Raw genomic sequence first — 72,089 nt, 5'->3', positions numbered from 1 at the left:
ATCATCCGCAACATTTAAGAGCGATATTTCTACGTTGCCGACACTACAAGATAAGACTCAATCCGCACAAATGTGTGTTTTGCGTTGGTTCCGGTCGTTTACTTGGCTTTGTAGTCTCTAAGGATGGGATTCGTCTCAACCCCTGCAAGGTTCAGGCAATCATTAATTTGCCTCCACCTTCAAATTTGCTTCAGATTCAGAAACTCCAAGGGAAAGCAAACTTTCTGAGGAGGTTCATTCCAAATTACGCAGAACTTGCTAAGGGTTATACTCGTCTATTGAAAAAGAATGTACCTTTTGTCTGGGACCAGGTAGCGCAAGCTTCTTTTGATGCTCTGAAAGATTGTCTAGTAAAAGCATCATTAATGTACGCCCCGGACTATCAAAGAGATTTTAACCTGTATCTAGCTGCAGCGGATACGACCATTGCGATGGTTTTAGTTCAAGAAGTCGATGGAATAGAACATCCTATCTATTATTTAAGTAAAAACTTAAACGATACAGAAAGTAAATATTCTTATGTTGAAAAACTAGCGCTTGCAGTTGTTCAAGCGATTCAAAGGTTTCGACATTATGTCCTCTTTCGGAAAACTACCATCCTGTCAGATTGCAACCCCATGACTTATATACTGTCGCGACAGTTGCTGGGGGGCAAATATTCAAAATGGATAGCGATCCTTCAAGAGTTTGATCTGGAATTTGTGAAATCCAAATCAAAGAAAGCTCTAGTTTTCGCAGAATTATTGTGTGATCTCCCATCATCGTCCAACGATGAAACATCGGAAGAATCAATCGTGGACGAAAGTTTGTTTCTGATATCTGTAAGTGATGAGTGGTATGGAGACATCATAGTTTATCTCCAAACCCAAAAATTCAGGTCTAATACCTCTCGCTCCGAACAAAAACGTATACGATACCAAGCAAAAGACTACATGATCGTCGGTGATACACTTTACCGTCGTGGTGTCGATACAGTTCTGAGGAGGTGCCTTACCCATGAGGAGGCCGAAAAAGCCCTGAATGATTGTCATTCAGGCGCGTGTGGGGGGCATAAGTCTGGATATGCAACAGCACAAAGAATCTTACGAGCAGGATACTTCTGGCCAACCATGTTCAAAGATTGCATAACCGCAGTCAGAAGTTGCCATGCTTGTCAAATCTTTGATAGCAAAACCAGACGACCACCCGCACCTTTACAGCCGATAGTTGCTGTTGGGCCCTTCGCCAAGTGGGGCATCGATTTCATGCAATGTAACCCCACCTCGACCGGGGGGCATGGGTATATTATAGTCGCTGTTGACTATTTTACCAAATGGGCCGAGGCGATGCCTACATTGGATAACACTGGTGAAACAGCCGCCCTTTTCTTTTTTAATCATGTAGTCGCCAGGTTCGGCGTACCACAGGCTATAGTTACAGATCATGGGTCGCATTTTCGCAATCACATGATGGTCGAATTAGCTGCCAAGCTAGGGCTATCTCACGACAGCTCTACCCCATATTATCCGCAAGCCAACGGACAAGTTGAGGCAATCAACAAGGTCCTGAAGCGTATGTTGCAAAGGATGATCGGGGTTCACAAAAGAAGGTGGCACCTAATCCTGTACTCAGCCTTGTGGGCCTACCGAACGTCGGTAAAGAACGCAACCGGGTTCACACCTTTTCAATTGGTGTATGGCCTGGAAGCAGTCTTACCGATCCAGTGCGAAATTTCGTCGCTTAAACTCGCAATTGATCTTCTCCCCGGAACCTCAGAAGAAGAGGCTCGTTTCTTGGAATTAATCCAGTTGGATGAAACCCGTCGTGACGCCGCTTTGGCTAATGAAGCTCATAAGAAACGAGTCAAGGCTCAGTTTGACAAAAATGTCAAACCCCGTGTCTTCTCAGAAGGTGATTTGGTCTTGCTTTATGACCAAGAATCCGATAAATTGGGAGCAGGTAAATTCAAGTCCTTATGGATGGGCCCCTATATTGTTAAAAGGGTGTTAGCAAAAGGAGCCTACGAGTTAATGGATTACGATGGAATTCCACTGGCGCAGCCCCGCAACGGGTTGTACCTCAAGCGTTACTATGCTTAAATAGTAACCTGCATGCTTTTGTTGTATTTTGTTTTCGCTGAAGTGTTTGTTCTGGTCGAGTGATCCACTTTTTTTTCCGTTGCAGATGTCAAACCTTCTGGAGACATGTGTTGGATATGCCGACGGAGCGAGTCGTAGTTCGCGGAACCTGTCCTCCGCAGCCTGGGCCATTTTGGATCCAAGCGGCGAGTTAGTAAGTTTCAGAGGTGTATGTATTGGGCAATCAACGAATAACATCACTGAGTATAGCGCGTTGATAGAACTACTCTCTGATGCCATCACACGTGGCATACGCCGACTAATTGTCAGGCTAGACTCACAGCTCGTAATACTGCAACTCAATGGTATATATTCTGTTCGCAATCCAGCTATTTATCGCATGTTCCTAAGGGTTAAGATCTTGGAAAGACGATTTGATTCAATTCAATATCAACATATTTCAAGAAACTTAAACACATTAACTGACTCATTAGCGAACTATGTGTTAGATAGACATTTGCAACATTTATAAAAAAAAGGAACACCAAAAATTGTACATATGGATCACGTAAATCAACCAGAATAAAAACCGAAAATCAAAATATATAAGCTGTTTATATAAGTTCATACATAATGTTCTGTAACCAAGACAAAATTGGTCATATGACCTAAGAACTCAAAAAGATGCTAGGGGGCACCCTAGCCTAGTGGTGCTCATGATAGTACGTCACGGCCTGTGCAATCATGCGCAAGAGACGAGTCCATCGTCTAGGCACACCAATGGTATGCCGCTGCATCTGTAAAGGTAACTCGTCAATCTGTACATCCGGAAGGCCACGAGTAAGGCTCTCAACCTGCTCCTGCACAGCTGTAAGGGTCTCAGTGTCGTCAAGATCGCGAATGACAACTCTCCTAGCAGGCTCCCCTGCCGGGGCAGCAGCTGGCGATCTCGGACGAACTGCTGGACGAACAGGACCAATATCTGCATGCACCCAAGAGTACAATTAAAAGTCTTGATAGAATAAAGCACAGCAACATTATGAGTAAGAACAATAAACAGTAATATGGTCAAAGAGTTTACCAATGGCACCCCACTGCTCGCCATCCGGTAGCACCAAATCCGGATCACCTCGGAAATCCATACCCACATATGGATACTCAGAAAACGCCATCTCCTGACGCTCGAACCACCTAAAGAAGGCCTCAGTAAAAGTAATCTGAGGTTGACATGCATGCCTAGACATGTGGTCAACCCACCTCTGCATGCGTGGCTCGGTCGGAGAAGGCAAGTCAAGTATGATGTACTGAGGCTGCATCAGTGGGATTTTCTCCAAGGCGAAGGCATTCAGAATAGAACCAAATCCAAAGTTCTTCAGCTTCCCATCCTTTACCTTGGTCAATTGACTTTTCATCTGAACAAGTACCGCATCACACCAGTTGAATACTTTCGGTTGGAGACACTCCAAGGCGTGCTGCATATAAGACCTGTTGGCAACATGTAAAGCTGCGCTGCCGGCCATCCTACCAATAGTGAACAGAATGGACCTGAGAGCCCGATCAGTAATCTCACGGATAACAATCTTGCCGTCTCTGCTCGGCTGAGAACCTTCCCTGCAATACTGGCGGACATAATCTCTGGTGGAATCAGTCCCCCGGGCCGTACCTGATAAGGAAATGAGGGCACCTCATCTTGACAACCCAGTCAAGAAGTACATGTCCTCTATAGTCAAGGGGATGGTCTTCCCCCTAATCTGGAACACTTGGTTAACAGGGTCCCAAGCATCAAGCATATACTGCAGTAAAGAAATCTGTGCTCTCATGCTAGAGATACGGAAGAACTTTAGCAGGCCACAGTTCCGCAGCGCGTTCACCGTGACCGGGTCATGGAGGGCAATCATGTCCTCCTCTTCATGTTCTCGTTCTCACCATGTAAGGGACATTTTGTTCAAGGTTCCCTGCAAAGCAAACAAGAGAAAAAGTGAATTCCTGATTTGATGAAAAACTGGCGAAAAATTCATCAAAAATAACCTTAAAGCTCAGTCTTTTTGAGCCCAGCGCAGGCAGGAAGTCTCCCACTTGTGCTGAGGGTCAGGCTGCCTTAAGTCAGCTTGACCTTCAGCGCAGGTTTCGAAAGGGAAACCTGCGCTAATCCTAGGGCGCCCTGGCAAAACCCCAGGGGCTCAGAAAGACCGGAAAACAGGCAAAAAACAGGAAAAGAAAACCATGAAAAGAAAGAGCTAGGGTTTAGCTCCTATCTGGTCCAGACGGCACCGAAAATCGTCCGCAGAATCTCCCAGAATCAGCTGGTGAAAATCAAGGGGGAAGAGGCACCTCCAGAGCTCCAACAAACCAAATGCAAATGAAATGGTAAATGAGAGGTAAAAACACCTTTTAATGACTTTTTACACAGTTTAAAGTGAAATATTAGAATTATAATCTCATTTTCATGCAAATATTATTCATTTCTAACAAAGTTTGTTGCAGCAATTGAAAAAGCAGTACTATATTTGAAGAGAGAAAAGCTAGTAATGGTAAAAAATCAAAATTTTGACCATATAATCGAGCAGTTTTACCGCGGAATTTATGCTCGTTAAAAAATAGAAAAGCGAGATCCGAGCAGTTTTAGCGTCATAGTTCATGCTCGTTAAAAAATAAATATAAGCTTTTGAGCAGTGTTTTGGCGCATTCAAGCTCTTTAAAAAATGAACCCAGTACCGGTAAATAACCATTGTGATCGTAAATTTATTAGCCATAAAAGCCTTGGTCGTGTTTGCACCCGCCACCTCCATATGATTGTTTACCCATTTTGAGGAACAGCTGCGAAGAGTGATTTCACTTAGCCATCCTTGTGACACTGCCGTGATTGGAAAGTTCCAACCTGTACCTGGAATCCACTGCTATCCCTGTTTATCACTCGTTCCTCAAAAGACGAGTCTTCTTTGAGCTCTTTTCTCCTGACTCGTAAAATATGAAAAGTTTGCCGAGTTTTGGCCTTCCAGCTCGTTAAAGTGATCGGAAGAGCTATCCCTCCTCTAGATTTTAATCTTTTTGGACCTGAGGGATTATTACACAAAAAGGTCGAGCGCTTGTTTTATTCGGCTCGTTAAAGTAATCGAAAACTCATCCCTTTTGTATTGTTTTATACTTTTTCGGACTTAAGGGATTAGATGACGAAAAAGGAATTTTGGAGTTAACTTTCTGTACCTTTTCAGACTCTCTAAAATTGAAAAGGACCGAGTTTTCCTTGTCGTTAGACTCGTTAAAATGATTAAATAGCGACAAACTTGTCTTTAGACGAGAACGAGTTTCCCTATCGCTAGGCTCGTTAAAACATAGCGATGGGCTTGCCCGAAGGGCAGGTTATAGAACAAGCATATGTTATCCTCCTCAAGCTTGACAAAAATAAAGAGGTACTGGTCAGAAATGACTGGGGAAAAATTGGGAGAACCTCAAAGCTTTAATGGTAGCAAGTCGCTCTTGAACATGACACTTTGTCCTCCGTATCACATCGGGTTGGGTTGTTTCATTCACCGGTCTCATCACCATGGTCCTCGCCAAACCATCCACATTTGGGGTAATGCTACCGATCCATCACATCAGTGTCGTTATATGTTCAAGAGATGTGTTCAGAAAGAGTCAACCGTGTCCCATCCACTGCCATACATTATCCTTCATCCACCCATGATCGCCACCCTGAATCATATTTCACAGATTTTTTTCACCTCCACTAAAATCATTAGCTCCGTTCCGTGTCATTGATGTGGGATTCATTAAGGCCCTCCTTTGACGGATCGCTTCTTGTCGACTTCAGCTCATTATCCAGGAAGTTGATCTAGGAACAAACCCCCCAGTACTTTGAAGCTTGCATGCCTCAATGGCAAGTTTCTCACTTCCGGCGACAGGTATACATCAATGACCTTCGACCAGAAGATTTTGCGTGGTGTTCGACGCCAAGTCCTTTATTCACACCACGTGAATTGTATTGCAGTACCTTGAGGGTCATTGTCATTATTGGTGATTCCTCTCGCGCTTGTTAACGGTTTACATTATTGACCGGTAATCAAGCGATGTCTTTCCATGTTCGACTTCAGCGCAATTCTCACATGGATCGACTTGTACTTAGAGTGAAGATCGAACGAGTTTGAAGACCCCGGATCTAGTTTCATCCATCCGGGCTGCGATATATATATTCAGGATATAAAGACATTTGTTATGTACATCATTACAACAGATGATCATCCTACTCAAAGGATGATAATTTCAGCAGAGAATTATCAGTCTACCACCAGACGATCGTCTGTTCTATGTACCAAAATGAATTTATAAAGCTGAGCATGGGAATGCCCGCCTCAGCTAGATCATGAAAGCAGAATGAAAAATAATGTATTGTATTGTATTTTATTACAGGGCACCTCTCAGCGATTGAATGAACTTTGGATCCTCCTGATAAAGCATTTCACCCGATAAACGACCTCATACTTTAGGGGGCAACTGTTATAGACATTTTTGTGCCTTACAGCATGAAGCATGAAATGTCGATAATCTAAGGGATCCAAAGTCCCTAAACATGTTGTTCCTACCCCTAGAGGAACAAGGTCAGCAAACCACAGCACTGAAAATCAGTTCTCCACCTGAAAACACTCAAAAACAAGCTATTTCTGGATCATGTCAGCTGCTCCACTAAGCATCTGCGCTAAATGTCAACTGCTCCACTCTGTACTTGCGCTGAATGTCAAATCTAATGAAGGCTACCTGCGCTGGGCGAGATTGGCCAAGTGGCACAGTCATTCTGCAAGGTGTCAATTGCCCAGGAAGCTTCCAAACTGACACTTGGGTCAAGGAATTCGCCTTGTGATGAGTAAGAGGGTCTTGATCTCCAAGTGGAAGCAAGAATCTCCAAGTGGACTCAAGAACTGAAGAATAACTGAAGTGGGAGAGGACACTAGTCAGCTTCATGCCAGCCTCAAGCTGACTCATCCTTTCTCCAAATCTCCTATAATAGAGCTCTCTCATGAGGTCTAAGGAGGCTGGAATCTTGTGAATGTAAGGAAGTGCTGTTGGTTTGTGCATAGAACTATTGGGTGATTGCTTTGAAGGAGGTGAAGAGGAGATTTCTTTCTGCTGGGAGGTGTTGCTGGATTGGGCCTATTATGGTTGTAACACTCTCAGAACTTTACTTCTTCTATTAATAAAGTATTTGAGGTTCTTCTATATGCATGTGTATCTATGGTGAATTGATGCTTGTATATTTGATTTATTCTAATCCTTGAATCAGTTATGGATGTATGCTTCTTGTAGTTTCCTTTCTTTGTGCTTTTACAGGATCTTTGTGTAGCTGGGCCGGTGAAAGAGCAAGGAGCTAGGAGCAAGCAGCAAAGAGGGAAGATTGGATCAACCATTAGCGGAAGATAACGGTTAGTGGATTCCTTTTCTCTTCTCTCTCTCATCTCATAAAGAAGTAATCTTGAATAGCTTTACATTCAGTTGTTGCTGAGGTACTATCACCCTTAGAGTGGGATAGGGTCATTCCGTATAGGATACTTTTCCCAACAACACTGCCCCAACATTAAGTCAGATAGTTGTCCAATGATATTAATGGTAGGGTCATCTCTTCTTCGCCTCCATGGATGCTTGAAGCACTTCTCCTTAATCAAATTATTGTAAATAGGTACATATTTTATAGCTTGAAGAAGTGGAATTCTGACACATAGGTTTTTCAATTCTCCCAGAAGTTCAGTCTCTTCTGGGGTAGGATGGAGTGGTTGGGTTAATCTCTTAGGAAAGGGTGGTGGATTTACTTTAGGCATGCTTTCCTCTCTTTCTTCCTCAACCTCCCTAGGTGGTGGTAGAGATTGGTTGTTTGATAGTACCCTCCTAGATATCAAGTTGATTTCCTAAATCTCCACAGCATAAGCAAGATACGATGTCTCTCCACTGTATACTTGTTGTGCATGTCTGTTGTTCGGGTTTGAATTTGGCTGGGTAGGCATCTGGGGTTGTTTATGTGGAGAAGGGTGTAAAAGTTGTGATTGAGCAGGTGGTGAAGGCAATAAATTTGGAACATTATTGTATGGGGGCCTCCACCCCTGGGCGGTGCTGTTGTTGGGAAAAGTATCCAATACGGAATGACCCTATCCCACTCTAAGGGTGATAGTACCTTAGCAACAATCAAAGCAAAGCTATTCGAGATTACTTCTTTATGAGATGAGAGAGAGAAGAGAAGGATGATCCACTAACCGTTATCTTGCGCTAATGGTTGATCCAATCTTCGCTCCTTGCTGCTTGCTCCTAGCTCCTTGCTCTTTCACCGGCCCAGCTACACAAAGATCCTGTAAAAGCACAAGAAAAGGAAACTACAAGAAGCATACATCCATAACTGATTTAAGGATTAGAATAAATCAAATATACAAGCATCAATACGCCACAAAGATACATGCATATAGAAGAACCTCAAATACTTTATTAATGGAAGAAGTAAAGTTCTGAGAGTGTTACAACCATAATAGGCCCAATCCAGCAACACCTCCCAGCAGAAAGAAATCTCCTCTTCACCTCCTTCAAAGCAATCACCCAATAGTTCTATACACAAACCAACAGCACTTCCTTACTTGTACAAAATTCCAGCCTCCTTAGACCTCATGAGAGAGCTCTATATATAGGAGTTTTGGAGAAAGGATGAGTCAGCTTGAGGCTGGCATGAAGCTGACTAGTGTCCTCTCCCACTTTAGTTATACTTCAGTTCTTGAGTCCACTTGGAGTTTCTTGCTTCCACTTGGAGATCTAGATCCTCTTACTCATCACAAGGCGAATTCCTTGACCCAAGTGTCAGTTTGGAAGCTTCCTGGGCAATTGACACCTTGCAGAATGACTGTGCCACTTGGCCAATCTCGCCCAGCGCAGGTAGCCTTCATTAGATTTGACATTCAGCGCAGGTACAGAGTGGAGCAGTTGACATTCAGCGCAGATGCTCAGTGGAGCAGCTGACATGATCCAGGAATAGCTTGTTTTTGAGTGTTTTCAGGTGGAGAACTGATTTTTAGTGCTATGGTTTGCTGACCTTGTTCCTCTAGGGGTAGGAACAACATGTTTAGGGACTTTGGATCCCTTAGATTATTGACATTTCATGCTTCATGCTGTTAGGCACAAAAATGTCTATAACAGTTGCCCCCTAAAGTATGAGGTCGTTTATCGGGTGAAATGCTTTATCAGGAGGATCCGAAGTTCATTCAATCGCTGAGAGGTGCCCTGTAATAAAATACAATACAATACATTATTTTTCATTCTGCTTTCATGATCTAGATGAGGCGGGCATTCCCATGCTCAGCTTTATAAATTCATTTTGGTACATAGAACAGACGATCGTCTGATGGTGGACTGATAATTCTTTGCTGAAATCATCATCCTTTGAGTAGGATGATCATCTGTTGCAATGATGTACATAACAAATGTCTTTATATCCTGAATATATATATCGCAGCCCGGATGGATGAAACTAGATCCGGGGTCTTCAAACTCGTTCGATCTTCACTCTAAGTACAAGTCGATCCATGTGAGAATTGCGCTGAAGTCGAACATGGAAAGGCATCGCTTGATTACCGGTCAATAATGTAAACCGTTAACAAGCGCGAGAGGAATCACCAATAATGAAAATGACCCTCAAGGTACTGCAGTACAATTCACGTGGTGTGAATAAAGGACTTGGCGTCGAACACCACGCAAAATCTTCTGGTCGAAGGTCATTGATGTATACCTGTCGCCGGAAGTGAGAAACTTGCCATTGAGGCATGCAAGCTTCAAAGTACTGGGGGGTTTTGTTCCTAGATCAACTTCTTGGATAATGAGCTGAAGTCGACAAGAAGCGATCCGTCAAAGGAGGGCCTTAATGAATCCCACATCAATGACACGGAACAGAGCTAATGATTTTAGTGGAGGCGAAAACAATCTGTGAAATATGATTCAGGGTGGCGATCATGGGTGGATGAAGGATAATGTATGGTAGTGGATGGGACACGGTTGACTCTTTCTGAACAACATCTTTTGAACATATAACGATACTGATGTGATGGATCAGTAGCATTACCCCAAATGTGGATGGCTTGGCGAGGACCATGGTGATGAGACCGGTGAATGAAACAACCCAACCCGATGTGATACGGAGGACAAGGTGTCATGTTCAAGAGCGACTTGCTACCATTAAAGCTTTGAGGTTCTCCCAATTTTTCCCCAGTCATTTCTGACCAGTACCTCTTTATTTTTGTCAAGCTTGAGGAGGATAACATATGCTTGTTCTATAACCTGCCCTTCGGGCAAGCCCATCGCTATGTTTTAACGAGCTTAGCGATAGGGAAACTCGTTCTCGTCTAAAGACAAGTTTGTCGCTATTTAATCATTTTAACGAGTCTAACGACAAGGAAAACTCGGTCCTTTTCATTTTTAGAGAGTCTGAAAAGGTACAGAAAGTTAACTCCAAAATTCCTTTTTCGTCATCTAATCCCTTAAGTCCGAAAAAGTATAAAACAATACAGAAGGGATGAGTTTTCGATAACTTTAACGAGCCGAATAAAACAAGCGCTCGACCTTTTTGTGCAATAATCCCTCAGGTCCAAAAAGATTAAAATCTAGAGGAGGGATAGCTCTTCCGGTCACTTTAACGAGCTGGAAGGCCAAAACTCGACAAACTTTTCATATTTTACGAGTCAGGAGAAAAGAGCTCAAAGAAGACTCGTCTTTTGAGGAACGAGTGATAAACAGGGATAGCAGCGGATTCCAGGTACAGGTTGGAATTTTCCAATCACGGCAGTGTCACAAGGATGGCTAAGTGAAATCACTCTTTGCAGCTGTTCCTCAAAATGGGTAAACAATCATATGGAGGTGAACGATTGGCCAAATGAAATGGAGGTGGCGGGTGCAAACACGACCAAGGCTTTTATGGCTAATAAATTTACGATCACAATGGTTATTTACCGGGAAGTTCATTTTTTAACGAGCTTAAACTTGCTCAAAAGCTTATGTTTATTTTTTAACGAGCATGAACTATGACGCTAAAACTGCTCGGATCTTGCTTTTCTATTTTTTAACGAGCATAAATTCCGCGGTAAAACTGCTCGATATACCAGTCATAAGATAAGAATGTCTCCTGTGAGATAGCTATTTTTTATGGAGCTTTATCTCACGAAGCTATGCTCCTCATTTGGCAAATTTTGACCTTTGCCCCTCATCCTTTCTTTATGTAAGTTCGGAAACGGCTAATCCAAAAAACAGATAAATAACCGCTCTTTGCTTGCACTCCAAAAGGTTTGCATGCCCCCAGGTATAAGATGTAATTTCAAGGCTGCCCCTCCTCTCCCCCACCTTTGTTTTTCTTTGGGTGTTCACAGCTACTTGTCGTCTTGCTAGTCTAATGTTAACGATACTTGTCTTCTCGTCATTTTTAACGGGTCTTACGTGGTACTTGTCTTCCCGTCGGCCCAACTTTTAACAGATCCTTTGCAAGATCGCAAGAGAACAGCTACTTGCGACAAGAGAGCAGCTACTTGCGACAAGAGAAGAACACTACTCAAAGACAAAACATTAATGTTATTGAGGGAGGCTTGCCTCTTTCTGGTTACCCAAAGAATGGTTTTATTTGCTGCCGCAAATGAAACTCTTTCTTCGGCGATGTCTATCATTAGGTTACTCAAAGATGGTTACAATTTGTTGCAGCAAAGGAATCTCTTTCTTTGGAGGCTGCCCCTACTTATCCTTTAAAACATTTGTTTTAATGGGTGAGGCTTGCCTTTTACCCAAAGATGGTTACAATTTGCTGCCGCAAAGGAATCTCTTTCTTTGGTATTGCCTACCTATTTAGACAAAGGTGAATGACTAGAAATCATCAAACACATAACTTTGACAAAAGAATCTTATTCTAGAACAACCCTCTCTTCCTTTTTCGGACGGGGTACGGACTAGTCATATTCTTTCGCGGAAATTCTACCTTATACCCAGGGTTTCCTCTGCCCGAAGCAGACCAGGATGCATGCCCCCTGGGTTCCAGTCCCATCTTTCCGAATCACTCGCATTCATCGGGAAGGAGGACTGGGGGTGGAGACATTTCTTGGGTGAATAGACCATTCAGGGTTGGTATTTGACTATTTGCGATGCGTGATCCCGGAAATGAAAGTTGGTCTACGAGCTTGACCATTCTTCCTTCGTGTGGAAAACACATTACTCTAAAGAGTGAGGAGACTATAGCTCCCATGCAATATATATAGTCTCGTCCAAGGAGTAGGTTATAATCCAAGGGTCCTTGAACGACCATCACGTTCATTTGAACGGTCTTCCCTTTCAATGTAACAAGCACATTGGGGAGGATCCCTAATGGTCGACTGGTTCCTTTATCAAAACCCGAGAGATTTCTTATCTCAGGCAAAAGCTCTGGGGAACCCAGTGCTTTCCAAGCAATAGAGGAAAGGATACTCACAGATGCCCCTTCATCAATGATAGTTCCAGCCATTACCATTCTGTAGATTTGGACTATGATTCTGAATGGTATATTGGCTGGTAACCGGGGTCTGCCTAGTTGGTTCCAATCAAAGGACACAACCAGGTTGCTTGGTGGTGGGACCGAATACACGGCCGGATACGATCCTGACGATGTTCCTTCCTGCGATAAAGGAATGGGCGCATTGCCCTGATGCTCATCAGAGTCGGTGTTGACGAAAAGAATCTGGATGGTGTCATCCTTATTCTCTTCAGTGAGGGTGTCATTTGAAGATGAATCTTCAGTGACGGTGTCATTTGAGGATGAAACCTCTGAAGGAAGAACCGGGTCAACTGCCGTATCGAGCTTTAGACTTTCGTCTGGTCTGGATTCAGTAGGTTCATTTTCAATGACTGACGCTTCAACTGACCACTTGAGCGGGCCAGCTGTATTTTCAACCAACGAAGGACTTGGCACGAGTTTTTTGTATCCAGGAGGAAGCCCCAACGGTGAAACCGGGCGATCTTCCAAAACTCTCTTCGCTTCGTCTAAGAAGGGACAACGGTGGATGGCGTGATCGCCTTCACACAGTCTACAGGGGGATCTTGATCCCCCTCTTTGTCTTGAACCTTCACTTTCGCTGGTTGAGGGTAAGCAATCAACATGGCTATCAGAGGTTGATGCTCCCGAATTGTGCAAACGAGGTGACCAGTCCCTTAGTATCCGGGGAATACAGGGACAATCTCTATGGAAGTGGTCTCCTCTACATATGACACATGGCGATTTAGGCCCGGTCTGTGCTGTGTGTGGGTTTTTGTCAGATGTCTTTTGCTTGCCCCCAGTCGCCTTAGGCTCCTTCTTCTTCTTCTCCTTCTTCTCTATGGGAGCTTGGCTTTTGCCGGCTCTACCCTGCGAAGATGAAGGATTGGAGGAAGAGTTATAAGAAGTGGAAGGCTGGTGGGCAGCTCTAGACTGATCTAACCGTTGACTCGACTGTTCAGGAACCATGGTGGTCTGAACTACATTAGTTGAGAAAAGCCAAATAGGCAGGCCAATTGTCAGTCCTGGAAGCGACAATGTGGCCATGTGGGGCGCACCAACTTCTCCCCAAGAGGAGAATGGACTAGGATTTCCATCATGTGGAGTTCCTTGGTTGGGGCGTTCCATGTTCTCAACTTAAGATCAACGCGGGAATAGTAGGTGATTATGTTCCGTTTAAAATAAATTTTATAACGACGCTTAGACACAACTTGCTTTTTCACTTTTTAAGAGTCGAGAAAAAGCTAAAGATGACTCTAGTCTCCTTCGATGTTTTAATGAGCCCGAAGTGACAAATGCTCGGATGGACTTTTTTAGTTATAGAGTTTGAAAAAGGCCAAAAGAAACTGCTCTGGAGTTCTAGGCAGAGGGTGTGCCAAACTTTTCGCAAAACCACAGAATACGTTTTACGGTACGAGTGGTCAATCTTCGTGAATGCTGTGTTCACTGCATTGCGATCAGTAGGGCGGCCGACACGGTTTCCTATTGGATAAAGGCTTTATTCCTATAGGGGTCTCCCAATATATACGCGACGGTACGTGGGAGCACAAGTCCGTATTGATACTTATCGCTTCACCGTGGAGGAATCACCCAACCACTCAACGCTAAGATATCACGTTTAACGACGCCGGAACACGTCTCTAGCTTAGACCTCTATGTGTTTGCGTTATGTTTCAATGCGTTGTTATGTAAATTCAATTTATTTTAAGGTTGATCTTGTTTAGTAGTTTGCCTTTATGGATCACCACGAGATGTATGATAACACTCCTAAATGCAGTCTAAGATGATAAGCAAGCTTTTCAATCTTTCAACTTTGAAAACCTTAACTACTGAGGGAAAAGAAAGATAACACCTTTTCACACAGATCATAGAGCACACACTAATGCATTTTTCCCTAAATCAACATGCAGACTGTCATAATGTATATGCACAATGCAAGTATTTATTTTCTCTTTCTTAATGTTGGTGTAATGCAAAAAGAAAGCTGTTGTATAATTTTGAATTCAATTTTAAGTGAAAGCAAACAAGCTTGTCCAAAATCAAAAGACACCTTAAGATTTACTTGTTTCGACACTAGAAATATATAAATTCAAACCATATGACGAAAGTAAAAGCTCAATCAGCTATGAACAACAAACAAACTTAAACTCTTAAGATCAAAACGACACTTTATCACAGGTCTAGATCTAAGAGGTCACAGCACGACTAGTTCACTTTCGTTATGGGAAACTGTAAATGTACAAGAAATACACAAAGAACAAACACAGTTTCTTTATACAACTGAGGCGGAATAGTGACAAGGAAAGTTGGTTTCAGATAGGCCCACTGACTGGTAACAAACAGCAAAGACAAGAGTGAAAACAGGGCAAGAAACAGCAGGAGACCCCAGCAGCACAAGGCAGGACTGGTCCAGCGCAGGTGGGACACTGCCTGTTTGACCTTCAGCGCAGGTAGCCCCTTCGGGAACTGCGCTGAAATGCAAACAGCCTTTGTACAGCCTGCACTGAAGAACGAAACTTTCGTTTCTGGTGGTTTCCGGGTCACAGATTGCTCAAAAATTCACAGTTTTTGCTCAAATCAGAAGCTATCAGTCAAGGACACACTAAGGGATGACAAGGAGGATGAAAAGCTATCACTAAGAGCTTATTAGAGTCCTTGTGGATCAGCTCTTCAAATCATAAACTTGCCCAGAAACTGAGCTAGAGTAGCTGCCCTCTACTTTGTATTTGAATGATTCAAACACAGTTCGATTCGGTACTCCCTTTGTTTATGAAATGAATAGCAAAAAACACAAACAACCAATAAGATACGTTCCCCAGCGGAGTCGCCAATTTGTTGTTGGGAAAAGTATCCAATACGGAATGACCCTATCCCACTCTAAGGGTGATAGTACCTCAGCAACAATCAAAGCAAAGCTATTCAAGATTACTTCTTTATGAGATGAGAGAGAGAAGAGAAGGATGATCCACTAACCGTTATCTTGCGCTAATGGTTGATCCAATCTTCGCTCCTTGCTGCTTGCTCCTAGCTCCTTGCTCTTTCACCGGCCCAGCTACACAAAGATCCTGTAAAAGCACAAGAAAAGGAAACTACAAGAAGCATACATCCATAACTGATTTAAGGATTAGAATAAATCAAATATATAAGCATCAATACGCCACAAAGATACATGCATATAGAAGAACCTCAAATACTTTATTAATGGAAGAAGTAAAGTTCTGAGAGTGTTACAACCATAATAGGCCCAATCCAGCAACACCTCCCAGCAGAAAGAAATCTCCTCTTCACCTCCTTCAAAGCAATCACCCAATAGTTCTATACACAAACCAACAACACTTCCTTACTTGTACAAAATTCCAGCCTCCCTAGACCTCATGAGAGAGCTCTATATATAGGAGTTTTGGAGAAAGGATGAGTCAACTTGAGGCTGGCATGAAGCTGACTAGTGTCCTCTCCCACTTTAGTTATACTTCAGTTCTTGAGTCCACTTGGAGTTTCTTGCTTCCACTTGGAGATCTAGATCCTCTTACTCATCACAAGGTGAATTCCTTGACCCAAGTGTCAGTTTGGAAGCTTCCTGGGCAATTGACACCTTGCAGAATGACTGTGCCACTTGGCCAATCTCGCCCAGCGCAGGTAGCCTTCATTAGATTTGACATTCAGCGCAGGTACAGAGTGGAGCAGTTGACATTCAGCGCAGATGCTCAGTGGAGCAGCTGACATGATCCAGAAATAGCTTGTTTTTGAGTGTTTTCAGGTGGAGAACTGATTTTTAGTGCTGTGGTTTGCTGACCTTGTTCCTCTAGGGGTAGGAACAACATGTTTAGGGACTTTGGATCCCTTAGATTATTGACATTTCATGCTTCATGCTGTTAGCCACAAAAATGTTTATAACAGGTGCATTCCACTGAGGTTGTAGCGGAGCATATGGTTGAAATGACTGGATGATTGGTTGGGGATGATACTGAGGTGCAAAGGACCAAGGAGGAGGTGTATACCAGGAAGGATGAGTAGGGGTCCCCTAAGAAGGTATGGATGTGGTCTGGTTAGGGTTGTAATATGCATGGGATGACCCTTGCATGCCCTGCTGGTATGGCCTAGGCCCATGAGACCTCCTTTGGTTTATGTAGCAAAGTTGTTCAGTTACCCCTTCAACTCCTTGATATACAACTTTTAGTCTAGGTAGAGAAGGGAACTTGTGTTTGGACTGGTTTTCCTCATAGGCTGAGAAAATTTCAATAGAATTCAATGGACATTCATTCCTAGGGTTACTCCTGGTGCATCTAGGGCAGAAAATTGCTAAGGATCTCTTTGCTTCCTCTTGTTTTCTGTTAATGTGCACAGTGTCCATTTGTAGGGCAAGGGTTTGCATCATCTCACTCTTGAAATCCTCCAGCATGTTTCCAATTTCACCCTTGATGGATGAATTGGAAGAGGATGGAATAATGATAGGTTGACTACCCCTACCCTTTTCCTAGCTACCCAAGAATGGTTTCTAAAGACAGTATTGATATCCTCATAGGGTAACTGGTAGATGTCCCCTCCTGATAACAAGTTTAGGGTATCTAGAAGATCTTCCCTTACTCCTCTAAGCAGGACTAGCTTTAATGACTCAGGGTCAAGTGTGCACCTGGCCCTTTTGTAGCTAAGCTGGAATCTTTCTTCATAATCTTCTAGGGATTGATCACGCCCTAAGGTCATCCTAAAATTTTCCTCTTTAGTGTCTTTAGACCTATAGTAGTCTCGATACTTTTTGTTGAAGGCTTGCTGCATCTGAGCCCAAGTGGTGATGCTATCCCCAGGTAAACCCATGAACGAGCGCAAAGCTACATCCTTGAGAGTGGATGGGAATAGTTTCAACTTTTTCTCTTCATTGGTGTAGTCATTGGTTTGGCATATGACATCAAATTCAAATTGGAAAGTGTCCGGATCTTCTGAGGTCAGGCCATGGAAATGAGGAAGGGAAGAGGGGCTTATATTCTTCATCTTAGTATCCCCATTGGTTTCCTTGATGGGGAAGGCACCCTCAAATCTTTCTCTATTTCCTCTGTCATTTCTGTTTTCAGTCATTGGATCAATAGGAATGGGTTCTTCTTCTTCTTCTTCCCCTGTAGGTGCTTCAAATATTTTAGGTTGCTCACATAAGGGTTCCTCCAATTCACAACCACTGAAGAAGAGGGAAGGTTGGTTGTTTGAAGTAGTGGGGGTATTTGGAAATTTTTTCCCTAAGTTATCCCTATTCCTACGAGGCATGAAAAAAATATTTTTGTTTTGCTTTGCATTTTTTTCCAAAACTTTGAAAGTGATTGCAGAATTGAAATTGCATACTGAATGAAAACTAACTAACTGAATGAAAACTAACTATTTGAATGAAATCTTACTTGCAGAATGGAAAGGAAAGAAAAGAATGCAAAATTGAAAAGAAAGCAACTAAATTAATCTTGCAGAAATGAAACTACTAGAAGAATATCAGAAACAAGAAATGGAAGAAAGAAAGCAGTAATCACATATTACTCAGACACCTCCCCGGCAATGGTGCCAAAAAGTGATGAGCACCAGTATTGTAGCAAGAATGCTGCAACTCCTAGGGATACCAACTTTACTTTATCAACCCAGGGTTCGTACAAACTTGGAGGTGACAGTGTTGTATACACAAGTAAAAGTGATGGTTCTGCCTTTTGTCACTGTTCAGTTGGTGAGAGACCACTAGGATTTTTCAAGCTAGACTTCTATGGATTTAGAAGAAGCTTGATTACTGATGAGGGAAAGATAAATCTACTCTAAGAGAAAGCTTGTCTACTGTAGTAAGGAAAAAGACTGAAATCCAATGCTAAAACACACCATTTCCTACCTAATTGCTAAGAGACTATGTTTCAGAAAGAATGCTAGATTAACATGTATGAAATTCAACTATCTTAAGCATGTAAATTCAAAGCATCAACATTCTACTATTGTGCATGTAAATGGCTACAACAAATCTGTTTTTTTTCTTTTTGTCTCTTTCCCTTTTTATGGAGAAGTGTGAAAGCTAATCTCTCTTGGTGATGTGGCAGGTGGCTTAGGGATGCTGGAGGATGGTTGGAAGGTTTGGGGGACCCTTAGGTGACCTTTCCTAGCTTCCTAGAGGTTTTCCCTCAATTCGGCCTCAAAACAGGCCACTACAGAAAAACCTACAAGATTCCCTGTATTTCTACAGGATACAACCAAGAGCAAAATAATGGGTGATGAAGGTGATGGAAGGCTTAGGGAAGGTGGTTGGTGGATGGAATGAAGTGATAAAATGCCTAGGATCACTAATAATTGAAAACCAAGGTTGGGATATGGTTGGATTTTCTCAACATGCTTGGAGGAGTTTCCTTGAAAAATGATGAAATTGGTGAGGGTCTTAGTGAAAGCAAGGAATGATCATGGATGGATGAAGTTGGGAGGAGGTTTCTGACTATGGGATATATCTTTGCTTCTCAAACACCTACATTGCATTAAACACTGATATTTGCCCAAAAATCATCTAAACAAGAATAATTTCAATAAGCTAGAAAAATAGAGTTTAATGAGCTAGATGTCTACTTCATGCATGAGGAAAATTTGCAGAATAAGATGAAATCATTGATGAGATCTACTGTAAGACTTAATATGGAAGAAATTATAGCTAAATCCTACACTTGCAAACTGATCAAATGCTGGCTTAAGCATTGTAAACTCTAAATTCTATGAGAAAGTAGAATTCTGTCTTTTTGGGGATGCATGGGGGTCCTTTCCTCAAATCATGATCCCTGAAGGAAGAAGTGAGGCAAAAAAATATATTGACAGCTTTTTGATGTTCCTTTTATCCCTTCTAACTACTGTTGAAGTAAAGCACAAATGGAAGAAAACTAATAAACAAACTAATCAAATCTATACTACTTGCAACGAAATACTTCTAAGGACAATTTAACCATGAATCTATGAAATTAATCTAAGTATACATATACAAGAAGAGGATCATTTCCTGCTAGGGTTGGTCCCTAACCCAAGAGCTTCAACCCTCTGAGTCAACTCAGTGCTGGATCAAGAAAAAACTCTCTCTCATTATCAAAACAGAAAATTACATAGCAATGTCTTCCACAAGTCTGGAGCTCAAAAATAACTATTGTTTTTACAACAAAAATTCGAATCCTAATGAGGCTCTAGGCCTCTTTATTTATACAAATGAAGTCCCCAACGACTTCCTTAAATCTAGGGAGGCTCAGCTCCCAAACTTGAGATAAACTAACTCTTTGACTGTCACTTGCTTGGTTGCCTTTTGATCTTCATGACTTGGCTGCTTGTACTCCGAGCTAGTGTGATTGATGGAGGAATATTCGAATGAGGGAGGAGTAAATGAGGAGGATTTACCTCCTACAATCTCTCTTCCTTTTCCCATTCAAGTTTCATCCTTTAATCTTGCCAAAATTCCCTGATTTTCTCTCACAAACCTCCATTCAATGCACATTAGTCCACTAGGCATAATATCTCACTTTGACTCATCTCTTTAAACAAAATATAATCAAAACATGTAATAAATTGTGGGAAGAGTTGATTTGACTAAGCTAGGAGGTGAATTAAGGTCCATATAGTTACCCCATGATGAGGCTCATCAGTAAATTTTGTTAGCAGTCCCAAGAATGTACAGAATGTTCACTTTTCAAATGAAGTTATCCAATTTTTTTATTTTTATGACATGTTTCTTTGTTAGCATTAATGAGAGGCTTAATGGCTTGATGTCTTTTATATCCATTTTTCAATAACACATTTATAATATGTGCTTTCTCCATTTCTAAGTGTTCTTATTAGAGATTCTAACAACTCTTGTTGGTAGAGTGTTTAGAATCCATAATTTTTAGTTGGGATGATGATGAGAAGTGGCATGAAGATATTGTTTAGTATGGGTCTTTTTTCGGTAAACTTGTTTAGTAAGGCTATTATTGAATTCTACTTCCATGGTGAATTTTGTGGATGAAAAAAGGTTGTTTAAGTGTTGTTTAAAAGTTTCTAAAGTTTCACGCCCATGTGGCCATATGATGAAGGTATCATCCACAAATCTTTTCCATAATTAGGGTTTTAAGGGTGCATGTTTTAGGGCTTTGGTTTCAAAATATTCCAAGAATAAATTGGAAATAACGGAGGATAAAGGAGAGCCCATTTCTAATCTGCAAGTTTACTCATATACCTCACCCATGAAGCTAAAGAAAGTAGATTTAAGGAAAATTTCAGTTATTTTTGAAAGTGCCCCTAAATTTCTTTTGCATGATGTTCTCTATGTCTTAGAGATGTGAAGAATCATGTTGTCCCTAGTTCATATTCACCAGAAAGGACACTCCATTCACATGTTTGATGGAAAATTTTTAGTGAGAAAAGCATCAAACAACTCAGTTATTATGACAGGAGTAGAAGAAGAAAGACTACTGAAGTTGTAAGGGACATCTTCTTGTGCACAAAATTGTGCATACAATTCTCAATATAATGAAGGTACATTTCCATTTAGTCTTTTATAGCATGCAATATTTGGTCATCTAAACTATTAAAGTCTTCATTTATTAAAGATAAATCGTGTTACTGGTTTGCCAACCATTCCTGGGAAATTGAAGCAATGTGATGCTTGTATCTTAAGAAAACATAGCAAAAATTCATTCCATGATTTTGTTTCCAGAGCACATAGAAAGATTGAACTCATTCATTTTAACTTGTGTGGCCTTATGTCTATTCCTTCTACAAATGGAAATAAATATATGATGGCTTTTATTGATGACTATACTAGAATGTGTTGGGTAAATATGTTGAAGAATAAATCTGAAGCTTTTGAATATTTCAAAAACTTTCATGCATGGATTGAAAATGATATACAATCTCATATTGGCTCTATTTGTACTGATAATGGAAAATAATATACTTTAAATGAATATGAAAACTAGCTTCGCCAACATGGGATTCAACATCAAATGATTGTGCCTTATAATCGTCAACAAAATGGTGTAATTGAAAGAATGAACTTGTAATCTTAAATATTGTTTTTTCAAAAATGTTTAAAAAAAATGTAAATTTGATGTTCTAGGCTGATGAAGTTCTATGTGCAGTGTATATTAAAAGCATTTTTCCATCCCATGCTCTAGAAAAAGACTCCTTATGAAATGTGGTATGGCCTCATTCCTTCGGTAAGCCATCTTAGGGTTTTTGGTTCCACCTACAATGTCTTGATTCCTAAGGAATAGAGAAACAAACTTGGTGCAAGGAGTTGAAAATTTATATTCTTAGGGTACTTGGATGCCTCCAAAGCATATCGCCTCTATGCTGAAACAAATATGAAGTTTATATTGTCTAGAGATGTGATTTTTCTTGAACCTTCCAAGACTGACAATGTTGTTGAGCGGTAGCTTGATTACTTAGATAAATTTAGGCACACAAAATATTTTCAGGAATTTGATAATGAGATTCCACATCTTGAAGGGGGAATCCCTATCTTAGATTAATTTGTGGAATCTCCTTCTGAATCAGTCTCACCCCCTCATGAAGCTTCATCCACTTCTTCAGATCAAGAAGACACTTTGAGTGATGTGATTGAGAGGATTGGAAGGCTAAATATTGATTCAACCCCATCTCAGTCAACACAATAGCTTGGGCCATCTCAAGAAGGTCCTCCAAATGGTTCATTAAGACACTTGAAAGTGATCATACTCATGAGGTTGGAAAGACATAAATGAGAAGTTTTTCTAGACCAAATGGATGTATGTAGATTATTATGATTTAGTTGTTGGCATGTATGATTCTTATGATTGTGAGCTAAATTTGTTTATTAATTTCAAACCAACTTCCTTTAAACAAGTTTCTTCTCATGATTAAAGGAAAAAAGTAATGCATAAATAGTATGATGTTGTTATAAAGAATGAAACCTGGAAGCTATTGGACCCTCCATTTGGAACTAAATTAATTGGTTGCAAATAGGTCTTCAAGAACAAGTATAAATCAGATGGCTCACTTAACAAGCACAAAAAAAAGGCAGATGAAAAAAGGATTTGTATAGCAAGAAGGGATCGAGTATGAGGAGAATTTTTCCCCAGAGAAAAATGGGCTACCATCTAGACTCTCTTTGCCTTGCCAGATCAAAATGGATGGAAAATCCATCAAATGGATGTAAAAACCGCTTTCTTGAATGGAGATATGAAAGAAAATGTTTTTATGTCTCAAGCAGAAGGTTTGTTGTGAAGGGACAAGAGCATAAATTTTGTAATCTTATCAAATCCTTGTATGGAATCAAACAAGCACCACGAGCTTGGTATGAAAAATTGACTAGGCATCCTTTGAAACTAAATTTCAAACACTTTGATCTCGGTGATACAACTTTATTTGTCAAGAAAGTTGGAAAAATTGTTGTCTGTCTTGTGGTGTATGTAGATGATCTATTGATGATAGGGAACACTGAAAATTATATTGCATCCATAAAGAAATAATTGCGGAAGGGATTTGAGATGATGAATTTGGGATATGTTCAATATTATTTGGGTATTTAAGTAACCCAACATCCAAAAATTATATTCCTTTATAAAAAGAAGTACATTGGAGATTTGTTGAACAAATTTGGCACGGCTGAATTCAATCCTTTTTCCGCTCCAATGGAACAAAAATTAAATCTCCCATCCAAACAAAGAAACAAATTTGAGGATGCAAATAAGTGCAGGCAACTCGTAGGAAGTCTTAACTACCTCACTACTACTAGACCACACATTTCATTTGTTGATGGAATCATTTCTAGTTTTATGTAGAAACCTTTTAAGGGTCATTGGTTTGTTGCAAAAAGAGTTCGAAGGTACTTTAAGGGAACTCAAGACTTAAAATTCAAATATACATAGGTGAATGACTTCAACTTGATTGGATACTCTGATCCAAACTTTGATGGAGATAAGGAAAATGGAGTATCTACTTCAGGTTATGTTATGAGTCTTGGATAAAGAGTTATCTCTTAGAGGTCACACAAATAGTCAGTTCCAATAGATTCCACAACAAAGGCGGAATATATGGCAGCTGCAAAAGAAACCAAGGAGATTGTGTGGCTCAGGAAAATTCTTGAAGATTTGTAGGAAAAACAAGTGCATTATGTTCCTCTTTTAATTGACAATACTTCTACAATAAAATTGGCCAAGAATCCAAAATTCCATGATCGAAACAAACATATCAATACAAAGTATCATATGATTTGAAATCATATTGAGGCCAAGTCTATTCACCTATGCCATTGTTCCACAAATGAACAGATTATAGACACCTTCACCAAAGTGCTTGGAAGAGAAAATTTTGAAATATTCAGAATGATGCTTGGACTTACAAACACCCCTTGAGATTAATGGGGGAATATTTATGCCTAATCCTCCGGGATTGGGAAAATATGTTATAAATGTAAATACAAAATAAGAAGATGAAGAGACCTTGGAATGCAAATCCCAAGGGTCTCTCATGTGTGTATATATTAATGTTCTTCTTAATAGAAAATTTAATTTGTGGAGTTACCATATACCTCGCTTGATATAATAACATTATGATCCATATCACATCATCTCATTAATCTTGCAACACAAACTTCTTCATTTATTTCTTAATTATACTTCTAATTAGTTTTTCTAACAACTTTGTTGATAATTGAGATTAAACATTTTCTTTTCTAATAGGAGTTACATTCAAGGATTGATATGGACAATAATGAGAACAATTAAATTCAAGAGCATTATTTCAATTAAAATATTTTCTAATATTGCAACACAAGTTTCCATACCTCTAGCATATGTTATTTTTATCATTTAATTTGAGAATGATGATACCAATTTCCAAGGTAATGAAACTCAATGCTAAGATTCAAGGAAATCCCTTACTATTAACCCTTCTCCTTCACATGGTCACCCAGTAGATCACCCTATCCCTATATTAAATACTTATGTTGGGGATTTTTTTGAAATGAAAATGGTTGTCCATTCCACCATGTGGGATCCCAAACATTTCACAATTTTGATGCCATTGAAAGTGGTTTGATAATTAGGTTTGTAAATTTAATCAAAAAAGTTGTTATAGATAAATTGATTCTTGTTACTTCCACCACAGATAATAGAAGACAAAAATAAGATGAATTAGATATAATACATATGGTGAAACTAAGAAATTCATAAAATAATTTTAGGGGTTGTGACGTGTCCAATGGGTTAATTCCCCTTGTAAACATTGTAAATAATTACTTGTATTTATGTAGCCATAAATCAAAATGGTTCAGAGAAAGGGACATAAATTCCAGTGCTTGAGGAGGGATATTGCTTGAGGAATTGGTTATTTTAAATATCAGTCATGGGCTCACTGAGTGGTTTTAAATTGAGTTGATTGTGTCATTAATTCAACTAAAAACAAGGACATGTCCATGTTCTTGTTGGTAAAAAAATACAAGAAAAGACAAGTACAAAAGTAAATGAGAGTATGGGTTTTGTTGTTGAGGGGGTTGGTCTACATAGATCACGTAAAGGAACAAATGATTGGTTTGTGAAAAATGACAAGGAGACACTCCTTCAGATAGTTAGAATGACCACGAGAAGGGAAGGTCGGGAGAGGTATGCCAGGAAGGATACATGATTTATTCACTCAAGTGGAGCAGGGGGAGCAGAGAAAAATAAGGCATCATGGGACTGAGAGAATTCAATGGAGAAGAGAGGCTCTAGTGATAGTCCAACTAAGAAACCCAAAGGGGTTGCTGGCTGATAATCATAGAGCAGTGCTTGTTCCACCTATGGCTGATAAAACCATTGAATATTATGAGGCTTTGATGAGAACGCTACTAAGAAACCAAAAATTCCCTTGTTGGATGATAATCCTAGAGCAGTGGTTGTGCCATCCGAGGCTGATAAATCCACTGAATATTACGAGGCTCTGATGATAGCCCATATAGGAAACCCAAAAGGCTTGCTAGATGACAATAACAAAGTAGTGGTTGTGCCACCCGAGGGTGATAAAACCACTAGAGACTATGTTGGTTGATAACTTCTGAGAGGTTGGTCAACTAGGACTAATGGGTTGATAACACTCGATGGTAGTCCAAAAGTGGTGGGATGAGAACACAGGTGGAAGTGCCACTGAGAAGTTGTTGGAGAGTGCCCTCATAATCCTACAGGAGTAACACAACTAATAAAACATCCTTATCATTATCTGTATATCTCTCTCCAAGTCTAAATTGAGACTCTTTGTGTTTAAATCCTTAGAGATGTTGGATTTTGTATTATAAGCCCTCTGCATAAATGAGGACATTTCTTAACTTATGTATGATAGTGTATAGTTAGTGGATGGAGGTGAGGCAACCTCAAGACACCCTATTTAAACTATTAATACCAATTTAAGATTCTTCTGAAAGCACTCTACCTCAAGCTCTGGAATTTGGCTCAGGGGTGACAGTTGCAAGAAAGATTGGATGCAACCTGTCTAAGGTTGGGTGAAGAGTTTAATCCCAATCTCTGTTTCCATTTTAGCTTGCAATACAAGATACATGTTATCTTATGTTTCTCATCTTTGAATGATGTGTAAATTTTTGTTGTATTGGTTAATGCTTATTTTGATATTAAGGAAAGTGATTTCCAGTATAAATATGGAATGTTGATTTCTTGTATAAGTTCTTGAGGAACGGATGAAGTTCTGAATGTGTAGTGTGGGCACGAATCCATGTTTCTTTCATTTATTGATGATCTTGATCTGTTGGCTTGGTTTCTATTGATGTCATTATATGCTCTATGTATATGAGTTGTTATAAAAAATAAAAAATAATTTCTATTGATTTCATTATATGCTTTGTGTATATGAGTTGTTATAAAAAAATAAGAAGAAAGAAAAAAGAGTACATATAAATATTTGTGGTTGGGGAAACTGACTAAGTTCCTTTTGGTTTGGTGAAGTTCAGTCAGATGTATGTCTTTATGTTTTTTGGGATTGTGAATGGGCCAAGCTTTATTGTTGTCCCAACGAACACTAGGAGTGATTTACTTGTGCCCTTCAACATAGTTTAGCTGACAATCCGGGCACAATAAATTTATGGTTTCTAGGACTAGGATGTACCAGTAAGAGTTTATGAGATTTGGATTTTAATTCTTGATCTCGTCGAAGGGAGGTTTATTCCTTGTAGGAAGTCAAATTAGGCACAATAGGGCCTATGTGAAATCAAAGGGAAATTCGAAAAAGTTTCTAAGTATAAAATGCTTGCAAGACAAGCCAAGTTTTCCTATGGGACCCATCAAATTGGGGGTCAGGAAAGTTCGTCAAAACGATGAACTCGGGATGAGTTTATTCCTGACTAAAAGGGCCACATGTTGAGTAGTTAGGTAGATCCCGCTAGTTGAGAGTAAGGCTAGTCGAGTTGGTCCCAGTGGTATAGTTGGGTGGGACCTCTAAGTTAGGGATGGGACCCATGTCCAACATGGCAGATGGCATGGTTAGAAGGGTGATGTGGTGCCATTGTGGTGTGACATGTGGCACCCAAAATATATCATTTGGTAGGTTCAAATGGGTGAAATATGAGTGACACATGGAATTGCTAGAGGAGGCCACATGGAGGGTATGATGTCAGCATGATGTGGGCGTGATGACATTCTAGTAAAGAAGTCAGTAGTCAAGGTCAGAGGTTAGGAGGTCGAGACTGCAGCTGTGTGTGCAAGGTGGTTCCTCGTAGTGAAGTGCGGCCCATAGCTCTGGTGACATGGCATAAGCCACGATGGCATTGCATTGAGTTGGATTCCTAGAGGGGTGGTGTCGCCATGAGAGTAGAGATAGAATTAAATACATACATACATACATACATACACACACACACACATACATACACACACATATGTGTATGTGTGTGTTTTTGCGTGGGGCTTGGTAATTCAAAAGCTCCACAGAAAAGGGGCTATATGACCAAGAGTCAGGATGAGGGGTTGGAACCCTGGGTTTGGAAATGATCAACAACTGCAATGGGTGATCCAAGTGGCTCTAGACACATGCAGAAACTGAAGGGGGCTAAAAAATGGTCAAAATTCAAAGTGGTCAAATTCCCTCAAACTCAACATCAGATCGAAGTGTGTGTTGCCCTAATTCCAACAGAAGTGAATGACACTCACATTCAAGTTCGTATGAGGGAGATAAAGCTCTTTAAAGATTGACGCGACAGGGGAAAAGGGTGGCCCATAGTGTGCCACATGGCATCCCAATGAGCAAGTGGGACCCACATGGCAGCCCATCAGCCATTAACACATGGAATTCCATCCCTGACCTCTTTACTCCTGCAAAAGACAAAAAAATATATAATATTAAAATATCTCATATAAAACAAAAATCATTTAATATATAGTTATTAATATAACTATAAAAGATCCAAAAAACAAAAGTAATCCATATAAAACAAATATTAAAAGTCATAAGAATCCAATGCATGTGTTAAAAATTTGTATGGTTATGGTTATTATATAACCATAATATCAATACGTAACATTTACTAAAGTTTGAAAACCATATAAAGATATGGTATATGGTGTCACATACGAAAAGATTGGGACGAGGCCGTGTGGAACGGACCCTTCCCACCAACTACAGATCATGCATATTATATTTAACCAAACCGTCATACCAAGCAATACGTAACGATAATAATATATAACCTTTAAAAAAAACGCGCCAAGAAGCATGTTAAAATGATTTGCCAATTCAACATAATGGCCCTACGATTTTTGGAGAGGCGAAGGGTTTGGCACCATGACCCCCACCCACCTGAACTCCCCCGCCACCACTGAGTCACAAATCCAACCTTGTTATATTTGCCTTCAAATTTGTATAAGAGTAGCACTTGGAAATGCATCGGGGGAGGGAAGGTGAACAGAATGGAGAGAGAGCCAACAGAATAGGGAGGCCAAGAACTGAGTTCTGTGTAGCAAAACCATGCCTAGGTGGCACCATGATCCAGTGCCCAGAGGTAGAACTTTGACACGCCTTTTGAGACGAGGAATATTATCTAGATGCCGAAGATTCCTTGGGAGGTAATTTTTCTCAGTGTGAGAATGTAATCAAGTTTACAATATTTTTTCTCAGATTTTCATAGGGAACACAATAGTGAGGTCAGATTCGCCTTTTGAGCAGTGGATTTTCAGATTCCCAACAGAGGAGAATCTTCGAGAATCTTGAGGGAATCTTCCAGATTCCTTAGAGGTTGAAATTTCCCAGATCCAGAATGCAACCAACTTTATACTCATGCTTCTCAGAATTTCGCAAGGATCCCAATGGCGAGATTATTTTTATGATTTGAGTTACAGATCTCCAATCAACCCAGAGGAGGGAATTTTTGGAGAATCACGGGGGAATCTAAAAGATTCGTACAGGCCCAGATTTTTTAGGCGTCAAAATTCAACAAAAGGATAGTCGATTTTACAACTCTCGACGACACAAATTCAGTGGTGTAGTCAGTTTATGCAGCTGAACCTTCTAATTTTCGGCCATTTTCCATATTGGAGCAACAATGTTAGATTTCAAAGCATGGATAGTCAATTCTATGCCATTCGACGCCACGATTTCAATGGTGCATTCAGATCCAGCGGCTGAGTATTTTATTCTTCAACCAGCATCATTTGCTGGAGATGTATTATGTTGTTTCAATTCCTGCTTGATGTATGATGCATAATCTTTGTGTCTATTTCATACGAGATGTATTCATCATGGATTGTTATGTATGTTTTGATTGAGATCCCTTTTTTGCCATGATAGCGGGATATTCATTATCACCGTGGGTATTTTGGTTGAGATCCCTTTGATGCCATGATGGCAGGATACTCATTGTCACCATGTGTAAGATTATGTCATGATGATAGGATGTCTATTGTGAGTGATAGCTCCTGTAGCGAAACATCTCATGGAGATACTTTTGTTGGGTGTGGACCTTGATTATCTTCTTTATTCAGAAGTATCACCGCATTGGACCCTAGTTCGTAATGGGACGGCAACGTTGCCTATAATATTTGCGCTGTAGGGGGTCTAGGGGGGGCGACTGTCTAAAGTTCCATATGCATCAGCAGTTGGAAGCTTAATGTATGCAATGGTCTGCACAAGTGTTATAGACATTTTTGTGCCTTACAGCTCTAAGCATGAAATGTCCATAAACCAAGGGATCCTAAGTCCCTAAAAGTGTTGTTCCTACCCCTAGAGGAACAAGGTCAACCAATTACAGCTTCTCCCAGAAGTTCTCCACCAGAAACTGCTCAGAATCAGTCAAATTAGGATCATTTCAGCTGCTCCACTAGCCAGCTGCTTTGCATAGCACCCCAGTACACTAGCTAGGTGCATTGCAACGCACCTAAATGCACTACCAGGGTGCGCTGAGCGGGAAATGACAAATGGCAGTGTCATTCCGCGAGGTGGACAGACAATGGAAGCTTCCAGAATCTTCCTCAATGACACTTGCCTCACTGAGTTCGACCAAGGATGAGTAAGAGGCTCTCAGTCTCCAAGTGGAAGCAAGAACTGACAGAGAGAGGCCACAAGTCAAATCATAAGCTGACTCATCCTCTCTGCATACATCTATATATGGATCCTTCATCCCAGAGATCCAGAGGCTGGAACTTTGTACATTGCAGAGAATTGCTATTGGTTTTGAGATTGAGATCAGTGCATTGGGTGATTTATGCTTTGTTGGAGGTGAAGAAGGGATTCCTTTGTTGGGAGGTTGATGCTGGATCGGGACTCACTTGGTTGTATCTCCTCCTGGATCTTCTTGTTATATCAATAAAACTATTTGAGTTTCTCCTACATGCTTGTGTATCAATGATGTTTTGTTATATTTGCATGTTTAGCTTAAATCTGATCCTAAGCTATTTATGAATGTAAATCTATGTCTTTGTGTAGTTTTCCTCTTCTGTGATCTTGCAGGAACTTGGTGAAGCTGGGCAAGTAAGGGAGCAGGTAGCTGGAAGCTGTCAAAGAGAAGAGAGATTGGATCAAAGGACTAGCGAAAGACACAGGTTGGTTCATCCTATTCCTCTTCGTTTACAATTCATAAAGAAGAATACGAAAGTAGTTTTCCTTGTTTGTTGCTAAGGCACTATCACACCTTAGTGGGATAGGGGCGTTCTGAGTAGGCACTTTTCCTAACAACAAAATGGCGACTCCGCTGGGGATCGTGTCTAGTTAGTTTGTTTGTGTTTCTCTTGTTGTTTGTTTCATAAACACAGAAGTAGCAATCGAACTGCATTTGCCATTATCAAATACAAAGTAGACACCTGCTACTTCAATCCACTCACTGGATTTTTTTATGATTTGAACAACTGATTCACAAATGATCTGATTGCCCTTTGTGATAGCTCTTAGTCCTCCTTTAAATCATCCCTCTGATTGTACCTTACTGATTGCTTTTACTCGGCCAAAAACCATAGATTAAACTGCAAACCGTGACCTAGGACCCGGATAGAAGTCTCGTTTCTGCCCCAGCGCAGGGTCTGTGAAGAGGTTCTACATTTCAACGCAGGTCCCGAGAGGGCTACCTGCGCTGCAATTCAGTTTCTCTGTGCAACAGGTGCGCTGATCAGCCTTTGCCCTGTGCAGCTGAGGTTCTTTGCTTCATTTTGTCCAGTTTTGTCTCTGATTTTTGCAGCCTGTGATCAGTGTGGGTACCTATCTGAAAACCCCTTTTCTTTGCCTTAATTCCGCCTCCTTTGTACAAAAAGACTGTAGATGTTCTTTGTGTGTTTGTTACATCATTTACAGTTTTCCATTGGAAGAGTAAAATAGTCATACTGTCGTCCTTGGATTTAGATCTGTCGTAAGTGTCGATTTTGATCTTAGGAGAAAGTTTATTTGTTGTTGACAGTTGATTATACTTTTACTTTTACCTTTGGTTTGAGTTTGTCACTTTCTAGTGTCGAAACGAGTGTTTATTTCAAAATCATAAAGTGTCGTAATCTTCTCTACCTTTTTGATTTCGAAAAGAAGCTTGTTTGTGTTTTTCACTTCAAAGCAAATTCAGATTTGTACATCAACTTTCTTTTTAGGCATCAATATTAAGAAAGTGAAAACAAATACATGCATATGTGCATTTGCATATTGATAGTTTGTATGGCTTGATTTAGGAAAAGTGCATTTACAGTGTGCTCTTTGCTCTTTGAGAAAAGATTGTGTCTTTCTTTTCCCCTTGTAGCTAGGATTTTCATTGTTGAAAAGAGATAAAAACTTGCTTATCATCTTTAGATTGCATTTAGGAATTACATCTACATCTCGTGGTGATCCCAAAAGGCAAACTTCTAAGAAAGATCAACTTAAAATAAATTGAATGAATCTAACAACGCATTGGAACTTAACGCACAACATAGAGGTCTAGGCTAGAGACGTGTTCCGACATCGTAAAGCCTGGTAACTGTTGTCCTCATTGATGGTTGGGTGATTCCTCCACTGTGAGACGATAAGTGCCAGTACGGACTTGTGCTCCCACGTACCGTCGAGTATATATTGGGAGACCCCTATAGGCTTAAAACCTTTTATCCATAGGAAGTCGTGTCGGCCGCCCTACTGATCGCAATGCATCGAACACAACATTCGGGAAGATTGACTGCCGTACCGTAAAATGTATTCTGCAGTTTTGTGATTGGTTTGACACACCCTCTACCTAGAGCTCCAGAGCAGTCCCTTTCGTTCCTTTTCAGACTCCTTAACGGAAAAGGTCCATCTGAGCACTTGTCACTTCAGGCTCATTAAAAATCGAAGGAGACTAGAGTCATCTTTTGTTTTTTCTCGACTCTTTAAAATTGAAAAAACAAGTTGTGTCCAAGCGTCTTAAAATTTATTTTAAACGGAATATTCATACCCTTTTCCTACGTTGATCTTAGGTTGAGAAAATGGAGTCTACCAACTAAGGAATTCCCCTTAGTGGAAATCCTAGTCCCTTCTCCTCTTGGGGAGATATTGGTGCACCCCATATGGCCACATTGTCGCTTCGAGGACTGACAATTGGCTTGCCAGTATGGCTATTCTCAACTAATGTCGTTCAGAACACCATTATTCCTGAACAATCGAATCAGCAGTTAGACCAGTCCAGAGTTACCCACCAACCTTCTACTTCCTCTAATTCTTCCTCTCCTCCTTTCTCTTCGCTTGATGGGGCTGGCAAAACCAAAAGTCAAGTTCCTAAGGAGAAGAAGGAAAAGAAGAAGAAAGAGAAGAAGAAGAAGGAGCCAAAAGCGAATGGGGGCAAATGAGTGTCGTCTAACGAAAATCCACACACTGCACCGACCAGGCCTAAATCGCCATGTGTCATTTGCAAGGGAGACCACTTTCACAGAGATTGTCCTTGCATCCCTCGGATACTAAGGGACTGGTCTCCCCGTTTGCACAATTCGGTGTCGTCAACCTCTGATGGCCATGTTGAAAGCACACTGTCAACTAGCGAAAGTGAAGCCCCAGGACAAAAAGGGAGAGCTAGATCTCCCTGTAAACTGTGCGAAGGCGATCACGCCATCCACCGTTGTCCCTTCTTAGATGAAGCTAAAAGAGTTTTGGATGATCGTCCGATTTCACCGTTACGACTTCCTCCTGGATATAAAAAACTCTTGCCGAGTCCTTCGTTAGTAGAGAATCCAGCCGGCCCGCTCAAGTGGTCAGCTGAAGCTCCTGTCATTAAAGATGAACCAGCTGAATCCATACCCGATGAAAGTCAAAAGGTCGAGGTGGCAGTTGACCCGGTCTTGCCTTCAGAGGTTGTATCTTCGAATGACACAGTCACTGGAGAGAACAAGGATGACACCGTCCAAATTCTCTTCATCAACACAGACTCCGACGAACACGGGGGAAACCTACCCATTCCTTTACCGCAGGAAGGAAGTTCGTCAGAGCCATACCCGGCCGTCTACTCGGTCCCACCTCCAAGCAACCTAGTTGTCTCCTTCGACTGGAATCAACTAGGCAGACCCCGTTTACCAGCAAGCATACCATTCAGAATTATCGTCCAAATATATAGAATGGTCATGGCTGGTACCATCATAGATGAGGGGGCTTCTGTGAGTATCCTTTCCTCTACTGCTTGGAAAGCGCTTGGTTCGCCATCGCTTTTGCCTGAGATGAGAAATCTGACAGGCTTTGATAAAGGAACCAGTCGACCTTTAGGGATCCTTCCCAATGTACCCATAACATTGAGAGGGAAGACAGTTCAAATGAACGTAATGGTAGTACAAGGACCCTTAGATTACAATCTACTCCTTGGGCGAGACTATATTTATTGCATGGGAGCCATCGTCTCCTCACTCTTTAGAGTAATGTGTTTTCCGCACGAAGGAAGAGTGGTCAAGCTCGTAGACCAGCTTTCATTTCCCGGATCACGCATAGCAAATAGTCATGTACCATCCCTAAATGGTCTCTTCACGCAAGAAATCTCTCAACCCCCAGTCCGTCCTCCCGATGAGCGCGAGTAATTCGGAGGGATATGACTGAAACCCAGGGGGCATGCGTCCTGGTCTGCTTCAGCAGGAAAACTTCGGGTATAGGGTAGGTTTTTGCGGGAGAATATGACTAGTCTGTACGCCGTCCGTGATTGGAAGAGGGGTTATTCTAGAATAAGATTCTCTTGTAAAAGTTATGTGTGTGGCGCTCGTTGTCACTCACCTTTGTTTATCTCGGTAGACATCGCCGAGGAAGTGTTTCATTTGTAACGCGAATGAGACAATCTTTGGTAACCTGAAAGAGGTAGGCCTTTCCTGATAGAACAAATGTTTTGTCTGCAAATTGAGGGGTAACCTTGAAATCATATTTTATACCTGGGGGCATGCAAACCTTTTTGAGTGCAAGCAAAGAGCGGTTATTTATCTGTTTTTTTTTGGATTAGTCGTTTCCTAACTTGTATAAAGAAAGGATGTGGGGCAAAAATCTAAATGTTGCCGTTTTATATGAGACATTCTTATCATATGACTGGATTATCGAGCAGTTTTAGCACATAGTTCAAGCTCGTTAAAAAATAAACATAAGACCGAGCAAGTGTTTCAATCCGCGTTTAAGCTCGTTAAAAAATGAACTATCCTCTGGTAAATAACCACCGTGAATGTAGCATTATCAGCCATTAAAGCCTTGGTCGTGTTTGCACCGTCACCTCCACTTTTCCATTGGCCGATCATTCACCTCCATTTGATTGTTTACCCATTTTGAGGAACAGCTGCGAAGAGTGATTTCACTAGCCATCCTTGTGACACTGCCATGATTGGAAAATTCCAACCCTTACCTGGAATTAGCTGCTACCCATTTTATCACTCGTTCCTCAAAAGACGAGTCTTCTTTAAGCTCTTTTCATCTGACTCGTAAAATATGAAAAGATTGCCGAGTTTTGGCCTTCCAGCTCGTTAAAGCGACCGGAAGTGCTATCCCTCCTCTAGATTTTAATATTTTTGGACCTGAGGGATTATTGCACAAAAAGATCGAGCGCTTGTTTTGTTCGGCTTGTTAAAACTATCGAAAAATTCATCCCTTCTGTATTGTTTTATACTTTTTCGGACTTAAGGGATTAGATGACGAAAAAGGAATTCCGGAGTTAACTTTACGTACCTTTTCAGACTCTCTAAAAATGAAAAGGACCGAGTTATCTTTGTCGTTAGACTCGTTAAAAAGATTAATAGCGACAAACTTGTCTTTAGACGAGAACGAGTTTCACTATCGCTAGGCTCGTTAAAACATAGCGATGGGTTTGCTCGAAGGGAAAATTATAGAAAAAGCATATGTTATCCTCCTCAAGCTTGACAAAAATAAAGAGGTACTGGTTAGCAATGACTGGGGAAAAATTGGGAAGAAACTCAAAGAATCTTTATTGGTAGCAAGTCGCTCTTGAACATGACACTTCCACTCCGTCCCTGAGTCAGGTTGGGTTGTTTCATTCACCAGTCACATCACCATGGTCACGCCATACCATCCACATTTGGGGTAAATGCTACCAATCCATCACATAAGTGTTGCCGACATGTTCAAGAGAAGTCATCCAGAGAAGTCACCCGTATCCCATCCACTACCATACATTATACTTCATTCCTTCATGACCGCCATCCTGAACCATATATCATCAGATCGTTTTCACCTACATCAGAATCATTTGCTCCGTTCCGTGTCATTGATGTGGGATTCATCAAGGCCCTCCTTTGACGGATCGCTTCTTGTCGACATCAGCTCATTATCCAAGAAGTTGATCTAGGAACATCCCATTCAATAATTTGAAGCTTGCATGCGTCAATGGCAAGTTTCTCACTTCCGGCGACAGGTATACATCAATGACCTTCGACCGAAAGATTTTGCGTGGTGTTCGACGCCAAGTCCTTTATTCACACCACGTGAATTGTACTGCAGTACCTTGAGGGTCATCATCATTATCGGTGATTCCTCTCGCGCTTGTTAACAGTTTACATCATTGACTGGTAATCAAGCGATGTCTTTCCATGTTCGACCTCAAAACATTTCTCACATGGATCGACTTGTACTTCGAGTGAAGATCGGACGAGATTGAAGACCCCGGATCTAGTTTCATCCATCCGGGCTGCGATATATATTCAGGAAAAATAAAAACATTGACACGTACAGCATTGCAGCACAGATAATCACCCTACCAAAAGGATGATGACTTCATCAAAATCATCAGTCTACCATCAAACGATTGTCTGTCCTGTGTACATAAAAATGAATTTATAAAGCTGAGCATGGGAATGCCCGCCTCAGCTAGATCATGAAAACAGTATGAAGATAATGTATTGTATTGTATCTTATTACAGGTCTCCTCCCATCATTGAAAGAACTTCGGATCCTCCTAATAAAGCATTTCACCCGATAAACGGCCTCATACTTTAGGGGGCAACTGTTATAGACATTTTTGTGCCTTACATCTCTAAGCATGAAATATCCATAAACCAAGGGATCCTAAGTCCCTAAAAGTGTTGTTCCTACCCCTAGAGGAACAAGGTCAACCAAACACAGCTTCTCCCAGAAGTTCTCCACCAGAAACTGCTCAGAATCAGTCAAATCAAGATCATTTCAGCTGCTCCACTAGCCAGCTGCGTTGCATAGCACCCCAGTACAATAGCTAGGTGTGTTGCAACGCACCTAAATGCACTAACAGGGTGTGCTGAGCGGGAAATGACAAATGGCAGTGTCATTCCGCGAGGTGGACAGACAATGGAAGCTTCCAGAATCTTCCTCCATGACACTTGCCTCACTGAGTTCGACCAAGGATGAGTAAGAGGCTCTCAGTCTCCAAGTGGAAGAAAGAACTGACAGAGAGAGGCCACAAGTCAAATCATAAGCTGACTCATCCTCTCTGCATACATATATATATCATCCCAGAGATCCAGAGGCTGGAATTTTGTACATTGCAGAGAATTGTTGTTGGTTTTGAGATTGAGATCAGTGCATTGGGTGATTTATGCTTTGTTGGAGGTGAAGAAGGGATTCCTTTGCTGGGAGGTTGATGCTAGATCGGGACTCACTTGGTTGTATCTCCTCCTGGATCTTCTTGTTATATCAATAAAACTATTTGAGTTTCTCCTACATGCTTGTGTATCAATGATGTTTTGTTATATTTGCATGTTTAGCTTAAATCTGATCCTAAGCTATTTATGAATGTAAATCTATGTCTTTGTGTAGTTTTCCTCTTCTGTGATCTTGCAAGAACTTGGTGAAGCTGGGCAAGTAAGGGAGCAGGTAGCTGGAAGCTGTCAAAGAGAAGAGAGATTGGATCAAAGGACTAGCGAAAGACACAGGTTGGTTCATCCTATTCCTCTTCGTTTACAATTCATAAAGAAGAATACGAAAGTAGTTTTCCTTGTTTGTTGCTAAGGCACTATCACACCTTAGTGGGATAGGGGCGTTCTGAGTAGACACTTTTCCCAACAACAACAAGGCCTGATATTGCACATGCAATGGTAGTTGTAAGCAGGTACATGAACAATCTAGGAAAAGAACATTGGATGGCGGTGAAGTGGATTCCCAGGTATTTGAGAGGTACCACAAATCAAGCATTATGCTTTGGTGGTTCAAACATTGCTCTACAGGGATATGTTGATGCAGATATGGCAGGTGATAGAGATAATAAGAGGAGCACAACAAGGTATGTGTTTACTGTAGGTGGAACAATTGTGAGTTGGGTCTGAAAACTACAAAGTGTTGTTACACTCTCAACAATGGAAGTAAAGTATGTTGTTGCTACGAGGCTAGTAAAGAAATGATTTGGTTACAAGGTTACTGGATGAATTGGGTAAGAAGCAGGAGTTGGGCAGGTTATACAGTGACAGCCAGAGTTCCATACATCTTGCAAAGAACTCTACATTTCATTCCAAGACTAAAAATATACAGTTCAAGTATCATTTCATACGGCCAGCATTGGAAGATGGATTGTTGAAGCTGGAAAAGATACACACTAGCCAGAATCCTGCAGATATGTTAACAAAAGTTGTAACCAGGGAGAAACTGAGAGTTTGCTCAGTTTCAATTGGTCTTCAAGTATGGTGAAGAAGATGAGAAACAACTAGGTCTAGAGTGGAGTCATTGTCCAGAAAATGAAGCAGCGATGGAGTTGCTATAATTGGTCTCCAAGTGGGAGATTGTTGGGCGTGGTGCTTCATTATCTTCTTTATTCAGAGTTATCACCGCATTGGACCCTATTTCGTAATGGGACGGCAATGTCGCTCATAATATTTGTGTTGCAGGGGGGGTCCAGGGGGGGTGACTACGACCTTTGGGAGGCCCCCCTGACGGGGGGATTGGGGGTAGTGCCTTTGAAGCTAAAAATAGATGTAAAATTACCTTGTAAAATGTTGTAATTTCGTAGTCAATCTGGGTTGTTCATTAGGCAGAGATCTGATGGTAGAAGTTATGTTTAATTTAGGGTTTTTTCCCTAGAAGGCAACCCCTCACTATATAGGAGAGAATTGTATTGTGTCTATGTAGATCTATATTCTGAGTGAGAAAGAGAGAGGAGATTATTTGAGAGCGAAGAGGGAATTACATCGGATCTGTTGTAGGTTGCATCTCTTCAGTTTGCTGGATAATATGAAAGGAAGGACTGGCTATTTCTCCATGGACGTAGCCCAAATTGGGTGTGTTATCACTCAGGTTGTCCTTCTGGTCAGCTCAAAAGGATACGACCGAGGTAACCACAGACCAATCTTTGGACTGCAGGTTCTAGCCCACCTGCAATCAGAGAGGGCTCTCTCTTTCTGATTTAGCTTTGTTGATAAAGTATTTAGGCTAGTTATTGAGTTCAAGGGGTTTTGTTTTGATTTTTGGTGGGAAGGATGATGCTTTCAAGTAAAGAGGCAAGGATAGCATGAACGTTTTAGAACCATTGGGCATGGAGTCAAGGAGTAGGACTACTGGTGCGTTTTATTGGTCACAAGAAGGAATATTGTTACACTAAAATATTGTCACCATGATTATTTGTAGTCAGTATGGGTCTATCATCACTTGTACTTTCCTCCTAAGAAAGCCTATGACCTCAGCTCTTCAAATCAAGCTTTGGAAGTGGGAGAAAGACATTAAAAATCAATGTAACTCTGGTTCCGCACTTTCTCTCATGGTCACCTGCGGTCCCGCACCTTCTGTGTACAAAAGCTGCGTACCTACCCGCTCTGTCCCTAACGGTGTAGGTGCGGACCCCTGTGAAAGTCAAAAGGCGCAAGTTTTATCTTAAAAAACTCACTTTGGGTTAATTCTAGAGTCTTCTAGAAGGAATTTTGATGTGGATTGTTCGCTCTGAGGTGGTTCATGCATCCCAAAAGAGAAGGAGCTAATCCCTTGACTAAAGGAGCTATCCCTTTGAAGGAGGGCTTTATCCCTTTGAAGGAGGACCTAGTAACTTCCCTCCATTGCACTATAAATACAGGCATTGGGGTGAGGACTAGAGAGGTTAGAAGCTGAACATTTTGAGGGTAAATGCTGGTGAAATTAAGACTCTTTGGTTGAGCTTGAGAGGAGAGATCACATACCTCTTGGTTCCATTGGAGAGTGAGTGAAACTTGTCAAAGTAGAGGAGACATCTTGTTGGACCTTGGGAGGAGCTTGTACAGCGTCAAGGCAAAGGTTGTAAAGTTCTTCTTCTTTTGAATTAATACAATCAAACTCATTTTTCTCAGCAAGTATCTTATGTTATTTGTTTCATGGACTCCTTGACTTTCATGTTAAATATGTTTTATGCAATTGGTTTTTCAGGTGCTATTTAATTTGTTTGCCTTGTTTGTGTTTGCAGATTCACGAAAAGGAACTCATTTGGATCAAAGGAGCGAGGGCATCCACAAGCTTGCGTTGGACCAAAGGTAGGCCCTAAAAACACTTGTTTGCTATTGTTTATTAAAGCATATTTAGAGAAAGATAGTGTCTGGTTGGTTTGCTTGTCGTTAGGTCTTCTTTAGATTCTAGGAAGGTCTATCTTGTTCGCAAGATCGACTCATTCCGTGCAACAAAATGGTGACCATACTGGGGAGCTTGATTGTTTTCCTTGTCTATACTTTGACCTCAGAAACTGTATTTTCTGTTTCTGTTTTTGACTTGATGATTGTGGGATTGGGTGAATTTAGTTAATTTTGAGTCAGTTTTTATTTTTCATAGTTTTGGGAGAGGTACGCACCCTCTGAGTTCAGCACAGTGCGTACCTGTATGCACTTTTCCTTTGTGCACAGAGCGTGGACGCACCTGTGTAAATAGGTTGCTTGCGTACCCTGTAAAAAATTTGAAAATTTTTCTCTTTTTTATCAGTTTAGAATTTGTTTATAGGTTTTAGCCATTGCCCATACCTACTTGTTCCCTGTCAAAAACTTTCCTTGGTTTAATTTCATTAGTGTTAGGGTTTTAGGTGGAATTCCTAGGAATTTTGCTTGTTGGGTTTGTTTTTCGTTTTTGGTTGTGTAGTGGCTATGAGCTTAGAAGCCGTAGGGACCTCAGATTACCTTGGTGTCTACCAGTCTTCTTATGAGTCTGACCATTTATGAAAACTCCCCTTGTTGAGGAATCCGCTTTGAGTTTTCTCATTTCAAAATTTCGAAAAACTTGTATTTGAAAGTTGGAATTTTCATTTAAAAAAAAAAACGAAAGATCAGTTGTTTTTTGACTAATTGTGATTCTGCATAAATTAGTCCTTAGCTCACATTTAGCTAAGTAAAACATCCTCAAAAAGAGTTTAGTAGGCTTTGACTTCAAGTAGCTTTTTATAGTTTGTAGCTCTCAAAGTTAGTCATTTTCATTAGTTTTGAGTGTTTTATTTACAAAATATAAAAAAAAATCTCTTTTGGAAAAGTTTGTTTTTTGTAGTGATTGAGTGCTTTGAAAAGAAAAGGGAAATTTGTGTGAAATAGCTAGTTGTCTCGTTTTGAGTGCTTTGGAAAGGAAAATCTCTTCTTTTAATTTGTTTAATTGAGAAAGATTTGTGTTTACAAAGTATTTGCATTCTCAAACTCTTTCTTAGTTTAGAAGTTCATTGAAGAGAAAAGATTGTTTAAATAATCTTAGGTGCATCTTTTTAGTGATTTCGAGTCGAGTCTTTACACCACGAGTTTCATCTCCGCCACCTCTTGACTTAAACAACAACCACTAAAATTAACGCTTAAAGTAAAATTCACCTAGTAACATTTTATTTCTAGGGCTGTGATACACCAACTTAGCTTAGGCTAGTGTCTTGGAGTAGGAGAGTAATTAACTCTCCAAGTCAGTAAAAACAAACAAGTAGCTGTATCTTGTGGTAGGAAGAAATCCAATTGTTGCATTTATGCTCTGGGAAAGCTCCTCTTAAGGGAGAAGCACGAGATCGTGTCTGAACCAGTGTGGGAATCAATCCTTCCTCATTGGGAACGACACCATATATTCACGTATTAAAAACGGTAAACCTCGAATTAACCATTGTCGAGGAGCCTGGGGTCACTTGTTGGTAAACCTTGGATTGTGTCAAGGAGCCTTCAAGGGGATTGAGCTTGCTACTCTGCCCTTGCATGCGTATCGGATCGTAGACTGTTCCCCCAGGTGTATTTGTTTCAGTTGGTAACCTTAGTGGCCATATTCTTTAGGATTTCTCCTAAGGTGACAGTGGTGGGAAGATCCCACTGTACCTGGAGCAGATGTCGGCTAGACTCACTTGGATTTTCTGGGGGGTTCACTTCACTCGAGATGGTTAAGTGGAGGAACTTGGTCCAATCTATTCATTAAGCAAGTTGTTGGGGTAACTGTTCCAACCGCCATTTCTGTACTGAATTCTGCGACGTTGGATTTCATCACCAACTAGTGTTTACGGTCCGGAAAGTTACTGTTTGTATGTGTTTGATCTCTAGATTCTTTAGGCGTGTGATTCAAATTTGTTTGGTTCTTTAGAGGCTTTAGGTGGTTTTCATTGAGATTTTACTTTGTTTGCGTGTGAAGTAGTTAAAAGTTTTTAACTGTGGCTGAATTACCAAGACAGTCCTGTAGACTTCGGGGCCAGTCTCCTGAGTTTGTAACCGTGGCTGATTTATTGAGGAAGTCCCGTAGACTTTGGGGCCAACCTCCTGAAGAAGTCCCAAGCCAGCTTGAAGGCTTGAGAGTCCTCGTAACTCCTAGTGGTAGTAAAGTTGGGTCACCTGAAGAGGGAGAGTCTTCATTGGTTGTACATCCTGATTACCAAACTCTAGTAACAGGTTATAATCCTGAATCTATTTCGGTTTCCGAACTTACTGGTAGCTTTTCATCTGCTAGTGATATAGGTGAAGAACCTGAGATATCTGAACATGTTACTCCAACATCGGGGTTTGTCTCTCCAACTTCTAGTGGTCCTAATTCACCTAGGGTAGAAAGAGTAATCACCGAAAATCTTCCTTCTGGTTTGATAGCTATTGAAGAACTTGCTCTGGAAGAAGAAGTAGGCATCCCTATCCCTGAAAATAAACCTATTATTGATCTAAGGGAGCGTGAATCAATTTTTTACAGTCCACCTAGAAGTACTACTTGGTATCTTTCTTTGACTAATTATTTGGAAAACCCAGCGTTAAGTTTTTCACCACCTCGTGCTCCTTATCGTCCTAGAGGTTTTTATACTCCCGTAAATATGTCAGGTCAGTCGTCCATGTTTACTCAATCGCCTGAATCTTTTTTGTACGGCGGTCCTTCTGTTCCCTCTGGGTATCAGTCACTTTCTGGTACTTTTTTGGGAGCATCTCCTCAACCCATTGAACAAGGGTTATTAACTGGAAGTAATGGTGCAAAGCTGTTGAGCGTAGAAGACATTCTTATGATGTCAGGTTCTATTCCAAATTCTCAACCTCAAGGTGGCCAGTTACTGCCTAGGGGGCAGCCTCAATTAACGCCTGGGAGGCAACCTCAAGGTACACAATTTGCATCTGGGGGGTAACCTCAAGGACAGTACATACCTACTGTACAATACGTTCCTCAAGGTCAACCCCAGACTCAATATGTACCCCAAGGTCAACCCCAGTATCAATTTATACCTCAAGGTCAACCCCAGTATCAGTATGTGCCTCAGGGGTATCTACCCCAAGGTCAGTACTCGAACCAAGGTTTCCAACCACCCCAAGGTCAATATTATGTTCAAGGAACGGGAAATGTACCTTTCAATTATCAATCCTACCCTCAACCCGGTTATGGTCCTCAATATTCTCAACCTGTTATGGGTCAGTACCCCGGAATGAACATAGTGTGGGATCCATCGCAAACTCAACAAGTGTTGCAGCCAAGTGTACAATTGTCATCTCAAACTGGACAACCCTTAGTTTCTGGTTCACCCCAGCAACCAGTCCAGTCTAACATTCGAACTTCTGTACCTTCGGAAGTTTCTCAGTCTGGGCCTACTGCGCCTCGTACTCCATCTCAAACGACTGCTGCAACTACCACAACATCTGTTCAATCTACCACACCTACTTCTGGAGTATCGACAACTCTGGTTTCTACTGCTCCTGTATCTACTCCTCAGACATCTTTACCACTGTCTGGATCCACGATTCAAACTACGGTTCAGATGCCTGTAGGACAACCTGGTTTAAGTACGGTTGTCACAAGTCAACCTCAATTCACCTATCAACCGTACCAGGGACAGTACCAATTCGGTCCTGCTGTCCAACAGCCAGTTTATCAGTATCAACCATATCTTGGGTACACTTATCAACAACCTCAACAACCCCAGTACGGTCCGGTTAATCCTGGTTTTCCGGGAGGATACAATATCCCGAACGCGATTCCTATTCCTAGTTATCCCGGATATCCTCCTCCTGGGGCTGGTCTCATGACCCAGAGTTTTAGGGATCCTAATCGGCAGTTACCGTTTATCACAACTTTGGACTTACCTGATTTGTCGCGCCTAACGAACGATCTGATTAATTATCTTTCGTTTTGGCCGCCAATGCCGAATAAGTTGCCCAGTGACATTCCCAAGTTCAAAGGTAAATCTGGAGAGGACCCGTCGAACCATGTGATGACTTACCACCTCTGGTGTGCATCTAACTCCATCACAGATGATTCGATCCGTCTTAGACTTTTCCAGCGCACTCTAATTGGTCTCGCGGCCAAGTGGTACATTGAGTTACCGCGAGGAACTTTTTATAATTTTAGTCAGTTAGCTACCTCATTTTTAACTCATTTTCAGTTGCCAGTCAGATATGACAATGGCACGGAATTGTTAACTTCGCTAAAACAATCGACATCCACGTATATTTCAGATCATATTCATGAGTGGAGATGTCGACGACGTTTAGCGAAGGTATTTATTCCGGATAAAATCTTGGCTGAGTGGTTTGTAAAATCTTTGTTGCCAAGGATCACTGAAGATGTTGCTAAAGTCGGAGTTGTTACTGAGGAGCAAGTGATTGCTCAAGCACAGTACCTTGACTTGGTCTATACTCAGTCAGGTACGTTACACGAAAAGATCCCTGATCTTCCCAAGTCAAATCAAATCACTGTAGCTCCTTCGAGATCTCATGCCACTGACGGTATGATTGGTACGGTTAACACTAAAAGTAAGAAGAAGTCTTCCAAGAATTCTTCTCCTATCATAACCTTGCCTGATTCCCCGACAGGAGATTCTTCTGCAGAGGTTTCCGCCAATATTCACGTTGTAGAGTCATCTACAGCTAAATCAAAATCTGGTGGGAAGAAGAAAGGAAAGAAGAAGAATAAAACAAACAAAAGTTCAAAAGAGAAATCTGAAAAGGCGGAATCCAATGATGAAAAGCGCAAACCTCGTTATCCATGTCTCATTTGTGACGAAGAACATTTTACAAGAGACTGCCCTCATCGAGCAGAGGTTGCGAAGATCGTCAAAGGTTCCCAAACTCCTGCTGTTTTGAAGGATCCATTTCCAAGTCAAGATAGCAAGATGATAGGTTCTTCCTCGAGTGCCAATGAAGAACCCATATTGATGATGTCCCATGTAAGGATTGCGACTCGATCGCAAGATTATGGCAGTAAAAGTCCTGTTGATGGTAAAGAAGCAGAATCTTCTCATTCTAATCCATCAACCTCAGCTCCCAGTTCCGATCCACTACAGATCGAGAAACCTAATCCAGACTTAGTAATCAAACCGCCCGCCAAGGGTATACTTCGAAAGTCAGCTTTCAATCCACATGCGAGAGCGGCTCAGAATTATAACATTGTTGAGGATTTAGCTGTTTCACCCTCAACAATGTCGGCTTTGGAAGTGCTGCAATCATGCCCAGCACAGCGTAAATTACTTTTGTCGGATATAGGAGCTGTTGATGTTCAGGACCCGAACCTAATAATATTCGATCTAGAAAATAGTACACCGCGTTTTCCTCATCAAATGGCTTTCCAGATCCCAGTGATAGTAAAAAATAGGCCTATTCATCGGACTGTAATTGATGAGGGAGCCTCAACATGTATTATGTCGATACATTGTTGGAGATCACTTGGTTCTCCTTCACTAAATCAATCCCCGACAATTCTTAAGGCCTTTGATGGCCGTGGTTTTCATCCTTTTGGCATTCTACAGGATTTTCCTATAGGGGTTGAAGGAAAAACCGTTAGTCTAGATGTGGAGGTGGTTGATGCCCCTCTAGACTACAACCTTCTCTTGGGTCGAAGTTGGTCTTACGCTATGACAGCGATCGTTTCATCGGTCTTTCGAGTAATAAATTTTCCACATAATGGAAAGATCGTAACAATAGACCAGTTGGCTTACTTTTCATCCGACCCAGCCTCTTCGGAGAGTATTCAGCATGTCGGTAAATCGACTATCCCATATAAGGATGTTGGAGTAGGATTAGTTAAAGATGCTGGTTTACTGGGAACTTTTCCTTTTCCTCCAATCAACGCATCATCTTCATTTGCAACCATTCATATGATTACATCAGACACCATTTTTTATGATGATCCTTGGATCATTCCTTCTGAATCTGAAATAGACTCATTTGGTAATTCCATGCCTTTGAGTCCATTCGAAATTGCCTATGAAGCCGTGTAGTCTTTTGCCGACCCGTGTTCAACCGAAAATGACTTAATGAATGTGGTCCGTGAGGAATCACTTTTCACATCAACCTCAGATTTAACTATGTTTTCTGAACTTGTTCACTCTGATGAGAAAATTCGTGAAATCCTATGTGTAGATGATTTACCATGGGAAGATCTCCATCACAGATCTTCATTTTTACCTGAGGATGATCGTTTTGAAAATGATTTCTCATCAATCTTTACGACTGAATATGTCAAGGAACCTCAGAATCCAATGAAACATCCTGATTCAGAGTTAAATTTGGGAAACATCTCTCGAACTATCCCCATTGACATTTCGGTTAAGCTCAGAATTGTTGAGAACATTCATATAGGTGCCTCGTGTACAGATGACGAAATTCAATTATATAAGGCCCTATTTCAAGAATTCCGCGACGTGTTTGCCTGGTCCTATGAGGAAATGCCAGGAATTGATCCCGAGATTGTTGTTCATGAGATCAAGACTTACCCGGACGCTAAACCCGTCCGGCAACGTTTGCGTTAGATTCACCCACGAAAAGCTGCTGCAATTAAAGCAGAAGTTGAGAAACTATTGAAAGCAGGTTTCATTTATCCGATCCCGTTAACGGATTGGGTATCGAATATTGTTCCGGTTAACAAAAAATAGGGGACAATAAGAATATGCATCGACTATAGGGACATTAATCGAGCCTGTCCAAAGGACAACTACCCAACTCCCTATATCGATCAAATCATTGATGATTGTGCCGGCAGCGAAATATTTTCCTTTATGGATGGTTTTTCCGAATACAATCAAATCAATATTCTACCTGTCGATCAACCAAAAACGGCTTTCATTTGTCCATGGGGGACATTTGCTTATTGCAAATTACCTTTTGGGCTTAAGAATGCCGGAGCAACTTTTCAGAGGGCGATGTCTTATGCGTTTCATGACATCAAGCACATTGTGCAACCCTATCTCGATGACTTGCCAGCTCATTCATTACATCGAGCTGATCACCTCGTCCATTTACGAGCAATCTTTATGAGGTGTAGGCATTATCGTATTCGGTTGAACCCACACAAATGTGTTTTCTGTATAGAAATGGGTCAATTGCTGGGATTTGTAGTTTCGAAAGCCGGCATTTGCGTTGATCCCTCGAAGGTCGAAGCTATTATCAATTTGCCTCCTCCTTCGAGTCTTTGCCAACTCCAAAGTTTGCAGGGGAAAGCAAACTTTTTACGACGATTCATTCCTAACTACGCCGAGGTTACAAAGGGTTTTACATGGTTGTTGAAACAAAATACTCAATTCTCTTGGGATGAGATAGCTCAGAAATCTTTTGATGCACTCAAACACGCGTTGACCCATGCACTGTTGTTGCATCCTCCCAACTACAACCAGGATTACTTCTTGTATCTCGCCGCCTCCCATTCTACCATTGGAATGGTCTTAGTTCAGGAAGATGAATTCAGAACGGAACATGTGATATATTACCTTAGTCGAACGTTAAATCCAATTGAGCTAAAATACTCACATGTGGAGAAATTGGCATTGGCAGCCGTTCAAGCTGTCCAACGTTTTCGTCACTACATTTTACTACGTAAAACTACGGTAATTTCGGATTGCAACCCTATGATCTACATTTTGACCAAACAACTGCTAGGGGGCAAGTACTCTAAATGGATCATTATCCTGCAGGAGTTCGACTTGGAGTTTGAGAAATCTAAGTCTAAGAAATCTTTAGTTTTTGCAGAATTAATGTGTGACTTCCCGCGTGCTGACACGGAAACTGTGGTAGAGGAGCCCATTGCGGACGAATCTTTGTTTCTAATCAGCACTTTAGATCCCTGGTATGGGGATATCATCATCTATCTCCAGACCCAATCCTTTCAGCCAAAAATTTCAAGGTCGGAACGTCGGAAAATTCAATTCCAGTCCCAACAATTCAAAATTATTGGAGATACTCTTTATCGCCGTGGGGCGGACTCTATTTTTCGACGTTGCTTAACTCATGAAGAGGCTGAGAGGGTTTTAAATGACTGTCACTCTGGAGCGTGTGGCGGTCATATGTCTGGGTATGCCACAGCCCAAAAGATATTGTGCGCTGGCTATTTCTGGCTGTCCTTGTTTAAAGATTGTATTATGGCGGTCCGAAAATGCCACAACTGCCAGAGTTTTGATCGTAAGATGCGTGCTCCACCTGCTCCTCTCCACCCTATAATTGCCGTTGGTCCTTTTGCCAAATGGGGTATCGATTTTATTACATGTAACCCTCACTCAGCTGGGGGGCATGCGTATATCATCCTTGCGGTAGATTATTTTACTAAGTGGGCCGAGGTGATGCCTACATTCGAGGCAGATGGCAAGACAACTGCAATTTTCGTGTTCAATCATATAATTGCTAGGTTTGGTGTCCCACAAGCGATAATCACTGATCATGGGCGTCATTTCGAAATGTTATGATGACCGAACTTACAGTCCAGCTTGGTTTACGTCACGATAGTTCAACTCCTTATTATCCACAAGCGAATGGTCTGGTTGAATCCATCAACAAAGTTTTAGTTATCATGATCCGACGAATCATTGGGATTCATCGGTCGAATTGGCACAACATGCTATTTTCAGCGCTTTGGGCGTACCGAACTTCAGTAAAAACATCAACAGGGTTCACTCCTTTCCAACTAGTCTATGGTTTGGAAGCTGTGTTACCCATTGAGTGCGAAATCCCGTCACTGCAAATGGCCATCGAGTTACTTCCAGCTACTTCTGAAGAGGAAAATCGTTTGTTATACTTAGCTCAATTAGATGAGAATCGATGTGATGCTGCATTGGCGATCGAGACTCACGCAAAACGTATGAAAGCTCAGTATGATCGGAATGTGACCCCTCGAAATTTTTCGGAAGGAGACCTAGTGTTATTGTATGATCAAGCTAATGATAAATTAGGTGCTGGGAAATTCGTTCCTATGTGGCATGGTCCCTATATTGTTAAGCGAAAGCTAGCAAAAGGGGCCTATGAATTGGTAGACTTTGATGGGGACTCTTTGGGTAAACCCAGAAATGGCCTTTACTTGAAGAGGTACTATGCTTAAAAGAATGGGGTATGGAGATTTTTAGTTAGGATAGTTTTTCTTTCTAGCTGGTGTGTTTTAGTTAAAAAAAAAGAAGTGTGCTTAGCTTAGAGAGTGTTTTTCCGTCATTATTCCTGCTTATCTTGGTTTTACTCTTGATATTGCAGATGTCGATGCCTCTCCAAACATACATTGGATTTGCTGATGGTGCTTGTCGTAATACACGGAACATCTCTTCCGCAACTTGGGTTATCTATTCGCCCTCTGACGAGTTAGTTTCTATGCATGGGGTAAGCCTCGATCAAACAACAAACAACATTGCAGAGTACAGTGCAGTGATTGAGTTATTGTCTGAATCTATTTCATTTGGGATTCGGAGTTTGATAGTGAGGTTAGATTCTGAACTCGTTGTGTTACAGCTTAATAGAGTGTATGCCATTAGAAATCCAGTGTTATTAAGATTATTTTTGAGAGTGCGTCTCTTGGAACATGAGTTTGATTATATTGAATATCAGCATATTCCAAGGTCTTTAAATACATTAGCAAATGCAATTGCTTCTCAAATGTTAAATAGACATTTGCAATAATCATACATGTAAATTTAAAACCATTCCATAACATGATTTAAAAGATAAGCCGGTAATAGTGATATATATATATAGGAGTGTGTCAAAAAAATACATCGTCTTCGATCATAGGTTGAAAAACACCTTATGATCGGCAAAAATGATAAGTACAAAAAACAAAAATGTCACATGTGCCCACAAAAGGCGATCATCCTATCACTGGTGATGATCTCTATAAGAAACCACTGCCCGGGCCACCTTGCAAAGGAACCTCCTAAAAGGTCCCGGGACTCCAATCACATAGCGCTGAAGTCGACGAGGAATGTCGTCTATAGTGGTCTCAGGAATATCCCCTGTCAAGCGCTCAAGATGACCCTCCAACTCGGCAAAAACCTCTGCTGATTCGTCCTGTGGGGCTGGCGCGGGTGCAACTGGTTGCCTCCTCTCGAAAGGCCGGAGAGCGGCTGGTCGCTGTGGACCCACATCTGCATTTGAAATTTTTACTATCAGTTTTGAGACGATGGAAAAATAAAATAAAAATTTAAAATAGGAAAAGTTGAAAAGGATTTTACTTGACTCATCCCACTGCTCTCCTGGTGGAAGAGCCATGTCTGGGTCACCACGGAAATCTATCCCAGCGTAAGGGAAGTCCTGAATGGAAAAGACCTGACTTTCCAACCATTTGAAATACTCAGGTTTGAACTGAGCACTTCTGTCCTCTCGTCCGGGTGACGGGCCATGACTGCGACCCATCGCATCAGTTTGGGCTCTCGAGGAAGCGCAGCTCCAATAGTAAGGTGCTGTGGGATCAACATAGGAACCCTCTCCAGGCCAAAACTCACGACCAAAGCCCCATAACCAAAGGTATTTAGTCGTCCGCTCTTGGCCCTGGTCAGTTGGCCTTTCACATTGGCCAGCACAGCATTGCACCAGTTGAAGATGGTGCCTCGAAAGCAATCAACTGCCATACGCATCTGGGATCCGGTGGCAATATGTAATGCGGCAGCTCCGCAAAGTCTGGTGACAGTAAACGCAATCACCATGAGCTCAGGACGGGATATGGTCTTTATGTCTATCCGTTTGTCTTTAGCCTGGCTGTTGCAGTACTCTAGCCGGAGGCTATTGACAGACTGGCCACCTGGCCTAGTCCCGTATAGAGTCAAGTCTTCGCCTCTCTTAGGCAAACCAGTCAAAAAATAAATGTCCACCACTCGATTTCAAGCCGGTGCCCGCCAATGAAAAAACACTGGTTCTGTATGCTCCATTTGTCAACTACCCACTGTAAGAAATCCACCTAAGCCCTCATGCCAAGAATGGTCCAGAATTTGTACAGTCCGCATGCCCTCAAAGCATCAAGTGAAGGCTGATGATTCCATGCGGCAGTATCCACGTCCTCATGCTCTCGTTCATGCCAATCTAGCATGATATACTCTCTGCATCAAGTATAAAGATTAATTAAATTGCTAGAAAACATTTTGATTGGTCCATTTTTGAGAATTTTTGGGTTCAAAACCCTTGCGGCGGGGTACGCACCCTCTGAGTTAGACACAGTGCGTGGGTCCGCACTTTGTCTACACGGAAGGTGCGGACCCCGAGCTTTTCCCAATGGAGAAAAAGTCGGGGTTCGTGGGTCCGCAATGGTAAACCTGCGGACCCCTGCGCGCGGGTTTTGCGCCTAAAAACCCTCCCAAAAAATGAAATGAAGGACTAAATCAAAAAACTAAACAGTTGAAAATGAAGAGTAGGATGATGTGGATTACCTGGGGAAGACGGCGCTCAATTTCGACAGTTGGATTTTCCACAATCTTCACGGGAAGTTTTCTAAGCAAAAGCACTATTTTCTCACCCAAACTCGAACAGTAAAAATGAATTGACAAAGGCCCTTTTTATAAGTTTTTTGAGTAAATAAATCGCAAATTTGTTTATGTTTCACTTTGAAAAGGTATTTTGCAATGCTTTTATCCATTTCAAACAGGTATGAGTAATGTTTGTGTTTTTGTGCAGAATAAAGGATTATTCAGGCGAAATCTATCATTTTCAATGAAAAAACAAGTAGAGTCATCTTTAAGCCCTTTTCTGACTCCTAAAATATGAAAAGATTGCCGAGCATTTCTTTTACACTCGTTAAAACGGAATTAAAAGACGGTCCACTTACAGCTCTTTTCCGACCGTAAAAATACGAAAAGATTGCCGGATTTTTGTCGTTTCAAATTTGATATTGGTCATAAAACGACGTGTCATTGATCGCTTTTTTACTTTTTTGGATCAGTGACACTAATAAAGAAAAGTACTCGGTCGTAAAAGATCAAGCGGTTCTCTCAAGTATTATTTTATACTTTTCGGGCTTGGGAGACACAGATTTACGAAAAAGGTCAACCCTGGAGTCTTCTTAAGTTTTTTCAGACTCTCTAAAATTGAAAAACGCCGAGTTTCTCCTATACTAGACTCGTTAAAATTTCACAGTAAAGGACTTGTTCAATTACAAACAGGAACGAACCACTCCTTCTTAGGGTTCGAATTTAAACTAAGTTGGACTCATCTGAAGGATGAGCTTATAATCAAGCAAATGTTATCCTCCTCAAGCTTGTCAAAAATAAAGAGGTACTTGCCAGAAATGGTGGGGGAAAAGAGAGGAAAATAAGTCTGTTTGTCATACTTTGTAACCACTCTTGAACACGACACTTTTATTCACCTGGGTTGGGAAATCCTTTGCCTAACAGTTGATCAAACCACATTGAAAGTCTTCAGCCGGTTTCTGGGTATTAACTTTGGGTCAATTGTCACCAAGCCATCTGTCATGTCGTTATGTGTTCAAGAGGTCACTGCCAATAAGCCATTCATATGTAAAAATATTTGTCATCCATCTTGACCATCCCTGAGTCAGTCCTTGCAACTAAATTTCTTCAACTTGATCTATGATTTCGTGTTGTGGGCTTGCCTACGACGAATCGCTTTCTATCGACATCAGCTCATTATCTAGAAAGATGATCTAGGAATCATCAGTACCTTGAGATCTACATACCTCAATGGCAGGTTTCTCGCCTTTGACGACAGTTTACATCATTGACTTTCGATCGAAGGATTCCGTGATATGTTCGACATCAACACATTTACTCACATCTCATGGATTGTACTGGGTACTTTGAGAGCCATTGACATCACTGGTGGTTTCTCTCACACTTGTTAACAGTTTAAATCATTGACTGGTAATCAAGTGGTTTCTACCATGTTCGACATCAACACATTTATTCGCATGGATAGAATCGTACTTTTCGGGAAGAAGAAATGAAGACTCTGGATCTAGTTTCTACCATCCAGGCTGCGAGGAATTTTGTATTCATTGTATTGTGGACTATTCATAAACAGATGGCTGCGTCCATACTGTGTTCACGTGAGTCTATACTTGTGATGTTTTACAAGATCATTCCTATATCAGAGCAGTAGATAGTTTTCTAGTTAGTTTTGATCTGAGTATGGGAATGCCTACCTCAACGATGATATGATCTCATATATATATCTTGCATTGAATGTTTTTACAGGTTCCGACCGGGCTCTCCATAAGATGATCCTCGAAATGATAAAGTACTTCACTCTTCCTATATGATAAATGAAATCCTCATCTACTACAGATTTCGCACTTTAGGGGGAAATCTGTTACACTAAAATATCGTCAACATGATTATTTGCAGTCAGTATGGGTCTATCATCACTTGTACTGTCCTCCTAAGCAAGTCTAAGACCTCAGCTCTTCAAATCAAGCTTTGGAAGTGGGAGAAAGACATTAAAAATCAATGTAACTCTGGTTCCGCACTTTCTCTCATGGTCACCTGCGGTCCCGCACCTTCTGTGTACAAAAGTTGCGTACCTACCTGCTCTGTCCCTAACGGTGTAGGTGCGGACCCCTGTGAAAGTCAAAAGGCCAAGTTTTATCTTAAAAAACTAACTTTGGGTTAATTCTAGAGTTTTCTAGAAGGAATTTTGACTTGGATTGTTTGCTCTGAGGTGGTTCATGCATCCCAAAAGAGAAGGAGCTAATCCCTTGAATAAAGGAGCTATCCCTTTGAAGGAGGGCTTTATCCCTTTGAAGGAGGACCTAGTAACTTCCCTCCATCGCACTATAAATACAGGCATTGGGGTGAGGACTAGAGAGGTTAGAAGCTGAAAATTTTGAGGGTAAATGCTGGTGAAATTAAGACTCTTTGGTTGAGCTTGAGAGGAGAGATCACATACCTCTTGGTTCCATTGGAGAGTGAGTGAAACTTGTCAAAGTAGAGGAGACATCTTGTTGGACCCTGGGAGGAGCTTGTACAGCGTCAAGGCAAAGGTTGTAAAGTTCTTCTTCTTTTGAATTAATACAATCAAACTCATTTTTCTCAACAAGTATCTTATGTTATTTGTTTCATGGACTCCTTGACTTTCATGTTAAATATGTTTTATGCAATTGGTTTTTCAGGTGCTATTTAATTTGTTTGCCTTGTTTGTGTTTGTAGATTCGTGAAAAGGAACTCATTTGGATCAAAGGAGCGAGGGCATCCACAAGCTTGCGTTGGACCAAAGGTAGGCCCTAAAAACACTTGTTTGCTATTGTTTATTAAAGCATATTTAGAGAAAGATAGTGTCTGGTTGGTTTGCTTGTCGTTAGGTCTTCTTTAGATTCTAAGAAGGTCTATCTTGTCCGCAAGATCGACTCATTCCGTGCGACAAATATGGAGCAAGCTAGCTGTATATGAAACAATCATTCAAGGTAAAATAAATGGATTAAAGGCTAAGGAATGAGGGGCAATTAAGAATCTCTCATTCAGGTTAGCAGAGAGAAGACAAATGAGCCCTATCTAGGAGCAGTTAAGAATTCCTAGATAATAGTCATTCATATGTGAAATAGGTCAAACATGAGCCATAACAGAATTCATATTTATGCCTAATTCAAGAGGAAAACATTAGAAAGCCACAAAAACTGAGCATAGAGTGCAGCCAAGCGAATTCTAAACCAATTCTTTGTTCTGTGACTTGAGCATATGTGAAATCAAAATAACAGAGGTAAGGAAAACTTATTGATTCATATAGCAGCACAAGAATTTCGCATTCAATTCTTCAAACCATTAGACACAGAGTAGACAGTCATTCCTCCAAAGCTTTTCAACAATCTTTGATTAAGTAAAACATCTCAGATATCCAGTGCGAGTCTCTAATGAGGATTATCAACCAACCAACCCTTTAAACAATACAGAGGGTCGGTATAAATAGGGAAGATTATCCAAAAATTAATCTATTACAGCCGACCTAAACAGGTCTAAAAGAAAATGATTACTTTAACCTAATCTTATCCAGAAATAAATGCATGAAAATATCTTTGAGCTGCGCTGAGGGCAGCTGTATCAAACTGAGTTAATGTCTGTCCTGGGTAGCTCAGTGCAGCCCTCCTGTAATAACTGTGATTTGTCTTTTATCTCCACCTCTAACTTGGTTTTGTTGCTGTTTGCTGGCATCAATGTGCACTATTCCCGACCAGATAGGCTTTTAAATGGCCTTAATGGTTTTGCTGACTTTGATGAAGGTCTTTAATTTTCACCTGCTTCGATGTTGCTGAACTTATACTCTTTTCCGCTTCATCTTTCCTCTGATACTCTTTGGCGCTGAACCTGGCCTCTTTAATGTCTTCTAAGTGGTTTAGACTGTCCCATCGATCTTTCATGGCAGTTGTTTGGCCCTCTGTTGCTTTAAAAACTGTGTTTGCCCCTTTCTGAATGCTTCGCGAAGAAAATCTGGTCATTCTGCGCCTTTCGGGCTTGCTGGGGGCCGCGCGGTGAGGGGCTTTCCATTTTGGCCTATTTCCCATAGCCCTAGCGCACTAATCACGCATGAAAAACTGCCTCAGATTCTGATTCCGGGCTTCCTAGGTTGCGATTTGCGCCTTTCGCACTTTTTGACGATGACGTCAGCATGACGTTAGCAGTGGGTTCCAGTACAGTGGTGACATGGCAGGATGACATCAGCCGATGACATTAGAAGTACGACCGGGTGATGTGGCGGTACGGCGGAGGAGGTGACGTGGCGGTACGGTGGCAGCTACGTGGCAAGGACATGGTGGCAGGAGGCCGACGCGGGATGGTGATGTGGCAGGGTGACGTGGTGCTGACGCAGGAGGGGGGAAAGGCAGTTTACGGTTTCGGGCACACCGCCTATCCGCGTAGGTGGTTTCGGCAGAGGGGGCTCTGCCACAGTCGAGAGGGTGACGCGTGGCAGGAGTACGGCGGGAAAACCGCCAATCTCCCGGGCGTTAACCCTCGGCGGCTTCGCTGGGGAAAGGACCCGCCCACCGTTGATCTGCAGCGTGCTAGATCTAACGGTTGGCGGTAAAGATGAGGCGGCAGAGGATTAGGGACGGGGCCCGCGGCGCGATTTGAATGATTTATTAAATGGAGGGGGTTTTAAACATTAGAAATGTGGGTTTATGGGTTATAACAAATTTTTAAAGGCATCGGAAGGGGTCTGAAAGCCTAGAAAGATGGATTTGTGCAGTTTGAGAAGGGTTTTAAGGCAAAACAAGGGGTTTATGCCTTGGGAGGGTGAAAATAAGTCAAATAAGATGGTTTTTATACACATGAAAGGAATTTTATGTTGTGTGATGGAGTAATATGCATGAAGAGATAGTTTGAGGGTGGAGATGAGGGTTCTTGCTGAGTTTCAGATAAACTTAGCAATTCCCAATGAACTTATGGTTATGTTTCAACCAGGGGGAGGGGATAAGTATATAGGGGAGCTATTAACATAATTTTAGTAGGGGAAGGGGAACACAGATAGGGATTTACATAATAGAGTCAGTAGTTAATATGGAAATGACAAAAAAGCGCTAAGTATGTGGATCTTAGGCTATCAAAGGGGGAAACGTGACTCATAGAAGAAGAATGGAAATCTTTGAGTGAAGGAGATCTTCACCAAGCAAATGATATGGAAAATGATGAAACTAAGAGGAATGAAGCAGATCTTGACCTCTTCAGGGAAATTAGTGAGTGATTTGGGGGAAGAGGAAGAAGGGGAGGTTAGAGATGTCCAGTTTGAGCTCCTTCAAATGAAAACTACCTTGTACCTGTGATCTGAAGTACAATATCACTTTAAAACACAAAATTGATCATAAATCAACATTCTGCAACCTCAAAACTACCTACCCAGCCTACTTACCTAACATTTTTTCTTCTTTTTGGTTTGGGTGCACTTAGACTTGCAGACCCTGCTTTACAATTTTTATTTTGACTGCCCTCCTATTTAAATCTATCTTTATTTCTTCCAAGGGCCCAGATTAAGCAGTTGGGCTCCTTTGATTCTATACCTACCTAAAAATCTGCCAAGATTAAGCTGTTTGGACAGATATCAATTCTCTATATTCTAAAACAAGAAATCGAAACCTAGGGAAGCCAAGATTAAGCTGTTTAGACTTCCCTTAACAGAACATTCTTAAAAAATGGTTAAGTCATCAAAATTGGAATATAACAGTGGCATTTGGACTGGCACATTTTCATGGTCCCTTCTTTGGCCTCTTTCTGGAAATATGGAGCATTGCAGGATGCAAAGTATGACATATTTGGCATGTAAAACTGTCAATCATGAAAGATGAACACCTGTTGCAACAGGAAGCTAACAGTGGCTCCACTTGGGGATGGCTTTTCCTTGTGAAAAGCCAAGAACAGTAGGTCAGACTACCTTGATCTTCTATTATTGCTGTAGATTGAAAAACTTCTTTATGCTGGCTGTTAAAGTGTGAAACTTTGAAATATGAACAGCTCCCTCCTCAACTGAATTACTGTGAACTGTATAGCATCGCCTGCTTTCTTCTGCGTGCTTGATGTTATGTACAATATTGCTTGAGCATTGTGCCTTTGAAAAACATAGATCAAAACTGATGTGTTTCCTTTAGCTCTGGTCTAGAAACAGTTGCTGATGTGAAATTAGAAAATGCTCCTCTCTTATTGATACTGTTTGACTGAAGACTGCAAGCTGCCCACTGTTTGCTTTTACCATGAATTTCTGTGATATGACAGTGCTACTATTGCTATTTTACCGAGATTAATGCAGAGACAGAGCTTTAAAAATGGAATACTGGCAATTGGCTGTGTCTTCACAAACATTGTTGTTGCTCCTCTAACACTCAGACTGCTTATACAAAAACTAAAAAAAAGCGCTGATATATACAAATATCAATGTACAAAGCTAGATTATATCCCTTTAAAAGGGATCATGGTAATGTTTCAGCATTCGGCCATTTACAGGGCCTTCTTCAGCTGTGCTGCCCTCCACAGATTTGAGAAAATATGTGTTATTTCCTGGAACAACAGAAATAACGAATGGGCCTTTCCATAAAAAATCAAATTTGGCATGTTTTCCCTTGTCTTCTCTTCATGAATCCCACCTTAGAACTTTGTCACCAATGTAGAAATCCTCAGCCTTAGCTCTCTTATCAAACATCTTTTTGATCTTTTCTTGCAAAATCTGAGCTCTGTCATAAACTTGCTCTCTAGTTTGCTGAAGATGAATGGTTTGGTTGATTCTTCGTTGAATGTCGTTTGGTTCAACCTGAATCTCCTGTAACAGTCTGATAGTAGGGATGCCCAAAGATGAAGGAAACCTGGCTTCCATGCCATATACTAGCTCATAAGGGCTCATCCCAATGGATTTCTTTGTTGAGAGTCTGTCTGCCCATAGGGCATTTGTGAGCTTTCTATGCCAGTTCTTCTTGTTTTCTTCTATCACTTTCTTTATGATATTAATCAGGCTCTTATTAAATGACTCAGCCAAGCCATTAACTTGGGGGTAATAGGCTATGGAATGCTCCAAGGTGATGTGAAATTTATGGCAAAAATTGATCATTTTTTTGGATTTAAAAGCAGCGGCGTTGTCAGTGATGATCTTCTCAGGGCAGCCAAATCTAGAAAGGATGTTGCACTCAAGGAATTGGATAATGATGGTGTCATTGGCTTGTCTGCATGGGATGGCCTCAACCCACTTGGTGAAATAGTCAGTGGCTGTTAAAATCCATTTGTGCTGGCCTGAGGAAGAGGGAGGGATTTCTCCAATGACGTCAAGACCCCATTGTTGAAAAGGCTTTTAAGTTGAAATGGGTTTAAGGGGTAGGGGCAACAACTTTCTTTTGCCCTCAAAGATTTGGCATTTATGACATGAAATGGCAAACTTCTTTACATCTGCAAAAAGAGAGGGCCAATAGAAACCAACCCTTAAAATTTTATCAGTAGTGGACTTCCAATATAGATGCCCTCCACAGTCACCTGCATGGAATTCTTTCATGACATTGTTAGTTTCATTTATGGTTAAACAATTAAGCAATATACCTTCATGATTTTTCCAAAATAAAGCACCATCTATGACACAAAACTTAGAAGCCTTCATTCTTAAAAATCTTTTCTTAGTTCTGGACAATCCTGGGGGAGCAAACAGGTTTAACAATACAAAGCATATATCAGCATACCATGGGGATTGCAAAAAGGTTTCACTGATCTGTGGAGTCGCCAGCTCCTGTTCATTGTCCAATTGGTTAATGTCTAAGGCTTGAAAGTTTGTTTCAGACATCAGTTTGGCTAAACCTTGTCCCTTTATGAGCTTGGTTGGTTTTATTTCTATGTCATACTCAAGGATGTTTGCAATCCATTTGCCTCTTTTTCCCTCTAATTCCTCTTGGGTTAATATGTCTTTTACAACAGCATTTGGGACATAGGCAATCACATGTGAATATAAAATGTACACTCGGAAATATTTGATTTCTTTGACCAGGGCATAGGCCTGCTTCTCCATGATTGGGTATTTCAAAGGGGCATCTCTTAAGGCTCGGCTGAAAAATGCAATTGGCTTTTCAGCTCCCTGATCATCCTTTTGCAAAAGGACAACAACTATGGTGTGATCAGAGGAAAAAGAAAATATGACAAAGTCCCTATCAAATTGTGGACTTGTGAGGACAGGGGCTTGGGTTAAGGCAGATTTTATGCCCTCAAAAGCTTGTTTGGTTTCAAGAGACCATCTTACCTTGGCATCCTTTTTTAACATGTTGCTTAATAGTCTTATCAACTCAGCTAGATTTGGAATAAATCTCCTTAGGAAGTTGATCTTTCCAAGGAATGCTTGCAACTCTTTTATGTTTCTTGGATATGGGATTTGGAGGATGGCTTGGATTCTTTCAGGGTCAATTCTAATCTCGTCCTTTGATATGATATGGCCAAGGAGTTTGCCTTCTTCAAGGCCAAAGAGGGATTTCTTGGGGTTCAAGGAAATGCCATATTTCCTACATGTCATGAATATTTGCCTCAAATGTTTTAGGTTCTCTTGATCAGATTTAGAGAAAGGGGTTAGATCATCAAGATATACAACTAGGAAATCATGTATTTCTTTGGAAAATGCAATATCCATTGCCCTTTGAAAAGTAGCACCAGCATTTTTAAGTCCGAATGGCATCTTCACATACTTAAATGTTCCCCACGGTGTGGTAAAAGCTGTCTTGTCTTGGTCATCTGGGTGAACCAGTATTTGATTAAAACCTGAAAAGCCATCTAGCAAAGAAATTCTAAATGACCCCACTACTCTCTGCAGAATATGATCCATTTTTGGCAATGGGTAGTGGTCTTTTAGGGAGACTTGGTTTAAATTTCTTAGGTCTACACATAGCCTAATCTCACCTGTCTTTTTTCTTGTAGGAACAAGATTGGATACCCATTCAGAAAATTTGATGGGTGCTATGATACCTGCTTCAAACATTCTTTTCACTTCCTTTTCAATCAAAGGGAGAAGCATAGGATTGATTCTCCTCAGTTTCTGTTTGAAGGGCTTTTGGTTTGGTTTTAAGGGAATGGTGCGTTGGATTACTGAGGTGTCATAGGACTTTAAGTCCTCATAACTCCAAGCAAATACATCTTGGAAGTCTTTGAACAAATCAACATATTTTGGCTTCTGATCAGGTGGCAAATTTTTGGATAATTTGATCATTTTGGGCTTCTCTGTTGTCCCGATGTTATGTTCTTCTATAGCGGCGTTTAGGGGTTGCATTTTTGGTTTTTTGGGAACATCATTAGCATCAAACATATCTTCCAATGGAGTGAGGCCGACAGGGAGAAAGTTATCTTTCAGATCAATGATCTCAGCCTCTGTTTCTGCTATTTCCTCCAAATGCATCTGTTTCAGCTCTTTGATGCTTGTATTGTCAAAAACAGTTGGGTTCAGCATTTGTTTGGTTGTTATAGGTGTTACAACCTGCTGATTTTCATTCGTTTTCTATTGTTCATCCGTCATAGCATCCATGTCAATGTTAATATTTGAAAACTCATGCTCAAGAGTGAGGAAATTGTTAATCTGGACATCATTCTCAAACACTTGCCAAACTTTAACATTATTTGGGACAGTGGGCCTATGTTTTATCTCAGCAGTAAAATGATGATTTGGCTCAAAGGGAATCTTGCATGTACTAGAAAAAGTGGCTAGGCTGTGTGCATGAATGTTATGCTCTCTTGAAATCTTGGCAAGCTTGGATTCAGTGAATGTATTGAGTATACTAGTGGCAGCAGTCCTATAGGCCCTCATTCTATTGTCGTTGGTAACAAAATTACCTTTCATCTGTTGTATGATTAAATCAAGGTCACCTAAAATGGATACTTTTGTAGCTCCTAGAGCTTTGAGCAGTTTAAGGCCTAAGAGGAGAGCCTCATACTCTGCCATGTTATTAGTGCATCTGAAATTTAGTCTGTAGGCATGGCCTTCTGCATGATTGTTATGTGTATTGTGAATCCAGACACCTGCCCCTGCTCCTAACTTGTTGACAGAGCCATCAAACTCTAAATACCATGTGATTTCTTGCTTGTGGTTAGTGTCAAGAGTTTCAGTCATTCTTGCAGCGAACAAATTTGAATTTTCTGTTTGGGGAGGTTCTTCTTGTAAGCTAGTTGCCTTGATTGTTTTGACAGTTTTATCAGTATGGGCAACCGATTCTTCATTGATGTGTGTGTTCAGTTCTAAAGCCAACGGCTTGTCATCAATGGGAGGACTTATTTCATCATTAAATAAAATAAAAGAATCCATATCAGAATGGATTGAGTAAATGGGAAAATTTTCAGGCTTGCTCTCACTAGTTACCACATATTTCATCAGTGTTTCTCTATACAGTCTCTTTGGTTGCCCAAAGACAGATATAGTGGCATAAAAGAGATCTAATTGGAGGGATCCTTGGAGTTTTTCTCCCCAAGATCTTGACAATAACATGCCATACTTTGGTGGAATGTCATCAACCACCACATCCATGAGGATTGTCTTGTTAGGAAATTGGACTAAGGAGACACACAGGTCTTTGATGAGGCCTAAACACTTGACTTGACTTGAGTCAAAGGAGAATAGTTCTTTGTAGGGTCTTGTAACATCAAGGTTCAGCTTTTCCATTACAGCTTTGGGCATAAGGTTGTGTGAGGCACCTGAGTCAAACATGGCATTGTGCAGGACTTTTTCATGTATATGTAAACTGACATAAAAGGGTAAGACAGGTCCATATGTTGATTTTCCATTAACTTCTGGACCGAACGGCAGCTCAAGTTGATCATCAAGAACATTCACATCATCCTTTACCTCTGGCATTTGAAGTGACCTTTGAATTTGTTGCCTATACACATTATGTTTGGCCAGTTTGAATAAGGGGATGGATATCTTCAATTTACCTATTTCTGCCTCTAAGTCAAATGATTTTTCAGATTGGGTTTTAGTATTGTGAGAGGCAGGTTTCCCTTTTTCCATTGGAGTATCAGCAATTTTTTCTTGTTTATCAGTGTTATGGGAAGTGACTGCTTGCAGTTTTTCAGCTTTAGGAGAGCTTTTTGGAACACTGTTCGAGTTCTTTTCCGAGGAAAGAGGTGGCAAAGGCTGGTCAATAGAAGGTTGCATTTGTGTTATGTCCTCTACAGTCACTTGATGTGGGTTTGAGATAGGTATATCAGCTGGTTCTGTTATGACAACCTTGACTTTAATCTTGTTGGGCTGTTTGCCATCTTTTGGTTTGCTAGGTTCAGAAATATCAATGGTCCTAGTTCTCAGCTTATATTGTTTGTGGACCTCATACACAGCAGTATCATAGTCTTGTTTAAAATCAAAAGACTCACCAGACTTAGTCTAAAATTGACTAAAGTCATGCTCATCTTGGTCTTGTTGAGTTAGGAAAATTTGTTGCTCAGCCCTCGAATCCACCAAGTTTATGTGAGTTTCCTCTGGGGGTTCACTAGATGTAGAGGCTTCCGCATAATTTTCATGAAAAGGTGGTCTTATATCATGGTCTAGACTAGACCTACCAGCATTTTTGTTCTGCGTTTTCCTGAAATTTGGGTTCCTTATGGTATTGGACTATTGTCCTTCCCATGATGATTTCCTCTCAACACTTTCTACTCTGTCTCCCAGCCTTTTCATGCCATTGATAATAGCATCAAGTTTCTGATCTAAGGCTGACGGTTCTTCTTTGAAAGCGGTTCTTCTCTCCATTCTAGCTCTATTTCTTTTGGCAATTAGGTTGGCCTCTACGCTAATAGCAACATTTTGCATGTCTGCAAGGGTTTGAGGGGCTCTTTCTTTTAATTGGTAGGCCATATCTGGGTCGAATCCATCAGGGAATTTATACAAGGCAAGGTCAGTTGGAGGTCTTAGGTTCTGTGGTATTGCATTATAGACATTATTGAATCTTGCACAGTAATCTAGGACAGACTCTTGAGGGTCTCTTTTTATTGTATCATATTCAGCGAGTATGTGCAAGGGGTCTTTCTTTTTTTCCCATCTGTTGGTAAAGGATTGGTAAAGCTCATCCGGAGTGGTTATGGAATTTGCAGCAAGTGATCTGAACCAAGTTCTTACATCACCTGTTAAACTTTGAACAAAAATTTTCATTCTCACACTATCATCATCTATTTCGTAGTTCTCAAAGTAGTCTTGCATTTTCTTTGCATGCTGAAGGGCTATGCAAGTACCAGTTCCATCAAAATATGTGATTTTAGTTTGATAATCCTGAGGCATAGCCCCAGGGTTTGCAGGTAATTGCAGGGGTGCATATCTATTGGCCATGTTTACAGGGACGACCGGAACAACAGGAACAACAGGGACAACTGGAACAGCTGTAACAACAGTAGTGGTAATGGGAGTATGTGCAGGGAATCGAGGTGTGGAAGGAGTGCTTTGGGAAGTAGATGATGAACAAGGGGAAGCAAGGGTTAAACGAAATAAAACTTTGACAGGGGTTGGAACACTGCTTGGGTGAACTGCTTCAGAACTTTATCATCAAAATCTTCTCTTTATTCTTGCTTCCTAAGGATTTTTGGGATTAAGTTCGGATTTTCAAAAGCCGCTGGGGGATTTGGGTCTGGATTTGACCTAGTATAACGAGAATTCTTTTTGGGAGCCAGATTCTGAATTTGTTTTGGTATTTTCTGTGAATGTTTTTAGAATTAGCAAAGAAATGATCAAATTTCTGGGACAGCTATCTGTAGTTTAAAACTAGCATGAAGATTGATTGAAACAACATTTATCTACTCATGTAACTGCAAAGCAAGAATAGTTTCAAAGGCTTCCTGGCCGACATTCAGACTTCATCTGTAGTTTTAAGGAATAGACAACACTGATTTTTGTCCCTATGGAGTTTTCCAACTTGATTTGTGAAAATAACTGAGGAAGTCCCCAGTGGAGTCGCCATTATGTTATCACTCAGGTTGTCCTTCTGGTCAGCTCAAAAGGATGCGACCAAGGTAACCACAGACCAATCTTTGGACTACAGGTTCTAGCCCACCTGCATTTAGAGAGGGCTCTCTCTTTCTGATTTAGCTTTGTTGATAAGATTTTTAGGCTAGTTATTGAGTTCAAGGGGTTTTGTTTTGATTTTTGGTGGGAAGGATGATGCTTTCAAGTAAAGAGGCAGGGATAGCATGAAAGTTTTAGAACCATTGGGCATGGAGTCAAGGAGTAGGACTGCTGGTGCGTTTTATTGGTCATAAGAAGGAATATGGAGCAAGCTAGCTGTATATGAAACAATCATTCAAGGTAAAAGAGATGGATTAAAGGCTAAGGAATGAGGGGCAATTAAGAATCTCTCATTCAGGTTAGCAGAAAGAAAACAAATGAGCCCTATCTAGGAGCAGTTAAGAATTCATAGATAACAGTCATTCATATGTGAAATAGGTCAAACATGAGCCATAACAGAATTCATATTTATGCCTAATTCAAGAGGAAAACATTAAGAAGCCATAGAAACTGAGCATAGAGTGCAGCCAAGCAAATTCTAAACCAATCCTTTGTTCTGTGACTTGAGCATATGTGAAATCAAAATAACAGAGGTAAGGAAAACTTATTGATTCATATAGCAGCACAAGAATTCCGCATTCAATTCTTCAAACCATTAGACACAGAGCAGACAGTCATTCCTCCAAAGCTTTTCAGCAATCTTTGATTAAGTAAAACATCTCAGATATCCAGTGCGAGTCTCTAATGAGGATTATCAACCAACCAACCCTTTAAACAATACAGAGGGTCAGTATAAATAGGGAAAATTATCCAAAAATTAATCTATTATAGCTGACCTAAACAGGTCTGAAAGAAAATGATTACTTTATCCTAATCTTATCCAAAAATAAATGCATGAAAATATCTTTGAGCTGTGCTGAGGGTAGCTGTATCAAATTGAGTTAATGTCTGTCCTGGGTGGCTCGATGCAGTCCTCCTGTAATAACTGTGATTTGTCTTTTATCTCCACCTCTAACTTGATTTTGTTGCTGTTTGCTGGCATTAATGTGCACTAATCCTGACCAGATAGGCTTTTAAATGGCCTTAATGGTTTTGCTGACTTTGATGAAGGTCTTTAATTTTCACCTGCTTCGATGTTGCTGAACTGATACTCTTTGCCGCTTCATCTTTCCTCTAATACTCTTTGGTGCTGAACCTGGCCTCTTTAATGTCTTCTAAGTGGTTTAGACTGTCCCATCGATCTTTCATGGCAGTTGTTCGGCCCTCTGTTGCTTTAAAAACTGTGTTTGCCCCTTTCTGAATGCTTCGCGAAGAAAATCTGGTCATTCTGCGCCTTTCGGGCTTGCTGGGGGCCGCGCAGTGAGGGGCTTTCCATTTTGGCCTATTTCTCGTAGCCATGCGCGATTAGCGCTAGCGCTAATCGCGCATGAAAAACTGCCTCAGATTCTGATTCCGGGCTTCCTAGGCTACGATTTGCGCCTTTTGCACTTTTTGACGATGACGTCAGCAGTGGGTCCCAGTACGGCGGTGACGTGGTAGGATGACATCAGCAGATGACATCAGCAGTACGATCGAGTGACGTGGTGGTACGGCGGAGGAGGTGACATGGCGGTACAGTGGCAACTACGTGGCAAGGACACAGTGGCAGGAGGCCGACGCGGGATGGTGATGTGGCAGGGTGATGTGGTGCTGACACAGGAGGGGGGAAAGGCGGTTTACGGTTTCGGGCGCACCGCCTATCCGTGTAGGTGGTTTCGGTAGAGGAGGCTCCGCCACAGTCGAGAAGGTGACATGTGGCGGGAGTACGGCGGGAAAACCGCCGATCTCCCGGGCGTTAATCCTCGGCGGCTTCGCTGGGAAAAGGACCCGCCCACCGTTGATCTGCGGCGCGCCAGATCTAAAGGTTGGCGGCAAAGATGAGGCGGTGGAGGATTAGGGACGGGGCCCGCGACACGATTTGATTGATTTATTGAATGGAGGGGGTTTTAAACATTAGAAATGCGGGTTTATGGGTTATAACAGATTTTTAAAGGCATCGGAAGGGGTCCAAAAGTATAGAAAGATGGATTTATGCAGTTTGAGAAGGATTTTAAGTCAAAACAAGGGGTTTATGCCTTGGGAGGGTGAAAATAAGTCAAATAAGATGGTTTTTATACACATGAAAGGAATTTTATGTTGTGTGATGGAGTAATATGCATGAAGAGATAGTTTGAGGGTGGAGATGAGGGTTCTTGCTGAGTTTTGGATAAACTTAGCAATTCCCAATGAACTTATGGTTATGTTTCAACCAGGGGGAGGGGATAAGTATATAGGGGAGCTATTAACATAATTTTAGTAGGGGAAGGGGAACACAGATAGGGATTTACATAATAGAGTCAGTAGTTAATATGGAAATGACAATAAAGCGCTAAGTATGTGGATCTTAGGCTATCAAAGGGGGAAAAGTGACTCATAGAGGAAGAATGGAAATCTTTGAGTGAAGGAGATCTTCACCGGGCAAATGATATGGAAAATGATGAAACTAAGAGGAATGAAGCAGATCTTGACCTCTTCAAGGAAATTAGTGAGTGATTTGGGGGAAGAGGAAGAAGGGGAGGTTAGAGATGTCCAGTTTGAGCTCCTCCAAATGAAAACTGCCTTGTACCTGTGATCTGAAGTACAATATCACTTTAAAACACAAAACTGATCATAAATCAACATTCTGCAACCTCAAAACTACCTACCCAGCCTACTTACCTAACATTTTTTCTTCTTTTTGGTTTGGGTGCACTTAGACTTGCAGACCCTGCTTTACAATTTTTCTTTTGACTGCCCTCCTATCTAAATCTATCCTTATTTCTTCCAAGGGCCCAGATTAAGCAGTTGGGCTCCTTTGATTCTCTACCTATCTACAAATCTGCCAAGATTAAGCTGTTTGGATAGATATCAATTCTCTATATTCTAAAACAAGAAATTGAAACCCAGGGAAGCCAAGATTAAGTTGTTTGGACTTCCCTTAACAGAACATTCTTCAAAAATGGTTAAGTCATCAAAATTTGAATACAGCAGTGGCATTTGGATTGGCACATTTTCATGGTCCCTTCTTTGGCCTCTTTTTGGAAATATGGAGCATTGCAGGATGCAAAGTATGACATATTTGGCATGTAAAATTGTCAATCATGAAAGATGAACACCTGTTACAACAGGAAGCTAACAGGGTGAACCACGTATATCTGTGTCTCTCTTGTTTTATGTGTTTTCTGTGTTTGTATTTCTGCAATGTATTTTATGTGTTCTGTTGCTCTGTAATATATAATTTTCTAACAACTTTTCCACTCATGTAGAGGGAACATGTCCTTGTATGACAAAAAACATAGTCCATCTATATCTTCACCATTTCCAACACTGAATGAAGCGGCCAACACAATCTTGACACTGGTCTCGGAGACGTAGTCCACACTAGACGAACTTCTTTATCAAATGTATCTTGTTTATGATTTGTTGATCGTCATTATGTTTCCATTTGCTTAAGCATGCATATATGTTCATTTATGATCTTATAAAATTCAATTCTAACTACATCATGGAAGCAAAAGATCTTGAATAATTCTAATAGCTGAAGGAACCCAAATCAATGGATCAGTGAAAAAATGATTGTAGTGCAATGCGGAACCACCCCCATGTCGTGACATCAAAGGGGAGGAGGGGGGTCCACAATTGAAAGTGGTCATTGAATGTAGAGGGAAGAACCACACTCCAGAACTAGGAACACAGACTTCCCGGATGTGACATTGTAAAGTGAGGGTCCACATTCAATGTTAGCCATCAATATTTTCATGGGCCAAGAGTCGTCGGATGGATAGGGTGAAACCCAGAGTTAGGAACATTGACTAAGGGTTCATATTATATCCCAATCGTCAGTTGTAAATGATTCCCACCACTATTGGATGGGGAGGACCTATGGGGGGGTGCAAGTTACATACAATAATATTCATTATTTTGTATGGTTAGTGATGGATCATGATCGAGATGGACCCCTTATTTATATTATAATATATACATAATACATGTGTGGCGATTTGTGGATTCATTCATGATGGTGAGGTGGCCTGCCATTAGGTTGTAAGTGCCACTGCAATGGAATTGGTTGTGAGAAACATGCCACGTGGGTTCCACATGGCAGGTTAAGGTAAGTTCTAAGGTTCGCAAACTAATCTTTGGGAGGCCATAATTTTTTGATTTTGTAGCTTGATTGAGGTAAAATTTTATATTTCCGTAAAGGTCTCGATATGAAAAACATGATGGTGTTTTTCGTTTTGGGTTTTGAGGAGTTCAAAAAAGGTCAAAACTTTTAGACCCCATTTCCATAACAGAACATTCAGAGTCAGATAAGCACAATAACCACCTCCTTTAGGTTAGGGTGGTAAGTGGGTCTATTGCAAGGGTTAACTGAGGAGTTAGAAGAGGATTTGGGGTAGAAGTTTTAGAATTTTAAACGCAATGAAGAAATCATCTTTAAACTAGCTTACCAGGGGAGATGTTGGGTGTGGAGCCTGATTATCTTCTGTATTCAAAGGTATCGCCACATTGGACCCCAGTTCGAAATGGGGCAGCAACGCTGCCCATAAAATATTCGCTGCAGGGGGGGTCCAAGGGGCCGGCTGCGACCTTTGGGGAGCCCCCCCTGGTGGAGGGTTTCGGGGGCAGTGCCCCCAAAGCTAAAAACAGATGTAAAATTGCCTTGTAAAAGTATAGTAATTTCTAGTAAATCTGGGCCATTTATTAGGCGAATGATCTGACGGTAGAACTTATGTTTAGTTTAGGGTTTTTTGCCCTAGAAGGCAACCGCTCTCTTTGTATGATGGAATTGTATTGAGTCTGTGTAATATATGTGTATTCTCCGAGCGAGAAGTAGAGAGGTGAGACTGTGAGAGAAAACAAAGGATATTACAACGGATCTGTTGTAGGTTGTGTCTCTTCATTTTGCTGGATAATAGAAAGGAAGGACTGGCTGTTCGGGGTGGACGTAGCCCAAACTGGGTGAACCACGTATATCTGTTTCTCTCTTGTTTTATGCGTTTTCTGTGTTTATATTTCTGCAATATTTTATGTGTTCCATTGCTCCATAATATATAATTTTCTAACAGGAGAAACCCTTGGAGGAGGATACCATGTAGTCCTGGTCATGTTGAATGATAAAGATTATGGTACTCTTGATTTGGATGATGAGGATTTTGATAGGGGCTCACTTAATCTATGCATTTTAGGTTATGTTATACTTAAAAAATTCTTCTCAGTGGGGATTTGGGATCTTTCCGTAAGTGAAACCTTGAGGATATCGCCCTTTCATAATATTTATATTATTTTCATGTTTATGTCATGTTTTAGGAATTAAAGAAAAGTGGAATTTAAATGCTCTGTGGTATATAATTAGCATAGATTCATCTTATTCTAGATCTATCAAGTGTTGAGAGGGGTCAAATCTCTCAAAATGAAATATATTTTTTAGTACAAAACTTAAGAAATGTTTGGCATATAATGAGATTTAATTCCTCTTCATGTTCGACACACACACATATATACATACATATACATACGCACACACATAAGTGTGTGTGTGTGTGTGTTCACGTGGGGGCTGGGAATTCAAAAGGTCCACGGAAAAGGGGATATATGGCCAGGAGTCAAGACCAGTAGATGGAACCCTCAATGTGGCAATGATCAACAACTGTAATGGGTCGGTGAAAAAACGATTATAGTGGAATGCGGAAATACCCTAATATCGTGATGTCAATGGGGAGAACGGGGGTCCACACTTGACAGTGGTCATTGAAGGTAGAGGGAAGAAGCGCACTCCAGAACCAGGAAAATAGACTTCCCTAATGTGACATCTTAAAGCGAGGGCTCCACATTCGATATCGGCCATCAATATTTTTGTGGGCCAAGGGTTGTCAGATGGACAGGGTGAAACCCTAAGTCGGGAACATTGACTAGGGGTCTGTATTGTATCCCGATTGTCAGTTGTTAATAATTCCCACCACTATTGGATGAGGAGGACCCATGGGGGTGCAGGTTATATACAATAATAATCATGATTTTGTATGGTTAGTGATGGATCATAATTGAGATGGACCCTCTATTTATATTATAATATATACATAATACATGTGTGGCAGTTTGTGGATTCATCCATGGTGGTGAGGTGGCATGTCATTAGGCTGTAAGTGCCACTGTAATGGCTTTGGTCATGAGCAACGTGTCATGTGGCAGGTTAAGTTAAGGTTCTAAGGTTCGTAAACTAAACTTTGGGAGGCCACAATTTTTTGATTCTGGAGCTTGATTGAGGTAAAAATTTATATCGTCGGAAAGGTCTCGAAATGACAAACACGATGGTGTTTTCCATTTTGGGTTTTGAGGAGTTTAAAAAAGGTCAAAAATTTTAGACCCCATTTCCATAACAGAACATTGAGAGTCAGATCAGCAAAGTAACCACCTCCTTTAGGTTAGGGTGGTAAGGGGGTGTGTTACAAGGGTTGACTAATGAGGAGCTAGAAGAGGATTTTGGGTAGAATTTTTAGAATTATAAATGCAATGAAGAAATCATCTTTGAACTAGCTTGCCAGGGGTGAAACCCTTAGAGGAGGACACCATTTAGCCCTGGTCATGTTGAATTATAAAGATTATGGTCCTCTTGATTTGGTGATGAGGACTTTGATAGGGACTCACTTAATCTATGCATTTTAGGATTAATTTATACTTAACAAATTCTTCTCAGCAGGGCGTTGAAATCTTTTCATAAATGAAACCTTGAGGATATTGGTCTTTCATAATATTTATATTATTTTAAGGTTTATATCATTTCTTAGGATTTAAAGAAAAGTGGATTTTTTAATGTTCTGTCGTATATAATTAGCATAGATTCATCTTATTCTAGATCTATCAAGTGTTGAGAGGGATCGAATCTCTCAAAATGCAATATATTTTCTAGTACAAAACATGAGAAATAATTGGCATATTTATATTCCATGTATATGCATGTTGTTCTAAATTGTGAATTTCATTGCACAGATCGGTAGAGTAGAATTGTGTCTCTTGATTTTAGATTACGTTTCTTGAGAAATTGCAATTCTATCAAATTTCTACATTGTATCAGAGCAAGATTCACATTAGAACAAGTATTGTGAATTTTTTTCCTTGGGAGATTCGAAGTTGTAGCTTTAGTGTAGCAAGATTTCCTCATAGTTGGGAGAATGGCCTTTAATGGACTAAGATTAGAGTATGACTTGGAAGGCAACTCAAATTTGATTGCCTGAAAGGATCGCATGGAGTCGGTGCTTGATGACAATAAATTGTTGGATTATGTCAAGATAGACATTCCAAAACCAGGATTAGTTGATGCCCAAAACCTAGCCCAATGGAAGAAAGATGTAGCCAAGGTGAGGAGAATAATCCTAGAGGGAGTGAGAGACCACATTGTCTCAAATCTCCATGGCAAAGAGACACATTTTCCATGTGGAAGGCAATGCCTACACTATTAAAAAATAATAGTGACCATAGAAAATTGGCTCTGAAAGACAAACTTCGAAATATTAAGATGCAAAAAAATGATATTATTCCAAATTATCTCACCAGATTACACAAGTTCAAGATGAGCTTGTAGAGATTGGTGTGAATGGTGTAGAAGATGACCTTGTGAGCCTAGCTCTTCTAGGCCTTCCAAAATCCTCACACAACTACTAG

The sequence above is a fragment of the Pinus tabuliformis genome, chromosome 5_1, assembly GCF_031772625.1.
Source record: "Pinus tabuliformis cultivar Carrire ecotype Pingquan chromosome 5_1, CPIR1, whole genome shotgun sequence".
Classification (NCBI taxonomy): domain Eukaryota; kingdom Viridiplantae; phylum Streptophyta; class Pinopsida; order Pinales; family Pinaceae; genus Pinus; species Pinus tabuliformis.
This window is presented reverse-complemented; position numbering follows the sequence as displayed.